This window comes from Parambassis ranga, chromosome 6, assembly GCF_900634625.1.
Source record: "Parambassis ranga chromosome 6, fParRan2.1, whole genome shotgun sequence".
Classification (NCBI taxonomy): domain Eukaryota; kingdom Metazoa; phylum Chordata; class Actinopteri; family Ambassidae; genus Parambassis; species Parambassis ranga.
Genome location: NC_041027.1, coordinates 9,366,012 through 9,421,289, shown reverse-complemented (window position 1 = coordinate 9,421,289; position 55,278 = coordinate 9,366,012). Strand labels below are relative to the sequence as shown.

Below are 55,278 nucleotides of genomic sequence, written 5' to 3'. Positions count from 1 at the left end.
TGAAGTGACAGTGCAGAGCAGTGCATTAATTACAGTTTAACAGTCCAACAGCAGAGGGGAAGAAGCTGTTCTTGTGGCATGAGGTTCTGGTCCGAATGGACCGTAACCACCTGCCTGAAGGGAGGTTCAAATTCATTCAAAGTGTACATGATAAAATGTTACATGTTTAGAATGTAGTCAGATTACATAAGAATATACTAGAATATTCGCTGGACTCTTTTATATTGTTGCCCCCACTAATGCTTTGATTTTGATGTTCTTGTTCTGATATATGTAGAAGCATATATACTGAAATGAAAACTCTGTGCCATAAATAATCTAATGTCTCCCTCTTGTGGTAGCAAATCTCAGCCATAGACATGAGTTGGCGCTATGTATGGTGGCCCGTGTAGGACATGTGTTTGCCCCGCCCCCTGTCCTCGGTAACTTCCGTGTTTTGAGTGACAGCCTCCTTTACTTTAAAGTTAACTGAGCGGAGCTCCTCCTGTAGAACTGGAGTTCCGTGGCTCGGTATCCGGGATCTTCTTGTGACAATCAGCTGATCGGCAGAGAGGATATGTGGAAACTTTGACAACCAGAGGAGCATCCGTAATCAATACAAGCAAGCACAAATGGCTGCGAACCCGCCAAAGCTAAAGACTCCCATAACTGGCAATGAAAGGTGAGAATTAGCGACGTGTGGTGATCAATGACCGCGGTGAACAGTACTTTCAGGGTGGATGTTCGACACACAGGTGGTTTGAACACATTCATACTGACTTGCTGATATGACAGAAAATTATTGTTTCTAAAAACCTAAAATAAGAATCATTAAAATAGGAATCAGTACCTATCATCCTTAAAGATAAACCTGTTTGTATTTTAATGGGCAAACAAATGATTCATCCATGTCATGTGATCGACTCCAAACCTCAGCTGAATTGAAGTACCGTACACACTTTTCTATAAAAAAGTATTTAGCCTACATAAAGTAGAAGAAGCCCTCCAGTGCAATAAAAAGAGGTCTGCTCCATAAATAAGAACCACAGTGGATGACTGTTGAATATACATTTTAAAACTAACTTTAACACAGTTAATTATTGCCAAATCAAAAACTTATTTGTGTCATCTCCAGGCTGAAAAACCTGAAGCAGACTTTTAAGACAAAGTATGGTGAATCTCCTGTCTTCTATGCATGTGCACCTGGAAGGGTAAATCTAATAGGTGAGTTCATTTTATATTCTATCCATTAGCTGTGTGTAAATTGGGAGTATTACTACTTGTATTATATTTGGTACTTCAGACTGTAGGTGTGAAGGCAGAACTATCTACGGCCATCATCAGTTTAAAATATCTTTATCAATAATAAGAAATCATTTTGTGCTGATATTATCGGGAATATTATCCATAGTGTCCTTCTCACATATCTCTCTCATATTTCGGACATGTGACAGGAGAGCACATTGATTATTGCGGTTATTCTGTGCTTCCGATGGCCATCGAACAGAATATCCTGGCAGCCGTGTCGGTGAATAACTCAGGGAAGATCCAGCTGGCCAACACAAACCCTCAGTACAAGTGAGAAAAACTCACAACCACTACTGATCTTCACTTTCTGTGTTGAAGCTTATAAGCAGGTTGTCATTATGTGTTTTGTCATTTTGCAGTGATTTCACAGTTTCCTGTTCAGAGGACATCGCCATAGACAGAGACAATCCCAAGTGGTATTATTATTTTCTCTGTGGCGTTAAAGGCATTCAGGTAAACTGTCTGTGCACATTTATTAAATACATACTCCTCACACAGTAAGACTATGTTTCTGTGTTTATTTACAGGAGACATTCGGGATCACTTGTTTAGCAGGGATGTCTTGTGTTGTTGATGGAACCATTCCTCCGAGCTCTGGACTGTCCAGTTCCAGCGCCTTAGTCTGTTGTTCAGGTCTCATAACTATGGAGGCAAATCAAAAGTCTCTGTCCAAGGTAAAGTTCTTTATACCTGAACCCCTTTTAATGAAGCATGTTTCTACTGAGGGGAAAAAAATCACATGAATGTGTAATTTTTCTAATATTTAAAGTGGGTTTTGTGTTTAGCTTTTCAGGTTTTGATGCTTTTTATTTATTGTATTCTTCCAGGTGGCTCTTGCTGAGATATGTGCCAAATGTGAGCGCTACATTGGTACAGAGGGAGGAGGCATGGATCAGTCCATATCCTTCCTGGCAGAAAGTGGAACTGTATGTGGCTCCACCACAACCATTTGATGGAAGAAGAGAAGAATGCAAGAACAAACGTGCTTGTGTTTTCTCTGTTTTAAACCAGGCTAAGCTGATAGAGTTCCAGCCGTTACGGGCCACTGATGTCAAGCTGCCAGATGGGGCCGTGTTTGTGATTTCCAACTGCTGCGTAGAGATGAACAAAGCTGCTTCGTCTCACTTTAACATCCGTGTGGTGGAGTGCAGGATTGCAACAAAGGTGTGACAGTCCTGAGCAGCAATTTTAGAATTTGGCATTTGTTGAAGCAATCTGTATTTAGAAACAGAGGAGGGTGTTGTTTCCTTAGTTTTGCCTTCACCTGAGAATTCAAAACACATAATTTAACCAAATAGCATGCTATTGCATCGTTACAGTGGATAAGGAGTTAAAACTTTCTATCAGAGTTAAGAGATCTTTTTGGATGTGACCTCAGATGCTGGCTCAGGCGAGAGGTTTGGACTCAGGCAAGTTGTTGAAGCTGGCTCAGGTGCAGACAGGGCTGAAGGCCTCCCTGGAGGAGATGGTGGCTCTGGTGGATGAGGTGCTGCATCCAGAACCGTACAGCCGAGAGGAGATATGTAAACTGCTGAGCATCACCGAGGAGCAGTTTTCAGCAGACCTGCTGAGCGCTAATACTCAGCACGGTGAGTGGTGTGTGTGTTTGATGCTGGAACATTTAGTCAAGAGTGTGCTCTATTAAGAGAGTTCTGGGCTAAGAATGTCATACAGCTGTGTAACTAAACACATAAGGTCATAGCTAAATAATTGGTTAAATGTCATGTCAAATAACATGTCTCACAGAAGTTCCAGTCAGGCCTGTTCCTTTGCTGACAGCATCATAAAATTGCGACTAACAGAACGTCCTTCTTTTCTCCCAGTGGAACACTTCAAGCTTCACCAGCGAGCCAAGCATGTGTACGGTGAGGCAGCTCGGGTGCTGCAGTTTAAGACTGTGTGTGACTCTGAACGTGCCAACTCCATTCAGCTGCTGGGAGAGCTGATGAACCTGAGCCATGCAAGCTGCAGAGACTTGTACGAGTGCAGCTGCCCGGAACTGGACCAGCTGGTGGATATCTGCCTGTAAGTAAACCACGCTTAGAGAGGCCGCTTGGAATATTATGTTTAACATCTCTTCGTCAAAGATGAGCTTTACTTTATGTTGTCTGCTCCATCACATCTCCACTTACTTAGTGGATTTTTGTTGTTCCCTCCTGTCAGAAAGTCGGGGGCTGTGGGTTCCCGGCTGACTGGAGCAGGTTGGGGAGGCTGTGCCGTCTCCATGGTTCCCAGTGAGAAGGTGGAGTCTTTCTTACAAGCTGTTAGAGACGCCTTCTACCTCCCTGATCCACGCAGAGCAGCAATGGAACCACAAAGCCTGTTTGTGTCCAAACCAGGTGGCGGAGCTGCAATTTTCCTTGAGGGGTGAAATCTACTTCTGTTTATGTCACAGTCGATTTAAAATACACTCACGCAAAGAAAAAAATGACTTCATTCTTAATGTTTTTTTTTTACATTACAACCAGAAGGCACTTGCAATTGATTTAATTTTTGATGTTTCATTTTCTGGAATTTAAACAAATTAAATCATATTTGTTTTTTTAACCATGATGAGCTGCCATGAATTTTTCTAATCATGTAACACTGTTTGTTTAACAAAAAAAATGATAACAATCAGTTTATGCTGTAAAAAATTAATTCATCCATCCTTTATTGACACTTTAGAAACATTTAAAAGGCAACAAAAATAACCATGAAAACTTAAAGATGCTGAATATTTTAGGCATTGTTGGAGCAGCAGCATTTAGTCTCCTAACTGGAACAGTGGTTTGTGTTGTGTAAAGAAAGAAAGTCCTGAATACAGGATCACACACTGGGCTTTACTTTCTATAGGAAAATCAATGTTCCCCTTCATTAGGGAGCAGCAGTGGTGGAGGCTCCGTGGTCAAAGGCACATCCTGCTCTATTGAAAATGCAAGAGTCAGCAGTGAAGTCTGTTCAAAGGCTGTTGTTTTTCAGCCAGGATTTCTGCTCAAATATTTAACATTTGATGGGTCAATGCGATGGATGTTTGATTGATAACTAATCAAGTTTCATACTCTGTAACCGAATGAACATTTTTAAAATGGACAATTTCAAATTACAACATTCTAGTTCTGTGTATGTTGTTTTTAACTACATTCAGGTCCATTAAATGTCAAGGTGATGTTAACTGAAAGCATACAAGGCACAGCAGGGAAAACAGATCACAGAGTTCCATTTTTCCAGTTCAGTGAATGATGTGTTTACAGGCAATATGTCTTTAAAATGTACTAAAATTCAGAAATTAGTAATTGTGCTTACCGTCATATTCAGAATACCGTACTTGTGTTTTAGCATTTTGGATGTAGGTTGTGTGTGCATAGTCTTTATAGGTGGATCTTTTATACTAGGGGGTCATGGCTGCCTTTTCCTTCTTCCTGTCTGACACAGAAGTTTTGGGACAGCTGAAGGGACCAAATGTCTTCATTAAACAGAAAAAAAGGACATGCCATTAAAAAAACAATGAAGGTCAAATTTGGATTATGTGCTGCACGCTGATAAATATTTCTTTAAACTTTGGCAACTCATGCATAATATTGACTAAAAATACACGTACTGCTGTCATAGAGAGAGTTTTGTTTTAACATTCAGAGCTCTCATGAGTCGCACTAGTAAAAAATGAGGTACGCCTGTGTTTTTGAAGGACACTCAGAGCTTGTGCTTGGTCTGTGGGATCCATGCGTGTGGTATCCTGTATACAGTGCATTCATCTGTCCGTCTGCGTGCCGTTTGCTTTAAGATTCTGCATTGCTCTGGTGTCCTTTTAAGGAGACACAAGAAACTTCGTTCTTCCTCTTCAACATATTTTCTATCCATTTGGAGCTTTGTGGTGTTCTTTCAGGAGAGCAAGCAGACGAGACGACGCTCATCCTCATGTTTTTGCCTGAGGTAATCAGCTCTCCGTAGCCCTGCTGGTGGGAGAAGGCATAAGCAGAGCGGCGGGAGCTGGTCCTGCGTACTCGCCTCAGGTTCTGTTCCTGAGGTCCTTGCTTCTTTCTGGACTGCTGGAGATGACGAACCTGAGAAAACACAACACACGTGGACAAGACAAACTTCAACTGATATTTTTTTCAGTGTATTACGATAAGAACAAAAAATATATAAATAAACATTCAATTATCAAAATGTATTAACAAGTCAAATTTAGTTTAGTTCTTGCTTTGTTAGTTTTAAAATTGCAATTGGACGTGGAACAGCTGTTCACTGTTTGTCTCTTTAATATCATATTCATATTGTACCTTATCTGTTAGAGTTGGGAAGAGAACCACTCTCAGGAAGCTGATGACCAGGCCGGGCACAACACACACCACGGTGGTGAGCAAAATGACCAACCACACACTCTTCTCAGATAGACAGTTCTGGGCTGTGCCTAAGAAATAAAAAACACACCGATTTGTGATATGTATTGTTTGTATAAATTGTGCATGTAAATTGTGCATGTATCACATTGACCCAAACTCACCAATGTATGGGAAACTATTGGGGAAAAGGCCAAATATGCCATAGCTTTGCATTGCAAATAATATGGCGAAGTACATCATCAGACTCCCCCATACGAAGAGGTGATTGACTGCTGTCCAGTAATGTGTGTCCAGTCCAACCTGGGAGCAGACGCATCACAAACATGATTATTATTCTAGTGTCAGCCTTTTTTTTTTTTTTTTTTTATTGAGGAGGACTATTTCAAATCTAGTTTGTTCTGTTTTCCATCTCACCTGAACACTCACGACAATGACCAAAGATGTTGCTATGGTGACAGCAAAAGCTTGTTGATCTGAAAAGTGGGAGCCGTCTTCTTTCACCATGAGAGAGAAGGCTCCGTAGGGAATGAAGAAGAGCAGGAATGATGTGGCCATCCCCTGCAGCGTGCACAGGAAAAACTGACGCTTGTTGAAGAGGAGGTTTTGCTGGCCGGGTTTGTACAGGCTTGGGTAGCGAAGGCTGTACTGGTCATTAACATCCTATAGGATACACAGACTGTATTAAGTACAGTTAAACATGATGTAGCAGTGGGTAAGGTAAATTGGTAAATTCATAGCATTGGATTAGTGATCCTAGTTCTACATGAAGGGTTAGGATTTAAGGGACATTCAGGTAACAGAAGCCTACAGTGATGAAATATTCACCTGCATGACTTGACAGTATCTTAAAAAGAAAAACAAAAATTAAAGTGGATAGAGTAGAGTGGATGTTGGAGGCTACTGAACTGAACTGTGAGCCAAATTTAAAAATGAGGAGTTGCTTGATATAAAATTTTAAAAGGCTGCGCTTTATTATTGTCAAGTACCTGATCAAATAGTCCCATTGCCAGTACTGGCAAAGATGTGTAGACTATATTGAAGAGAGTAATGAACCACTGGTCATACACTGTCTGTGGAGAGAGGACAGTGGTGAACATTATTTAATGAGCATAAAAAGAAACAAATTTTGTATTGTGTATACTGTGTTTTTTTTGGTACCTGTGCTGAGAAACCACAGAAGAACCCATACCAGAAGTGCACCAGGGTGAAGGCAAAGTTCTTGTAGAAGAAGTAGCCCAGGAAGTTACACATGCGGAAGTAGGACCAGCGTCCATGAACAAGTAAGAGCCTCTGCAGGTACTGAAACTGAGCGAAGGAGTAATCTGCCGCCAGAACAGCCTGCATCCCCTCCTGCCCACTGATCCCAACGCCAATGTGAGCAGCTGAGGAAGAAATGCACAATAAAGACATTCACTGTATGAACAAGAGGCACATTTTAATCCTGCTCTCCCCTGAGGCTTACTCTTGATCATGCTAACGTCATTGGCTCCATCACCTATGGCCAGGGTGACGGCCCTCTTGTGCCGCTTCACCAGCTCCACTACCTGAGCTTTCTGCATCGGAGTGACCCGGCAGCAAATGACCGTTTTACACAAACAGGCCAAATCCAGCAAGATGAGCTCCAGCTGTGGCTCCAGAGCATGAGCCTGCAGGGAGAACACAGACAACACACCTGTTAAACCTATCATTACAATCCTGTAAAGTCAACCCCCCCGCAGAGGCGACACAGAAAAACCACGCCACAGACACCATGTAGCGTTTTTCGCTGTGCTGTGTGCAACATGCACACTTGCCCAAAGCGCAACAAGGGAGCCGCTCCTCTGTGAAGAAATGGATGTTAATGAAAACATGTAATAGAGCTGAGGGGCCTTCGGCGGCTCTCTGCTCATTATAGACTTTGTTCAGTCAGCAGCAGGCGGAGAGATGCCAGACTCAGCAAACAACAACGCAACCGCCCTTTAACAAACAACAACATGTAGGCATCGATACCAGAAAACAAGCACAACATAGGAAAGAATGATCTTTTCTTCAATATCATACTGTGTGTTTATAAGTTTATCATCTTACCAGGCTGTGTCCATTAATGACTAAGGCATACTCTGCAATAATGGCTTCTTCAAACACAGAGTCACCTGCAGACTTCTCAACATCTCCTGCACTGCTGACTCGACTCAGGCCGAGGATGTGCTCCTTAGCAGTCCTGAGGACAGAAGGAAATAATTAGGCAGATAATGCATTTCTTCAAAGGTAAACTACATGTCTAAATAATATTTCACCTGAGCTGCTGCTGCACCTCCGGCATTGTGTGGCCGGAGATTACAAACACCTCATTCATGTCATCTCGCAGCATGTTGCAGGAGTAGCCGATGTTCATTGCTGTCTCTGAAACACAATTCAATTACAGCAACAGTGTTCTTGTTGAATTCAGATTACTTTGCTTATATTAGGTTACCTAGTTTGTCTCCTGTGAGGACCCAGATCTTGATGTCAGCTAAATTCAGACAGGCAATAGTCTCTGGGACTCCTTCCTGCAGTTTGTCCTCGATTGCTGTGGCTCCTAGAAGCTTCAACCGAGTCAGCAGTTAGGCACGAGTCGGTCGCTAAATAAGATGGATCATTTCAAGAGTGTGAACAGGACATCAATTTTACCTTCATGCCCTGCTCGATCTCCTCGTAAAGAGCAGCCAGCTGATCTTCACGGTTTTCAATTACAGTGCTTGCAAAGAGAAGCTTCTTCATCCAGACTTCAAAATAATCTTCATCCAGGTCTTTGTAGGCCAGAGCTAATGTTCGCAGTCCTTCTCCTGCAAATTCCTGCAAGGAAAACAATAACAATGTTTCATCAATCATTCAGTGAATTCACTGAAACATTTGTGTTTTTAAGAAAAAAAATTAAGAAACCTTTATTAGTCCCACAATGGGGAAATTGCTTAAGGCAGCCCAGCAAAGAGTACCATACACCAGCGAGTACACTGGAGGCTATGCAGGTAAAGTGTCCTGCCCAAGGACACACAACAGTGACTAGGGAGGAGGTGGGATCAAACCACCAACCTTCCAGTTATTGGACAACCCTGCTCTACCACTGAGCCACTGCTGCCCACAGAAAGACAGAAGATTTTTTTTTCAGTTTCATCCAGTCACATTATCCAATCAGATAACACCTACACTGAGGTGTTCTGAGGTAGTGTACATGAGGTCTTCACTGGATGGATCCAAACGGTCAAAGATAATCGTGTCAGCGCCTTTAGAGTAGAGTTTAATCTGACCCTCTGGAGTCCTAACTGTAGAAAAAATAATAATAAAAAAAACTTTTAAGGGCAAATCCTATCAGCATACACACAACTACACACAGCAACATGTTACGCTGCAGACAGCAGCATGCACAGTGTTTATCATATGCATTAATATGTTGTGTTATTGTGCAAATGGTGTCATGTTAACTAACTGCAAACTAGCATTGCTGTTATAAGTGAGGACCTAACCAATGACACTCATTCTCTTGCGCACGTTGTTGAAGTCCAGTATGGCCAGCAGCTGGTAGGTGACGGCTCGTCCCATCTCACACAGTGTGACGGTTTCTGGGGTTCGGGCCCGGAAGACAAAACCGAAGTTTCGCGCAGCGGTTACCAGAGCGCCCTCATCTGGTGACTGAGCCTGGTACACCAAATCTCCTTCAATATAACAGACAAAATAAAAATCATCAAAAAGAGCTTACAATTCATTTGTTTGATCTTACTGGATCATGTGCAGTACCTTCACTCTTCTCCTCTGGCATGACAGTGTGGCACAAAGCCAGCAGTCTGAAGAACTCCTGCACTGCAGGGTCCTCCAGTTTAATGGCCTCAACCAGGCTGCTGTCGTGAAACTTAAACTTTCTGTCGCAGAGAGGATTGAAGGAAAAGTCCACACAGGCTGTTTTCTACAGGGCACACATAACACCAACCCAGGAGCTGTGTTACACTAGGCTGACTACAGAAAGAGAAGAAAGAATTATCTGCAACTAACTTACATCTGTGATTTCCACCTTCTGGTCAAATTCATCATAGACGTCCCCTAAAAGAAGAAAAAGTGACTTATTGAGTAAATGTTCTTTTTGTCTGTTACATCAATATTTTTACAGCTCCAGGAGTTGTTATCTTGGCAGTCTCTAAGTTAATCTGATAATGGACAAAGAGGTACTTTACTTAGGTCAAACAACTTGTACCAGGCTGTAAACATCTTGAAATCAAAGCTGTAGGCCCCCTAATATATTGCAGTTTCTCTGAGCCTCCTTGCTTGCCAAATGGTATGAAACAGGATGCAAGGTGTTTGTTTTGTTGCAGTTTGCAACCTGACCACTAGATGCCAATAAATCCCAGGCTCCCTACCATACGTCTGTCCATTAATGGAGCACTTGCTGAAGACCATGATGTTCTGGGTGAGGGTGCCTGTCTTGTCAGAGAAGATGAATTCCACCTGGCCGAGCTCTTCATTCAAGGTGGTGGTACGAGCTTCAGCTGCAGTGTCCATCTGACTGTAGTACATCTTCTGGTCCCAGTTAATGAAGAAACTGTGGCCAAGCCGCAGCACCTCCACACTGCAGGAGGGTTCGGCATTAGAATTCAACAATATATGACATACATTTTTTTTTAAAGTGAAACAAAGAATGTTGTTCCTACCTGACATACAGTGAGATGGGCACTACTGTGTTGAGAATAATGATGTAGGACCAGAAGGTGAGGAAGCCTGAGAACACAGCACTGCTGTGAAACTCATCCCACAGCAAAAACACTTGAAAGCTTCTGCCAATCCAAGTCTCCCAAACAGTGTTTCCAATCGCCAAAATAACTCCCATACATATGAGGAGGGCAAAGATCTGAAATATACAACAACAGAGATGTCATGATGTAACGAGGCTGCCCACTTGTCGCACACTTGACACACACTTTGTGCCTGATTAGGCCTCTTTTCAGGGCAGTGTTGGTGTGTGCAGACTATGCTCAGTTTGTCTTTTTTGATGCACGCAATACATAAGCAGAGGCCTAATTATCCACAATAAGTGGCCTTTAACTGTGAGACCCAACATGGAAACGAAACATGGAGACATGGAATTAGAGAGAACTGAAACATATTGTTCTACAATATAATACATTTAAAGCCATAAATCATTACAGTGACAACGTTTTTTTGGTTGATCAGCGGACATGTACATGAACAAAAAAAAAGAAAGCAAATACAGCCTACCCACAAAACCAGAGTGTTCATGAGCTTATCAATGCTTGTCCTTTTGAATTTAGTTCGTCCACAGTTCTGCATCAGCTTGGTTTGCAGCCCTGTCAAAAAGCAAAACAGCCATTCACTCATTACTCCAACAGTGATTCATGTAAAGTATGAAAATATAAAATAAAACAAACAAAAAAATACCAGCAAAGATGACCATGCCGAAGCACCACTCAGTGTTTCTGAGTACACAACCGCGCAGAAGCATTTTTTCATTGTCCAGAGGGTACTTGTTCTCTCTCCAGAATAACGTCCCTACAAATTTATCCAGCTTGTTGTTTGGCGGCTCACAAATGACCTCTCCTGGGAAAAGATTCAGTCATCGATTTTCACAGAAAAGAAAATCCCATACACCCAATCATCAGTCTGAAAGTTAATTTAACAAATCACTTGAAGCAGAGATGTGAAAATACTTGGCGTCGTCTCACCATCAAAGTCCATCAGTTTTGATATGTCTCTGAGATCTGAGGTGACGGTCGAAGCCTGCCGAACTTTCAAATTAGTCTCTCTGTTTGAGAAAAAAATGGAAAAGACACAAAGCCAGCCATAAAAAAACTGTGTTCACACCAATGTTTTGTTTGAGTACAGTTTGGTTGCTTTACATAACTCGTGCAGCACTTACCCATCCAGCTCTGCAGTCTCAATATAGCACAGTCCATAAGGCTCGCTGCTACAGAGAAGGAGGATGTCTGCCTGTGTGTAAACCAAGTATGAATCACTCAGTGGTGGAAAAGAAAAGAGACCATAAATCCATTTCTGCCACAGTGTGAGTCTCCCTAAAGTGGCCTCTAGCAGTTTTTGTTTTATACAGGAATGAACATCCTCTAATAAATACTATAACAGTGACACAGTTAACTCACAGTGACAAACTGATTGTTCTCTAGTTTGATGATATCCCCCACACGGACGTTCATCCATTTCTCACTCTGCAAACTTGGAAACAGTAAACACACAAGCTCATAATTAGACCAAAAAGTGTGCCTGATTTTTTCTGCAGCTGGTGAGAAATACAGGGTTAAAGTGGTGAACTACCTTCCCCTGATGAGGACCTGAGACTGGCGGTTGTTGACCTGCTGGTCACTCTTATGTCGGAACTGGAAAAAAAGGAATTTCGGTAAGAAATAAAATAATAATAAATATAAGAAAGGACATAAAAAGAGGAACAATCAGAAGAGTTGTAAATACTAACATAGTCATCTGAGGCATCCTTGACAGCTGTGATTACCAGCACCAGAACTAAAGGCACGATGGTTGTGAACCAGGACAGGGAGGATATTTCTGGAATTAACTATTGAAAGAAAAACCCCAGTTTGTTTCACTTAAACATCCGGAGAATGACAGAGTAGATTACAGCAGCAGTAGCAGCAGTTCCTTCTACCTGTAATAACAACAGCACTAAGAAATAAGCATTCGCCACCCTCTGGAACTGCTCGAACAGGTTGACGGGCAGGAAGGTGAAGATGTTGTACTTGGAGGTTTTAATGCGATTGTCCTGAAATATCACACATGTAGAAAAAGTGATGATTAAATACTGTACAGACAGCAGTAGTTAGCATGCAAAGACACCATCAGGTATACTTACGGCATAAGAGAATTTTTCATTGTAGTCCCGAGCGTTGGCTTTCACACGGCGTTCCTTTTCTGCAGACACATCAAGAAATTATCATTCACAAGACTGTAATTTACACACGCACCTTTTCTAAGATAATATGTTCCCACACACTTGCACATCTAGTGTTAAACCCCTGGTTTTCTTCAGTCTGTTTGCCTTGTTTCCTGTTTCTTTATTGAAAGATAACTGGACTACCTATTCTCTATGGGTAAAGCTCCAAAAAAAATCTACCATTACCTGACACTTTAAATGTGCAAAATAAAGGTTTGTAGTCAGAGTAGGTTGGTGTTAGCCTTTCATTCAGAGTAACTTGAAATGTAAAGGCTTTGTTTTCTAGGCTTAGAAACATCATGATATAAAGTAACTGAAATGTAGTTGTCAGTGGAATAAAGACGATGTTCCAGTGACAGTTTTGTGCCTTTGTCACTGCTTGCTTTTTCTTGCATGCATTGTGCAAAGCCTTGTGATTAAGCGAAAAGAGACAGAAAAACCACAAAAGTGAAACTTTCAGCATAATCACCCAGATGACCTGCACCAACAAAGCAGCCTGACAGCTGTGTACAGACAGGATCATACACACTGGAACAACAATAAGTTTTAAGGCATTCGGCCTCTGTACACCACCACATTTAATCTGAAATGAAACACTTATATGTGAGTTTAGTAATTCATATATAATGGAAAGACATAAACAATTACAAACATAAGGATTGCCTTTAATACTTGGATGAAAAAATCCTGCCTGTCTGGATCCCTTTCTGGTTCATGTTTAATTCCACACTTTGCACACCGACTGCATTTCTTTCTACCATGTGGGCCACACCTTGTACTTTTACCAACAATCAACTAAGGTATGCTTTAAATGGTCATAGAAATGTTATTATGAATCCTTCAACATCATGGAAAAGTAAGCTGGTTTGCATGTTACTGCTTGTTTGTTTAATCTCTATAAAAACCAATGTGTAAACCCTGTTTCCATAAACTGTGTGTGATCCTATCTAAAAGCTGAAGTAGCCTTTGTTTGCCGTTGTACCTGCTGCCATGCTACTATGGTTGTTTTACACATGCCTCGCTTATGATGAATGAGCCTTCTGTCTGTGATATGTGGACGTAACTTAACCATCTAATGTGAAGTAAAGTTTCAAACAGCAGCTCTCTGGCTGAGCCTCACCTGCGACAGGTTCACTCTGCCTCAGCACGCCCTTCTTACTCAACAACCAAAATCTGCAGTTACAAGTTTGTCAGACATCACATGGCTCACACATCAAGGTGATGCGAGGGTCACGATGGAGCTTTCGTCATGCGGTCTTATCTGTTTAATACATTCACAACCAAAACAGCCACCCACACAATGATGAAGCCGTTTAACAAAGGGGTTCCAAGTTTTCACACACAGCAGAGCCTGACGGGTAGCTGCCAAAGGAGGTTAAACCACTGCTGAATTATTCATTCAACACACCTGCACAGCACTGCAACAGGATAGACACGACCAACAACTGAGGTCATCCTGCTATCAGTTACTACGACTATATTAATTATTAATATTGTTCATTGGCATCAGCCTGCTTAAGCATTTAATTAGGAGCAGTTTTGCATGAATTTCAAGGCTACAGAGTTTCTCAGAATTTCTGTCTTTGTTTTGTTTTCATAGAAACTGTTGAATACGCCTGCAAGTCTGAGCAGGTCACAGTGAAATGATTCAAAGATGCTCCAGGGCATGTTTTACACCATATACCTCCTGAGTCTTACTCTGATGCAGGAAGCATTTAGGTGATCTGTTTCAACAGCTGTAAGACATCTTTGTCACATAAAGGATGTCGGCACATCAAGGCCGTAGCACATGGCAAGGTCCCTGCAAGGCACAAGGTCACATATGAAACTGATAACAGGATGCAACGAACATGTGAAAAACACAGGACACACAGGTCAGAGACAGAGATGAGGAGGAGAGAGAGATAGGGGCTACTGTATAAAGTTTCATTTCATCTCTCTGCAAGCACCAAGGGAAGACACAGGATCTGCATCCTGCTTCAAACTGCATCCAGGTTTATATGATTAATCCTTGACTGTAGTCTTCTTCTTACCAATATGAGGATTTCTCCTCCAAAATGCCATCTTCTCCTGGGACCTCCCCACAGTTTCCCTGTGAAGATTCACATTTAAAAGTGAAATGTTAATCTCCAACATGAAGCTCACATCACAGCGTCCTTACTGTTCACACAAGCAACTTTTAAACTATTGTGTTGTTAGCAGCATCAAAAGGAAAATCCCCAGTGAACTGTCTCCTTAGCAAAATATCCCAGGTGAGCAGCAAGGACCCCGGGAGAGTATGGAAGTCCATTTCTTTTTAAAAGAAACAGTTTGTCATCATGTTGGTGTCATAAATCCTGGTCTCATCAGCTAATAACAAAATGGATGCAGACACATCCTTATTACCTTTCACAACTTTGTCACAGACGCAATCTTGTGTTGTCTCCATGTATCCTGTCGTTCAGTAGGGGGCTGGTTATTTATTCCAAGCACCGCATTCCGCAGATCTTCGCAGTGAACGCTGCGAGTAAAAGAAAGAAAAATCATCAGAGCAGAAGCTGTTCTTCATTCTTCAGCTGCGGTGAGTAATGCTGAGGGAAGGACTGCAGGCGGTGTGGGCAGTGGAAATTGATCAGCCAGAAAACAACCATCCTCATCCTCATCATCATCATCATCAACGGAAATCTGAGGAGAAGCAGTGAAATCATGTATAGACTGGGGATCACTCACCGACAGCGACGACATGCAGCTGAGGATGGAGTCTTCATCGACAAGAGGTGGAGGTGTGCGCGCCCCCGCCCGTGTGTGCAGAAAGAGGGGGGGGGGTTACTTTAACGAAGACAAAACCTCACTAATTAGGACTCTAAAGCACAGTTTATTGGTTTAAAATGTCGCTGTTTACTCTCATGATTTCATAATCCAGAAAATAATCCCATCCCTCTTCAGTATTAAATCACTAACTGATAACAAGTGTTCCTATGCCTATACATAAACCGCCAACAGGTTTCTGATTTTTTTTTTTCTTAATGTTTTAGACTGTTTTGCCTCCTATAAGTCTATTTCAAAAGTCATCAATATTATTACTCATTTTTCTTTCAGTTTTCACAATTTGAGTACATACAGGTCTGGTTTCTTTTATTATAGCGCCCCCTCCTGGTGTCTCTGTAGAAGCCAGAGTAGCCTATACTGCAGTGGCCCCCATGCATTCAGTCCAATTAGCATTGACAGCATCTGTAATACAGATGAATATCAACATAAAAAGGTCTAAAATGTAAAGATGTTCCTGTTTTGGATTCATCAAACTTTAAGTAAGTCAATGATCATTAGTTATATTAGTTTATAGTGATATTAGATATTTTTTTTTCTGAAATCATATCATACTTTATACTGAGCACAGTGCACATGCATACTCCTGGGAGCCAATTTATTTCATACACCCTATGAAGTAAGAATATACTTCTACCAATCACTAGAAAAGCTCAAATCAATGCAAATCAATGTCAGGTCTTAAATGGAAACTGTCTCTGTGTGCTGCTGTATATATAAACTTAGTAAGTTGATCCCTGGCAACCACTAAGTAAATCCTATAGGTTAGCATTAGGAAAGAAAAGGTCAGTTCATGGGATGTTTGGAGTCCAACTCAGATGAATGGAGGGAAATAAGTATCCATTTTTAATCAAAACATTCATTCATTTGCTTTATTAGTGACCACAAGTGTTTCTTATTTGTTTTTAGGACAGATGATTTCTCTTTTTCTGTTGCTGGGTGGATTGTTGGCACTAAAGAGAGCCCTGACACCCAGCCAGTCAGTTTTGGTTTAGCAGACAGGGTTGGGCAGTTCAAGAGTCCTGCATCACACTATAATTACCAGTATCAAAGGACAACCATCTTCAATAAAATAGGCACAACAAACCAGACTCCACTTATGTCTACACCAGCTGATGCTTCCAGAAGCTATAAACTGAATTACTATGGGCTATGGGCCCTTTTACAGCTATACCCGGCAGGGGCGTAGATTTGCTTTTGACTTTATTGGGGACCCAAGATTCCAACAGAATTTAACCCTTTTGCGCCGGGATCAAATTATTGGTGGGGACACGTCACCTCCGTCCATGCTAAAACTACGCCCATGATACTCGGTCATCTCTGCTATATCACAGTGATTGTGTCAGTGCTGCCATTAAACTGAGCCAAAGCTTTCAAAAGAACAAAAAAACTGTGGGAAAAAAAAAACAAATTTTATTAACTCCAAAATGAGGAATCACGTCAGTCTGACAGTGTATTTGCTGTGGAAAAGGAAGCCCTTGTGCTGCAGATTGACATATAGTTGTAATATAATCATCACTGGTGTTTTTTCTTAGATAAACAGGTGTGCAGAGGGAAAGGCTGGCCCTGCAGAGAATATAAAACCACCTGCTGCTATCATTACATGGTGATTAAACTGTTTCTTTATGACATGGCAGCTCATTCTCCAATTACACTGCAAATAGTGAGGGAAATGTAACAGAAGCTGAAAGCTATAGCTTTGTTTGTAGACCCATTTCAATGAAATCGTCTGTTTGCATGCAGCTGAATTAGAGTTGGATGAGTGCATCAAGCTGAGTCATCGTGATGAAAGCATTTTGGCTGCAAATAGCCTTTTTTATCTTACAGACACAAACATGTAATCTGTAGGAGTAGTAAATATAAGTACATTTATAAGGGACACGATCTGTGAGCTGTATACAGTGATGTTAATGGAAATTATTTTCTGCATTGTTTACAATAAGTACATTGTATTTAAAAACAAGATAGGGCAGGTACAGTGACAGGTTTACTGAAAACATGCTGGTGGACTACGTGCCGAGGTGTACGCACGTACCTAGTCCTAAACACGCCCACCTTGATGAGTGGCTCCATTTAAAGTTATCTAATCTATCTAGGAACACAGGGAGAAACGAAACGAAAAAGTCCATTCGATCTCGACACCAGTTCCGTCCGTCCCCTGCTGGGAGGGGCGGCAAATAGGGGTGGGCGAATCGATCTAAATATCGATAGTATCGATACCAAAGTTGGGATCAGTAATTACTCGATACTAGCGTGATGAGATCGATATTTCTGTGGAAGTTTCTCTTCTATACCTTCAGCAACTTTACTCGTATTTACTCGCGGTGCAGACAGCGCTCCTCTCTCACTCTGCTCAGTGCGCAGGCACACCCCGCCCCTCCCCCTCCTTCTCCACTCTGCTGGAGCAGACGGAGCTCCTGATTGGCTGTAAAGTACGGCTAGAATCATGGAGACAGCAGAGAGGAAGAGGAGCGCTGTTTGGAGTTATTTCACAGCGACAGACGAGAAGAACAAACTGCTACTTGTGAGGTGTGCAGGAAAGCGACCTGCCACTGTGGAAACACAACTCATTTACACAAACATAAAGCAGCAGAGCCCAAAGCGGAGCTGCAGAGTAAACAGAGGGAGGAGGAAGAGGCAGATCCCCAAACATGAACCAGAGACAGTGGTCACTGACAAAGGCTTTACTGCACAACACTCATGAAGATCCAGGTAGATGATTTAAAGAAGTGAAGGTTTAGATTGAGTAATCTGCAGCATGAATTAATGGTGTCTTTCTGAGTGCAGTGATAAGACATGCAATTTTAGCAGAATGACTTAACAGTCATCATATCACCAGCTGAAATAAATCTTGTTTTTCTCAAATTCCAAAATACATCTAATAATGTAATTATATAAGTTTATATAATGATATGTATTTCAGTATGATTAATATAATTATGCTTTGGTGATAACTGTTGAAGGATCTTTATTCTTCATATTTAGGCTCCATGCAGGTAGGTGTTAAACTTTTATAAAAGTATCTTAGTCATGCTGTTTCACCTACATGATTCACAAAGAGCCATGGCTGTCACAAGGAGCATTGCTGACATGATTGTGAAGTTAAAATTTCAAACTTATACAGTTCTGCACTTTTGTTTGCAGCTTGATTTACTTAACAAATGTTTCTTGTGTATTATTATTCTGCTAATCACGATAATCTATTTAAAGGCAAAAAAAGAAGGCAAAAAAATAAGTAAAAGTATCGGTATCGGTATTGGTATCGGCGATACTGGTCCTGGATTTACTTGGTATCGGATCGATACTGAAATCTTCAGTATCGCCCACCCCTAGCGGCAAACTGAGCTGAAGTTCACTTCGAGTTGCACGTAGAGTGTCAGACACTCCTTCATCTTCTCCGAGAGCAGGAACCAGGCTGGAAGAGAACGTCCTCAGTCTGTGTATACGATTCCCGTGGTCAAGGTAAGAATCATGGAGGTCAGAACTGTGACAACCTCTCGCTGCTGACACGTTTGTGTTTCTACAGGAATGACAGTAATGGAGACAGCGTGCCGCAGCAGCTGCAGCAGGGCTCGGCTCAGGCTGTGCAGATTTTACCTGATAAAGGCATGTTAGCTGATGTACTGTATCAACAAACCAACTTGTTAAGAACCTAAAATGTCTTGTTTGATTTGTCAGGTTTGGCAGCTGGGTCATTCTACAAAACGGGTGCCATTTGAGTCCTCAACATTTGATGCAATGTAAAAGTTATAGTTGAAGTTAAAAGTTGAAAAAGTCTGCATGTTCTACAGTTTATATTTGTTAATTAAAGTCTTCTTAATCACACAATATATGAATTAATGCTATTTCAAAACAATAAGATGTAATTTATAGTGGCATTTTTGCCATGTCTGCAATGGCCAACAGAATTTGCATCAAACATTTCAACAAAAACAACAAAAATTTAAATCAAACATTTGTCATTTTAAGAATTAAATACATGTCCCTGATACTATAAATGATATAAATTCTTAATAAAAGCATTAATTTTATAAAAAAAATGTTAGGATTTTTGTGCGTCCCTCAGTTTGTCTTACCACCCTGTCACTCATTCCCTGTCTGTCTATAAAAAATGTACTGTTCCTTTAAATGACATTAAAAAAAAGAGGTGACATCACTTAAGCCTTTGGACCAGCGAAATTCAAAAGCAGGCAAGTTCCCACCTCATTTTTTGTTGATTATTTGTTGCTTTTGTATTTTAGACGGGGTCCGTCAAGCTTAACCTCACCACCCCGTCATGTGGAATTGATAGGGAAAACAGTGTTTTATCACTTTTTTCCAGTATTAATGAAAAGAAGATCATATTTCAAGTTGAAAAGTATATATGCTAAGTTAGCTAGCTGACCACATGGTGAACTGCAGCCATTTTAGGTTGAAATTTACCACCCTGTCACATTTTTTACTGTGACAGGGTGGTATTACATGCAATCTAAACTAGAAAACTGGTTAATTGGAGCCCATCACCTGTAGGTTAATATAGAAAAATGCCTGCCATGAATAGGAAAGATCAATGGCATATATTATTAGTGTTTTTAATGTAAGATAATCACTTTTCTTAACTCTGTTTTGTTCTTCTCTCACTCATCCATTTTTAGCTTTTCACAAACTCACTCAATCAACAACACCAATTCATCAATTCATTTTATTGTCTCACTCATTCACTCACTGAGTCTTTCACTCACACATTTAGTCAGTCAGTCACTCTCTCACACAATACCTGAATCTCTCAATAACTCACTACAGAATAATGATAATAATAAAATATTTGCAGATAGAGATGTCTCCATCATGGCATCACATTTTTATTCTTGCTATTTTATCAATTACCATAATCTTTTTTTTATCAGAGTTTCAGACACTATTAATAGGTTTTGCAATACATTTTTCAATTTTAAATGGCCTACATTTCTCTGTTTTTAATTCTTTAATTGAATTGTAATGGTTATTCGAGTAGACTATTTTAATCAAAATAACATAGATACATGAATTTGAATGTTTTTATGATTATTTCCACATTGATACCCATAAGAAATCCACCCCATCACATGAGTTGCCCCCCCGCGTCACGTGTGTTACCGCTCCATCACAGTGTAATTTTCTTTAAAAAATTGTGAAAGGAGAGTGAAATGCTCTATAAATGAATGTGTCATACTGCTCTCACTTCTTGGACTGTTCAAATAAATGCAATGTTCATTTGATAATATATAGCAAAATAGTGTTTTTAGTTTATAAACTGAAGCTCTGGTCATGTCAAAATCATATTTCAAGACTAAAACTCTTAAAATGAATAAATAATAATTAAATAACAAGACTAAACTTATTAGTATCCTAAAAAAGGACAGTTTACTCATAGGAAAGCATTTGATTTAAAACAACTATTTCATGTATTACAAGTCAAATTGTACACAAATTGTCTGTGACAGGGTGGTGCAAGAATGACCCCAGGTCTGAATTAAAAGGATAATATTAATAAGGATTATATGTCTGAGGTGGGAAAACACATTTTTCTGAAGGTTTAACATGTCTTTTATAAAGAGGATTTCTAAAAAAAAACTCTTAGCCTTGATTTGTAGAATGACTCGGCTCTACTTTACAGTAACTGGGATTTTTTAAGCCACAGTCAGATTCATGACCTCATTGTTTACTTGTATTTAGTTGTGCAGTAGTGCAGCAAGTACAGGAAGTGCAGGTTGTTGGCAGTGTGTAAGTGTGTGTGTTTCTGTGTGTGTTGCTGCTATAGACCACATATAAAAGTGGTTGCTGCAGTGCTTGTTAAACTAAAAAATGCTTTGTCCTTATGCTTTCAGACACAGAATGGCTGCACTGCGTGGCCTGAGGCAGTGCCGCTCCACAGGTATTGCTATGTCTCATTTTCACACAAGCAGCTGTGTCTCAGCCAAACAGCATTACAAAATGCTTGTGCTTGGAGGAGGAAGTGGAGGCATTACAATGGGTGCTCGGATGAAAAGGATGATGGGAGCTGAGAACGTGGCTATTGTGGAGCCCAGTGAGGCAAGGATCTGAAAGTTTACAGTCATACTATACAATTATAATCCTGCTTCATTTATGGTGTGATCGTTTTTAATACTGTTTTTTACTTTTAGATGCACTACTATCAGCCAATATGGACCCTGGTTGGTGCTGGTGCAAAAACTGCAGCCTCATCGGGGCGCCCCACTGCTACTGTCATGCCATCTGGAGTGAAGTGGGTGAAATCTAAAGTTCAGGAAATAAACCCAGACACAAACACTGTCCGCACAGACGACGGAACTGAAGTACGTGTGCTTTAGGTGTTTATGTTTGTATATGTGTATAGACTGATGCTATAGCGTTGCTCTATAATGTGTCATTTCTTGGTTTGTCATTGAATTTGTAATGATGTAAACTTTCCTTTTGACTCTACAGATCTCATATGAATACCTGATAGTGGCTCTTGGCATACAACTCCATTATGAGAAGGTGAGGGTGTCTTTTTCATTCATCCTCTACCTTGTAAAAATGCTACTGCTGTGCTGTAATGTAAGAAATGTACACTCATGGTATACGTAGATCAAAGGACTGCCAGAGGCGTTTGAGCATCCAAAGGTTGGGTCCAACTACTCGATCCAAACAGTGGAAAAAACATGGAAAGCTCTGCAGAACTTCAAAGAGGGCAACGCTGTTTTCAGTTTCCCAAACACTCCTGTCAAATGTGCAGGAGCTCCACAAAAGATCATGTACCTGTCAGACGCTTATCTCAGAAAGGTATGTAAACGTTGGGATGGAGTGTCGGGTGTCATTTTCCCAGATCTGATAATGATAATGTTATGCTTCTATTTAGACAGGAAAAAGGGCAAAGGCAAACATTATGTACAATACATCGCTTCCTGTTCTCTTTGTAGTCAAGAAATATGCTGACTCACTGTGGGACATTGTGAAACACCGAGACCTAAAAGTGAACCTCAGGCATAACCTGATCGAAGTGCGGGCAGACAAGTGTGAAGCAGTTTTTGAAGATCTTGACAAGCCTGGTGAGACCAAAGTGTTTGAGGTAAGTGTTCAAGACATCTTAAGAAAACCATGCTATGGGTCCATTTGCTTTGATTTAACACTCTTGGATATACTATAGTATGACCCAGATGAATGAGAGTTTTCGCTGACTTAAAGTAGCATTTACTACTTTTAGTAAATAACCACCAAGCTGTTTTCTTTTATCAGTATGAAATGCTTCATGTTACGCCACCAATGGGACCTAACCCAGTGATTAAAGGAAGTCCTCTGGCTGATGAGATTGGCTGGCTGGATGTCAACAAAGACAATCTCCAACATAAAACCTATCCAAATGTTTTTGGGATTGGAGACTGTACCAACCTGCCCACCATCAGAACTGCTGCTGCAGTTGGTAAGCGACTGTTTGTCTCATCCTCTTAACGCAACACTGGAAAGCAAGAATCAAGAATCTCTATTGTCACAATGCAAGGCACAATTAAATTTTGTTGAGCAGCTCTTGGCTTAGGCACACAGTTGGACACATAAAATGAAAGAGATACATGCTTAAAATATACCTGGACAAATAGAATAGACAATAAAAAGAGTAAATCGAACAGTGTAAATTGAATTTTTAAAGTGACCAGTATGATATATTGTACAAAATGCAGTGTATTAATGGTTGTGTATTAAGTGCAGAGTGTCTGTGTGCAGAGATATATTGCTCAGTCTTTGGGGGGGTGGGATGTGTATAGGAAAGTGGGGTGATGGATTTCACAGCTCTGGGGAAGAAGCTGTGTCTCAGTCTGTTGGTGTGCGTTCTGATGCTCCTGTACCTCTGTCCAGAGGGAAGAGGTACAAACAGTTTGTGTCGTGGGTGGGTGGGGTCTGCAGCTATACGACCAGCCCTCTTTTGAATCCGGCTGTCGTATATGGAGTTCAGCTGTGGAAGAGGACTCCCCACAATCCCCTGTGCTGTCTTCACCACCCGGGCCAAGTCCTTCCTGTCCTGTGCAGTACAGCTCCCGTACCACACTGTTGCACTCAGACAGAGGATGCCTTCTATTGTGGCCCTGTAAAAGTTTGTGAGAAGCAGAGGGGAGAGTCCAGTCATCTTGAGCTTCCTGAGGAAGAAGAGCCTTTGTTGGGCCTTCTTCACCAGGTGGGACGTGTACAGGGACTAAGACAGGTCAGATGTGATGTGGATGCCCAGGAACTTGATGTTGTCCACCCACTCCACCTCCTCCCCATGAATGAGGAGAGGGATGTGTTCCATCCTCCTGGATCTCCTAAAGTCCACAATGACCTCCTTGGTCTTGCTAGTGTTCAGGACAAGGTTTTTGTCTGAACACCATCCTGTCAGGTGCTGGATCTCCTCTCTGTAGTGAGTGTCATCGTTGTCTGATGTGAGACCCTCTACGGTGGTGTCATCTGCAAACTTCACAACCATGTTTGTGGAATGAATGGCAGAACAGTCATGTGTAAACAGGCTGTGTGCCTGTGCTCAGGATCAGTGTGGATGAGGTGGAGTCCCCAATTCTCACCACTTGAGGCCTGTTGGTGAGAAAGTCCTTGATCCAGAAGCACAGAGAGCCAGGCAGTCCCAGGTTGTGGAGTTTCATTGTCAGCTTGTCCGCAGTGTGTTGCAGGAATACTAAAAAGGTTTGAGTAAGCAGGGTATCCTGCCAGACAGTACAGCTGATGCTGATACTTCTGTTTGCTGCTTTTTAGCTGCACAGTCTGCCATCTTGAACAGAACAATCAGCAGAATACTGAAAAACGAGAAGCCAGATAAGAAGGTAAGTGAAACACAGAAACAAAAACATACCTGTGCTGTAAGACAAACAGATGAATGACCTATAGCTTTCCTATTTTTAGTATGATGGGTATACATCATGTCCTTTGGTCACAAGCTACAACACAGTGATTCTAGCAGAGTTTGACTACAATGGACAACCGCTAGAAACGTTCCCCATCAACCAAGCTAAAGAAAGAAGAATAATGTATCACATGAAAGCTGACCTGTTGCCTCACCTCTATTGGCATGGACTTCTGCGGTATGTATCCTTCAATAGTTAATTACCAATGCAGTAACAGGTAATAGTGGTTAGTTGCCTCATAACATCTAACATGTTCTCCCACATCAGGGGCCTGTGGGGTGGACCAGGACCTTACAGAAAACTGCTTCATCTTGGGATGAAATGAAACCTCGCCGCCTGATTATGTCTTAAAAATCACATTTAAGAGAAATAGCACATGAATGCACCTTAATCCCTGAACAGGTGGACACACACGTATGGCTAGATTGGTCACATTGATTAGATGACAGGGTTAATACCTTATTTAAACCTGCATACAGTTTGTAATGTTGACTTTTAGGGCTTGCTGTTTGTTGTTTTTTATCAAACAAATCTATCAAAGTAGTTGATATTTCAGGGAGCAGAACAGTGGCGGTTTTGGGCACGGGCGAACCGAGCAGTCGCCCGGGGTGGCATCACACAGGGGGCGGCACGAGCAGTTGGAAAAAAAAGTTATCTGCTAAGCGGTTTTCTATATTTTATTATGGATCACTGTGTGGAGAATTGGCAAATTAGCCCCCCTGCAGGCGCCCCTGATGCTGAGAAGCTGGCGTACACAGTTCACCTCTGGGTCTCCAAACGGAGCGGACAGGGAGTGAAGGAGGGAGGTCCCACTCTGTCCTGATAGCTTGCATCACTGTGTGTTTGTGTATAGCAGCGTGAATGATCAAAGGAGTGAGAGGTCTTACCGTTAAATTCATTAAACAACACCGACGTTTTTGGACCATGTCGACAAACAAACTGGACAGCAGAGCTTACAACTTAGCTACTGTCTGCTAACATAAGTCTGTCCTTCCAATGAATTAGGCAATGAGTTAAACCAAAGTAAGAATACTGCTCACTGTCAGCTGGATTCATGAGTTAAATACAGGGTAAAAAGTGGGGAATTATTATTTTTTTATCCATATTTATCATCCATTCAGCCTCTCTCTTCACTGACCCACAGTCTGCACCATCACACACACAGGTATCAAAATGACTAGTTACCCATAGCTGGTTATGTGTACACATTACAACCTTTTATGCTGCTTATTCAAATCTAAAAGCTCTGTTATTGCTAACAAAGATTTATATTTATGTATAAAATGCAGTCCTATTTTAGTACAGTGAAATATTTTTGCTTTGTCTGAATAAGCAAGGACATATGTTTGATTCAGTACAATTGTAGTGCTCTAGTTTACATGCCTTATATTAGCTTAATTTTTAAAAAATCATCCATTTTTTAACCTGTCATGTTTGTTCTCTGTAATGTTTGATGTTTGCTGCATGTTTGTTCCTCTCTCTCCTTCATCCTCTCTGTCCTGTCACTCTCTTCTTCTCCTCCTCTACCCGGCCGACTGTCAGCAGGAAGGTCCTTCCTTATGAGCCGTGTCCTGTTCAAGGTTTCTTCCTGTTAAAGGGAGTTTTTCCTGTCACTGTTGCTCTTAACGGGGTTAAGGCTCTGGGTCGCTTTGAAGTGCTTTGAGACCATTTCTGATTGTAAAATGCGCTATATAAATAAAACTGAATTTGCCCGGGGAATAATTCAATGTAGAATGGCCACTGGAGCAGAATGTTGAATATTATTATTCCAAGCTGATTTGGAGTCCTCTGTATTCCAGCTTTGAGTAGCCAGTATGTTTCACCAAAGCCAGAGCTGCTGAAAACTGAAGGCAGACTTTTGCAAAACTCTACTTTACACTTGACACAATTATTTCAAAATACTGTTGAAATATAATAATTATTTCCATTCTGATCAATTTAGCATAGTTTAATAGATGAATTTGGGCTAAAAGTACAAGCCTACAATTCCCTGCCCATTTTGAATGACTCACTGGGAGGACACCTAGTGGCTGATAAGACCACGTCAGGAGGCCAGTGTCATTTTAGCAAAAGGTTTGACACATTTTTTTTTAACCTAACAGCTGGAACCATTGCTCATATTTGAGAGGGAAAGGCTGGCGCTGCAGAGAATATAAAACCACCTGCTGTTATCATTACAAGGTGAATAAACTGTTTCAAAGGACAGGAGTGGTTATTCTTTATGACATGGCAGCTGCAAAAAGTGAGGGACATTTAATAGAAGCTGACAGCTATAGCTTTGTTTGTAGACCCATTTCGATGAAATTATCGGTTTGCATGAAATTAGAGTTGGATGAGTGCATCAAGCTGAGTCATCGTGATAAAAGCATTTTGGCTGGGTAACATACTTTTTATCTTACACAAAAATGTAATCTGAAGTATTAAATAAAAGCACATTTATAAGGGACATAGGATCTGTAAGCTGTTTATGGAAATTAATTTCTGCATTGATTACAATAAGTAGATTGTATTTAAAAACAAAATAGGGCAGGTACAGTGCGGGTTTACTGAAAACATGCTGGCGGACTACGTGCCGAGGGGGCGTACCTAGTCCAAAACACGCCCACCTTGATGAGTGACTTCATTTAAAGTTATCTAAGAGGAACACAGAGAGACAAACTAGATAAAACTTGTCAGGCGCGTACAGCTTTAAAGTCCTAGCAAAGCTTCTCATGTGTTGTAATGTTTAGCTTGTTATGCTAAAGCTAGAATGTTTTGAAAGCGTCTTCAACGCTGATTGGTCGTGAACGTTCTAAAAGTCCATTCGATTTCGACACCAGTTCCGTCCGTCCCCTGCTGGGAGGGGCGGCAAACTGAGCTGAAGTTTACATCGGGTGGCACGTAGAGTGTCAGACACTCCTTCATCTTTTCCGAGAGCAGGAACCAGGCTGGAAGAGAACGTCCTCAGTCTGTGTCACGTTCTGTCTGTAAACTGACTGTATACGATTCCCGTGGTCAAGGTAAGAATCATGGAGGTCAGTCGGTGGAACTGTGACAACCTCTCGCTGCTGTCACGTTTGTGTTTCTACAGGAATGACAGTAATGGAGACAGTTCACTACGCAGCGTGCCGCAGCAGCTGCAGCAGGGCTCGGCTCGGCTCAGGCTGTGCAGATTTTACCTGATAAAGGCATGTTAGCTGATGTACTGTATCAACAAAACAACTTGTTAAGAACCTAAAATGTTTGATTTGTTGTGTTTGTCAGATGTCAGGTTTGGCAGCTCTACTTTACAGTTCTAGGATTTTTTAAGCCACAGTCAGATTCATGACCTCATTGTTTACTTGTATTTAGTTGTGCAGTAGTGCAGCAGGTACAGGAAGTGCAGGTTGTTGGCAGTGTGTAAGTGTGTGTGTTTCTGTGTGTGTTGCTGCTATAGACCACATATAAAAGTGGTTGCTGCAGTGCTTGTTAAGCTAAAAAATGCTTTGTCCTTATGCTTTCAGACACAGAATGGCTGCACTGCGTGGCCTGAGGCAGTGCCGCTCCACAGGTATTGCTATGTCTCATTTTCACACAAGCAGCTGTGTCTCAGCCAAACAGCATTACAAAATGCTTGTGCTTGGAGGAGGAAGTGGAGGCATTGCAATGGGTGCTCGGATGAAAAGGATGATGGGAGCTGAGAACGTGGCTATTGTGGAGCCCAGTGAGGCAAGGATCCGAAAGTTTACAGTCATAGTCATAGTCTGTACAATTATGATCCTGCTTCATTTATGGTGTGATTGTTTTTAATACTGTTTTTTACTTTTAGATGCACTACTATCAGCCAATATGGACCCTGGTTGGTGCTGGTGCAAAAACTGCAGCCTCATCGGGGCGCCCCACTGCTACTGTCATGCCATCTGGAGTGAAGTGGGTGAAATCTAAAGTTCAGGAAATAAACCCAGACACAAACACTGTCCGCACAGACGACGGAACTGAAGTACGTGTGCTTTAGGTGTTTATGTTTGTATGTGTGTATAGACTGATGCTATAGCATTGCTCTATAATGTGTCATTTCTTGGTTTGTCATTGAATTTGTAATGATGTAAACTTTCCTTTTGACTCTACAGATCTCATATGAATACCTGATAGTGGCTCTTGGCATACAACTCCATTATGAGAAGGTGAGGGTGTCTTTTTCATTCATCCTCTACCTTGTAAAAATGCTACTGCTGTGCTGTAATGTAAGAAATGTACACTCATGGTATACGTAGATCAAAGGACTGCCAGAGGCGTTTGAGCATCCAAAGGTTGGGTCCAACTACTCGATCCAAACAGTGGAAAAAACATGGAAAGCTCTGCAGAACTTCAAAGAGGGCAATGCTATTTTCAGTTTCCCAAACACTCCTGTGAAATGTGCAGGAGCTCCACAAAAGATCATGTACCTGTCAGACGCTTATCTCAGAAAGGTATGTAAACTTTGGGATGGAGTGTCAGGTGTCATTTTCCCAGATCTGATGATGATAATGTTATGCTTCTATTTAGACAGGAAAAAGGGCAAAGGCAAACATTATGTACAACACATCGCTTCCTGTTCTCTTTGGGATCAAGAAATATGCTGACTCACTTTGGGACATTGTGAAACGCCGAGACCTACAAGTGAACCTCAGGCATAACCTGATCGAAGTGCGGGCAGACAAGTGTGAAGCAGTTTTTGAAGATCTTGACAAGCCTGGTGAGACCAAAGTGTTTGAGGTAAGTGTCTTACTCTAACTTTAAGTGTAGTGTTCAAGACATCTTAAGAAAACCATGCTATGGGTCCATTCGCTTTGATTTTACACTCTTGGATATACTATAGTATGACCCAGATGAATGAGAGTTTTCACTGACTTAAAGTAGCATTTACTACTTTTAGTAAATAACCACCAAGCTGTTTTCTTTTATCAGTATGAAATGCTTCATGTTACGCCACCAATGGGACCTAACCCAGTGATTAAAGGAAGTCGTCTGGCTGATGGGATTGGCTGGCTGGATGTCAACAAAGACAATCTCCAACATAAAACGTATCCAAATGTTTTTGGGATTGGAGACTGTACCAACCTGCCCACAGCCAAAACTGCTGCTGCTGTTGGTAAGCGACTGTTGTCTCATCCTCTTAACGCAACACTGGAAAGCACTGTGTTGCTGCATATTGCACGGCTTTCCATCCTAACTGCTTGTTCTGTTTGTGATTCTTGAATAACGGTGTTGCACAATAACCAGTTTACACATCACTATAAAAACATACACCACGCCCTATAAATCAGTTATTACACAGGTCATCGTTTATGTTTGGTTGCAACATGCATTTCATGAAGTAATGTTTGCAGTGTTGCCTGGCAGTTTTTAAATTTCCTGTTAGTGTCATCTCCTGTCTGTTAATTGTTAAGTAATCGATGTTATCTATGCGCACTAAAGACTTATCAACTCATATTTACCTTCAGTGTGGGTGTGTAGTTACTTTTAATTTCACGTCATAAAGACCTGTGGGCCTTTCAGACTGTTTGATAAAGTTGAAGCTGCATTGATAGTCACCCTTCTGGCAGAGGGCTTCTAAAGCTCTGGGAACATGCCCAACTTCAGGAAGTGTCAAATTTCTTCCCTTTCAGTTATTGCAGCCACTGTGCTCCTGTGAACACACATATAAGTTTTAGAAAGGGCTCTACACTTGTATACCTGAGGCCTCACTACAGTTGACAGTTCATGGCTCTGTTTGTCTTGACCATGGCATGAGTGGATTTTAGGGACCTTTTATAGTGTTTGCCTTTAAAACCTTATCCAGTCTATTCAGTTTGCAACAAGTGGCCTCAATCAAGGTCTAGTTTCAACTTGTTAAAGCAGGTTAGAAAATGTATGGATGGATTTCCCCTTTTTTAAATTCTAACCCTGGAAGGAATACTAAAAGTGATGGGTACAGCAATGGTCCGACATGTTCAATGCATTACTGACAGCTGTAGCATCAGTCGGTTTATCCTTTGATCAGATTTGATCTGATAAAACACACACTCACACCTACGGGTGATTTAGAGTCACCAGTTGACCTAACAAACACGTCTTTAGAATGTGGGAGGAAGCCGGAGCACCTGCAGAAAGGCCCCAGTCAGGATCGAACCACCTTCCTGCTGTGAGGCTACAGTGCTAACCACTGCACCACTAGATTTAATCCAATAGAAATAAATAAATGTATATATTCTGACTTTAGAGTAAGCAGGGTATCATGCCAGACAGTACAGCTGATGCTGATACTTCTGTTTTCTGCTCTTTTAGCTGCACAGTCCGCCATCTTGAACAGAACAATCAGCAGAATACTGAAAAACGAGAAGCCAGATAAGAAGGTAAGTGAAACACAGAAACAAAAACATACCTGTGCTGTAAGACAAACAGATGAATGACCTATAGCTTTCCTATTTTTAGTATGATGGGTATACATCATGTCCTTTGGTCACAAGCTACAACACAGTGATTCTAGCAGAGTTTGACTACAATGGACAACCGCTAGAAACGTTCCCCATCAACCAAGCTAAAGAAAGAAGAATAATGTATCACATGAAAGCTGACCTGATGCCTCACCTCTATTGGCATGGACTTCTGCGGTATGTATCCTTCAATAGTTACTGTAATTACCAATGCAGTAACAGGTAATAGTGGTTAGTTGCCTCATAACATCTAACATCTTCTCCCACATTAGGGGCCTGTGGGGTGGACCAGGACCTTACAGAAAACTGCTTCATCTTGGGATGAAATGAAACCTCGCCGCCTGATTATGTGTTAAAATCACATTTAGGAGAAATAGCACATGAATGCACCTTAATCCCTGAACAGGTGGACACACATTGATTAGATGACAGGGTTAATACCTCATTTAAACCTGCATACAGTTTGTAATGTTGACCTTTAGGGCTTGCTGTTTTTTTATCAAACAAATCTATCAAAGTAGTTGATATTTCAGGGAGCAGAATGTTGAATACTATTATTCCAAGCTGATTGGAGTCCTCTGTATTCCAGCTTTGAGTAGCACACTGTAGTCACACTCTAGATTGAAGAGTGCCAACATTTCCTTGACCATTTTTGAATGAATCACTGGGAGGACACCTAGTGGCTGATAAGACCACATCAGGAGGCCAGTGTCATTTTAGCAAAAGGCTTCCTTTCTGCCTGTCGGCAGTCAGCAGTGTTCACAATAGTTCCATTTATCCATCCAAAAAATACTTTTGAATGTTAACAGAGCAAAGGTTTGAAACATATTTTTGTAACCTAACAGCTGGAACCATTGCTCATCTTTGAGAGTACTGTATTGACAGTAGTAGACAGTATATTAAGCTCTTACAAAGTGTAATACTCAAATGTGTAAATAAATAGAAGTCAGCCGAGTCAAATTTATTATATTGTTGATATTCTTCAGCTGTGTCCATCTTGTTGGGAGTGCCTGACCAACATGTGAACCACCACAAGTGCTTTTTCTTAAATTTGTGTCAAAAATGACGTTTTCTCCATAGTGATCATTTTACCACCAGTGCTTGCCTGTGTTATAAATGCTTTCCAGTCAGTGCTTTATTGTTTTTAAAACTACCCATTATCCTCTGATCATTAAAATGACTGTAATTTCATTGTTCTGGTGCAATTTTGTTTTATAGTTTTACAATATTTAGATTTTTTTTCATTCTACTTCATTTCACTGTGATGCTATAATATAAAAGTGTGCTTTCAAGTATTTTGTCTGCAAACAAAGTTTTAAGCCCAAGGCTTGGCAAGAAAATGCAAAGCTTCAGGCTTTAGGGTGAAACAAAAAAGAATTTATAATTGCAAAGAAATATTTGCTATGATCAATGTGTGCAGGGTTCTGCTATGTTATAGTCACACTGTTGTGCCAGCAGGGATCAAATGTGTTAAGAGAGCCTCGGCGTAGCTGCACACACAGAGACACACTATAGCCATTTTCCTGTTTGACTCCGCTCTCCGCCACGTTGGTTCTCTTACGTACGTGTGTCGCATTCTCCTGCGCACCACCAACGTTATGTTTGTGATGAGGCGGGAAATGGCGTCCGCAGACATGGTTGATCTGTGACTAGCTACCGAGCGACGGACACAGCTGGCAGCAACAACCACGGCTCGACCTCTTATCTGAGGCCGCCACGGTCGCGGCCGAGAGCTGGCAACGCTGCGGCAGGTTTTGAAGAGCTTTCCGGACCATCGGTATGTAACGAATAACGTCAACGTGTAAACAAAAAGGTTTGTCCCCGCGATAGCCCGACTACAGCTAGCTAGCGGCTAATGTTAGCCAGCAAAGGGGGCGTAGTCTAATGGCTGAAGATAGTCATGGAAGCGAATAAAATGAGACGTTAGCCACGGTGGCTAGTTGTTATTTGCTTTATCTGACCGGGAAATTAATTGATGGGGCGCATGTTAAATACATAATTGATGTTTGGGGCATATGGAATGTACACCGGGGAGTGAAATGAATATTGTCAAAGCATTGCTTTTGCTGCCATCGGTGTCTTCGCTAGCCTGGAAGCTAACTGTAGCCTGTAATGTTAACGTTGTTAACGCCATACATCCATCTGACAGCATCTGGTTCGTGTTAAAATTCACCGTGAAGCAGTTGATTTTACTGACAACAGTAGGTGTGATTTATGACCACACAAACTCCCTCTTCTGCTACAAAATACGAGACATCATCGTCAACTCGGGTCTGTCTGTACACTGGGCTGGGGATGCTAAAACCCAGCAACTGGCTAACGTAGCGGTAGCTGACGGCGTTAGCGGTACTGCACGTTACATAACAACAGTCAGCGGTGCTGTTAGCTGTCAGATCTTATTTATCAACAATTGTCAGCGCAAACATACAGATAGTGATTTTCCTGAAATACTCGGTGGACGCGAAATAATAATCTAAAAGCTTCATATTTCCCATTACCTCTCATGGTTATCACATACGCCCCCACTCCGCTGACCAGGCTGATGACACATTTTGGTTTAATAACAACTTTTGAGTCTTAACTTTTTGATCCCGCTGGATGGCATCTGATTGAAGAGATCTCCTGTTTAAACCATCTGCAGTACTTTTAGCTAGTTTGTCTGCACAAATCTTACTGAGCTGACGGAGAAGTCTGCTGTCACATGTTCTGACTTTTTTTTAAATCTTCTTCGCGGATGTTACGCTATATTAGACCGACTAATACTTTCTGGGGGCTATAATGAAACACATCTAACAAAATATTGTTGTTTTTATTTTATTATAAATGGAATTTGAAAGAGATGCTGGCGTTTTAAAACTGCTTTATTTAAGAGATTTCTGTCTTTGTGTTTAGCCTGTGTATAGCTGATAACATACATATGCTGTATATTTGAGAAAGCATTGCAATGAAAATCTAATGATATTTAATTTTTGCAGTCAGGGCTGTTACTGCGTAGGAATGTATGTTAAATAACATCGAGAACCCAAGTGAAATAAATGTAAAAATATATCCAGAAAGTAGCATGTTTACATATTTGAGCTATCAAAAAGCTATACTTTTTTGGTACTTTAAAAAAACTGCATCTAATATTTTGTGTGCAATTTCTTCTCCTCTTTTCTTTCCTTGACAGGTTTTTCTATGTGACGTTGGAGCATGATGAGGCTGAGAGTGCGTAAAGCTCCTCAGCAGCCAAATTTAGGCCAGGCCAAACGGAAACACTGTGAAGTGGAGCCATCACCGGTGAGAGGTCGAGGCAAAATGCAGAAAAATGAAACAGGCCTGTTCTCCACTATAAAGAAATTCATCCGTGGAAATGCTGTCAAGGTAGGCACAGATCAGGATTCACAGCGTCACTCTTTAGTGTTTAGTTATACTTGTCTGTGCTGTAATGTTATTGTACACTGCAGGAGTACTCACAGCCTCTTACTGCTCACCAGACTCTTAAGAGATTGTTTGTTTCTCATAGGTGGAGCAGGATATCCCGGCCAAGAGGAGTCGCATTGATTGTAATTCTGACAGTGATCTAATCACTTCAACACCTCAGACTAGAGGTGTTACCAACAAATCAGTCTCTAGGGTTTGCCGAAAAAATCCAAATAAAGGTGAAGCATGCTGTACAGTAACAGTATACAGAGAATGCTGCAGATGTTTTGTGTGTAGGTTGTAAGTGAGATTTCATCTATATTTTAGATACAATGACCTGCAACAGTAAACCCATTAAACCAAATGGTAAACTAGAAGCCCCAGCCGAGTCAGCCAGCAGCCCGCCACGCACCACCCTGCTTGGAACCATCTTCTCTCCAGTTTTCAACTTTTTCTCACCAGCAACTAAAACCGGTAAGAACACCAACCACCACAGTCTTTCCATCTTTGTCATATTTATGACTTTTACTTAAAATTTTAAATTAAATAAGAGCATCATAAAGAACCTTTATGATATGTGACCCAGGCTTTAGAGCTCATGCTGTTTTAACATTTCCTGTCATTCATCTTTCCAGCCACTCCTGGCTCAGACTCTCCTGGCCAAGCAGTGGAGGCCGAGGAAATCATGAAACAGCTGGACATTGAGCAGGCAGAGGAAATGCCGAGCAGCACTCTAACATCCACAGAGGACATCACTCCATGTCACATAGCTCCTGTGCTACCACAGAGGCTTCAGATCACCTCTGATACAACCATAGAAGAGGGAGAGATCGTCACGGAAACCGACATGCCCCCATTAACAGGTGTGACCGTGCTCACATAAAGTCTTTGCCTTTTTTGTATGGTGTGATTTTCTTTCTTTAGAATCATTGTATTTTAATTCCTCTCCCATCTTTGTGTGTCTGTCAGCTCCGGGGTGTATGCCAGATGGCAGCTACCCGCACCCAATACCCTCAGCTCCGGCAGAAACCTCATATGAAGAGGACTGGGAAGTTTTTGACCCGTAAGTTGATCAAAGATTTTAATGTCTAATATTATTAACTATTCAACTCTGCTTTTAGACAAAACACTCAAGGTGACATTGCAGTGGTGTGTAATGTTTAACTTTTGACCACCAGATGGCAGCAGAAACAGATTTTGAGACTGCATTTAATGACTGTGATGATGTGACTCCATGTTTACATCTCTGCTGCACTTGAATGTTTTTTCACTCCTCTGTTGATTCAGTTATGATTTTAAACTGCAACAGCCCTTGTGAGTATAAAAAAAAATAATAATGTAATTTTCTGTGACCTTTCTTTAAGATACTTCTTCATCAAGCATGTGCCTCCGTTGACAGAAGAGCAGTTAACACGCAAACCAGCGTTACCTTTAAAAACACGCAGTACGCCAGAGTTTTCTCTCGTCCTGGATCTGGTGAGCGGTGAAACGCCTTTTGTGCAGTCATCTCATTTTTAATGTGTAAAGTCTTGCTGTTGATTTGTTGATTTTATTTTTCCCTTTTTCCCTTTTTTGCTACCAGGATGAAACACTTGTTCACTGTAGTTTGAATGAGCTGGAAGATGCGGCCCTGACATTCCCTGTGCTCTTTCAAGATGTAATATACCAGGTACTAAGTGCTGAAACCCTTTCTCAGATTGAAGGGTCTTTTTATTGCTGCTCATGTAAACGTTCTGTTCTTTGATCTGAAGGTGTATGTTCGGTTGAGGCCCTTCTTCCGAGAGTTTCTTGAACGCATGTCTCAGTTGTATGAGGTGAGAGATATCGTCCTTACCAGACAGTAGTCTGACCTGCTCCCAGATTAAATATTACTCATTTATGGCTGTCCATTAAAATTTCAGATAATTCTCTTCACGGCTTCAAAGAAAGTCTACGCCGACAAGTTGCTCAACATCCTGGATCCAAAAAAACAGTTAGTAAGGTCAGTGAAAATGTGAGACTTTAAAGTTGAGGGATGATTTAACCTGTGCCTGCCTAGGAACAGTTAGAGGAAATGATCATTTATGATTCTATAAGAAGCTTGTCAGTAGGAAAAATAAGATTATTGCTTTAAATCAGCCTATTGAGTGTCACCATTCTGTATCTGTTGATGTTTCCAGCCATGATTTCTGTCTTTGTATTACTGTGTGCAATAGTCTTGCTTGTTATATTATTGCATGATTTTAATTTTATCATTCTGTTTTTTAGACATAGACTTTTTCGTGAGCACTGCGTGTGTGTTCAAGGGAATTACATTAAAGACCTGAATATTCTCGGACGGGATCTTGCTAAGACGATAATAATCGACAACTCACCCCAAGCCTTTGCTTACCAGGTAAAACTTGAAACACTAGAAAGTCAGAAATCATCTTTCTGTGTTTGTGTTACAGTGATGCTAATGATCAGAAATGTTTTTCAGCTTTCCAATGGGATCCCTATTGAGAGCTGGTTTGTGGATAGAAATGACAACGAGCTTCTAAAGCTTGTACCTTTCCTAGAGAAACTTGTGGAGCTGGTATGTACTGTATGACTACTTCATCTTCATTTCATATTCTATGCAGGCCCGAGCCTGTTGCATTTTGTTTTTATGACTCCACCTGCACTGTCTGTCTCTGTATCGCAGAATGACGACGTCAGACCGCACATCAGAGAGCGGTATCGTCTGCATGACCTCCTTCCTCCAGACTGAGGAGCTCCTCTAAGTCGCTCAACTTAACATTGTACCATCATTGGAATAGAAACTGACTCGAAGAAGGATAATCAGTGGATTTCTGTCTGCATAGACAACATCTCCATTATGTTTTAAAAGATTTGAAATCAAAATCAGACAAACATGCCAGCTGAAGCAGGCTTTCACTCTTTGCTCCCTTCATGAAGACAGCCTCCTAAGGCATTTTGTCATTAGCAACCATTCTGGATTGACTAAACGGAACATGAATGTCATGCAGTGTTGGATTATATGGACCTCGGTGGTTTCAGCCTGACCTTGGAACGGCCAGTCAACCTGTATAATAGTCACTCTGTGTACCTGTAAATATATGTACATAATTGTTTTTTCTTCAAGTTTTTAAGTCCTTTTATTTTCATTTAAGATTTTAGTATGTATACTTTGATTTGGTTGCTTTTATAAACCAACAAAATGTCACCACGTTTTGTTTGAAGTTGTTGATAAACGGCTGCTTTTCTGTTGTATGCCTGCATAATTCCTGTGATGCTTTACTCCATTACATGCAGTTGTCTGTAATAAGGTGCAGTTTTAAACATGTATCTTTGGGAGGAAAATTACTTCTGAAATAATATTTTAAAGTTATGAAATGTAAGCTAGAGTAGGGTCTCAAATGAATACAAAGCCATAATGGCCGATTAATAACTTCAGAGATTTGTATTTGAGAGTCCATTTCTGATTTGGACACTTTGGTCATCCTGTTTGGCGGGGTAGGGTGGAAAGGGTTCTGACATCTTGCACTTTGACATTCAGCCCTTTGTAAGTTGATGTAAAATCTTGCCACTTTTCTACACAGGTGTGCATCACCTAAATTTGTTATGTGGGTGGGAGGGGGAGAGAAAAAAAAAATGATATTGTAGCACCAGCAAATTGCCAACATGTTTGCTTTGAAATCTTGTTTTCCAAGACGTCTTGTATGTGGGATCTTTGATGATGTAGGAGTCACAAGTTTTATTGACTATTGAATGATCACTCCTGGTGTATTCAGTGTTACTCAATGGTTTCCTTGAAAATAAATACATTTTATATGACTCGGCTTCCCACTGATTATTGAAAAACAGCAAACTTCTTATGTTGAACGTACTTGTTTAACAGTTGTACAGTAGTAGTGGTTACAGCAATAGAAAAATGATCAGAGAATGGTCATTATAGTCAGATTTTGTCTTTTGACCGCCTTTTAAAAGTACCAGGAATTTGAAGGAAAGTGGGCAGATATTACTGTTTTGTGTTGGAGTAACAGTAACAGATGTAAGATGACTCAAAGTCTGTCAGATAAACTGTGTTTCCCTCCTCCGTGGCTTAAAGCTGCTCATTTACCAGTAATGCAATATAACATATAATAAGGACGGTTACCTTGGTGATTAGGAACTCAGTTTACAGTGATGTAACAAGATCTTTTTATTGAAGTAAAAGTACTGCTATAAAAATATTCCCTTACAAGCAGGAAAATCCTGCATAAGTAAAAGTGCATATGTGTGTAAGAGCTCATTGTAGTTCTGGTTCTGATGCAAAAATTAAACATTAGAGAAAAATCACTGTGCCCAGCCACACACTGCTGTTCATAAGATGTCAGAAATAAATAAATATACTAGTTTAACTATAAAAAGCTTGCTGTGTTAAACCTCCATCCTAAAACTGTCAAAAAGCAGGATAGTAGAAGGAAAAAAAATACCTGAAAGATAACTAAAGACAGTGGCCATCTTTTATTGTTCTGTACACAACCTGCAGGTTTTTATTCAGTGAAACTTAAGAGATGTCCTGATCAGATAACCTGCTGATGTCTTAATCCTTTTGTTCTTTTGAGAAATAGGTCATTACCTGATTGTAGGTGTGCACTATATTGCCCCTTTCTAGAGGTCATGTGACACCAAATACAAAGGGGGCCAGTCTTCATCACGCTTATCTAACAGGAGGAATCATTTCAAAACAAAATCATGCTGTTGATAGTGTAAAGATAAGCTGTGGGGATAATTAACTGTGTATTTACACTAAAAGTGTAACCCCCCCACCACCCTCATCTATTGGCTGCTGTTGGGGGGTGGAGAGGTAGTGGATCATAAAGTTATGTGTTTGTGTGTATGTGTGTGTGAAGTCCTTGGGGCCCGTGTGTGTATAAAAGCTGCTGAAAGGTGCTCTCACCGATCAACAATGTGGATGCTATTCTTTCTGAGTGCCCTCTTGCTGGGGGCCTTGGGGTCTGAGGAAAAAGCGATTGATGCCCCGCAGCTTCAGGCTCTTCATTGTCCGCCCTGTGAGCGGATACACTGCTCCACCCGGCGGGCGCTGAAGCTCCAGTGCAGAGGGGGCATCACCACAGGTGTCTGTGGCTGCTGCCCCATGTGCGCCAGGACAGAGGGGGAGACGTGTGGGGGGATGTGGGACTATCTGGGGAAGTGCGATGACGGTCTGGTGTGTGTTTACCAGGACTCAGCCGCTGACAAACCAGATGCAGAGCGCAAAGGGATCTGTAGAGCAGGTGAGCCTGTGATCTATACCCTCCTTTAATAACATGATATGTGATGACATCTCTTCACTGGTAAACACAAATACATCACAATGAGGACAAAAGATGCAGCCATGTCTGAACTTAGGCACATAAACTGCAATAATTCCCTCTGAAATATGGTGAACTACAGGTACAGAGCTGCATAAGATGTAAATACTAATAAATGGTCTTATGTGTCGTCACTGTGAGTCCTTGTAGTGGGAATGGTGCCAATGTGGTAAATCTTTTATGAGCTGTGAAGACTGATAGTGTGGTCAAGGCTTCCTTTGATTCAAAGGTTTCTCCTCATAATTACGCCTTCTTATCTGTCCATGATGAAAAGAGCTGTCACCGTTATTGATAAGTTATCAGACGACTAACAAGAGCAGAGATTCTCATCTTTTGTTGCTGCTCAGAAGAAGATGTAGAGATTACTCCCAGTGTCACTGAGTGTGTGTTTGTTTTGTGCAGTGATTGAACCACTGAATCCAGAGAGCTGTCATCCAGAGTGCACCAGAGAATACTGTCAGGCCCACCCCTCTGAAGTCTGCTCTGCCAGGTGACTGGACCTGAATTGACTTCATATTACCTATTACCTGTGAATGTTCCACCTTTATCAGAAATGTGATTTTTCTGATGTGTAGGTTTGTGTCTCTGGAGAAGAAAGCTTGCCAGGGCTCCTGCCAGCACACCTCCTGTTCAAGCTGCCTCCTGCTGAGGCGCCCGTCCTGTCCTCAAAGCTGCAGTCCGTCCGACTCTTTCTGCCTGCACCACTTTGGGAGGTGTGTGCACCATCACCTGAGAGCAGCTTCCGATCCAGTATGTCACAACAACCTACAGGTAGGAGGGAGAAGCAGTAAGATACAGAGACACTCTTCTGTACTTTCAATCTAACCCCCCCTTTTTTTTTTGCAGAGCAACAACGAGAGTCATTTTGTATGTTTGGTCCCAGCCTGTCCAAACTCCACCAAGTGAAGAAACCAAGAGGAAACCTTCATTATACTGTAGCCTGTGTAGCAGCGTGGGAAAAGGCAGCTAACTTTGTACATACCTTTATTCTTAATAAATACTTCCAACAATCACATCTTATATATGCATGTTTTTAAGCAAGTAGCAGCAATGTAAACATAAAACAAATCCTGTCTCAGTAGAAGAACATAGGTTTGAAGCATGAGTGTTACAGCAGCTGGAGGTGGACACCACCATTGTGAAGGGACGTTAGATAATTAATGGGGGACAAAAGAAGACAAAACAAAGTGATGACACATCTGTCTTCAGTGTGACATTGTGTTGTCTTTTGGTGGAGGTGTTAACATCCGAAATGTGAATATGAACAAAAAGGTTTCATCTTTAATGTGTTTTTGTGTTAAAAGCTTGTTTGTGTAACTAAATCTAGAAAAAAAACATTCTTTCTGTAATGGAAAAAGTCAATTAACATGCCCATTTCCACCATTGACTGTAAATTGAAATGCTTTGTATTTAAATTAGGAGAAATAAACGTCCATGTCTTACTGTCTGCTCTGTGCTGTCAGTGAACAGATTTTTTTTGTTTTCTTATTGTACAGATTATATACACTGGCTGACATAAGTCTTGTCCCAAATTTGCATTCTCTTGTGGTTCGGTGTGTGAAAACCATGATTTTCCCTCCACCAAACTTCTGCAATATTTGCAGTGATTTGATTTGATTGGGATGCAGTTCAATTGATGATTCATCAGAAAATTCAATCTTCCGCCACTTTTCCACTGTCCATCCTCTATGCAAGCTGTGGGCAGTTACAAATACAACACGCCTTTTTTGTTGTCTTATCTGCCCGTTTCCTAGCACTAATTCTCCTATGGAGACCACTGTGTGAAAGAATTCGACTAACTGTTGAGATTTCTGCCACCTCAGTAGCAAACTTGGGCTTCAGGCTCTTGATGATCAGCAATTTGTTCTGTGGTTGAATCTTTGGCATGTTGTCAGAGCTCAGTTTGCACTTCATATGAAGGTCTAGTATTCTAGTGGTCCTTTTAAACACACCTGAGAATGTGTTGATTACACCATTTGTCACAGGTGAAGCTCTAACATGTGATTGGTTGAGTCATATGAAAATGAGACAAGACTTTTGTCCATGCAAAAACAGAGGTCATGGGCTTTACTAAGCTTCTAACATCATGGCACTTTTTAATGATTTCATTTGTGAAGTCTCTTGGCATTAAAATCAACCATTAATTATAACAAATAAGTGATTAGAAATACAAATAATTAACAGATGAAGTTACTATGTGCGTAAGGGACAAGACTTATGTCAGCCAGTGTATATAATAACTCTAAGACAATGTAGATAAAACCTTACTGTAGCTGAAAAACTGAAAGCCTACATTTTTCCCGCCTCAGTCACACCATCATGACTCACACACATATTTACAAATTAAATTTAATGTTGTATTTTAAGAGTACTGTAGTTCTGCACATGAAAAAATTAAATGACTTTGGAAACCTGCTTTAAAAAACAGCTTTTAAAAGAGAAAACAAAGCTTGTGGCAGCAGAATGAATTAAAATAATACAAACAAAAGTCAGATCAGAACCTCCACAGTCTCCTCTGACTGAATTGTTTCCCTTCTTCTGCCCAGAAGTGCGTCCCCCTTTATCATACCGTGCCCCCCGGCAGCGGATGGTTATTGAGTAACAGACTGTTTATGAGGCAGCAATAATGAAGCTTGTGTAGAAGAGGAATAAAGTGTGGACCAACAACAATGGGCAGTTTGTTCTGTGGCCTTCAAATGTCAGACGTTTCTGATGAGGAAAAAGATTTTATCTGATGCATTTCGCAAGATCACCCTAAAACAAAAGCAGTAAAATTCCATCTTATTTCAGTTAGTTTCATCCGTGATGTACTGCAACATCTAATTAATATGTTTAATCAGCCAAAACAGCCAGAGGATGAACGTTACACTGCTGAAAGTCTTACTCCAGTTATTACCGGGAAATTACGGTAATACAAGTGTTTCTTACAAATTCTATTATTCCTTCAGTTAATGTTTTATATTACTACCATTAAAAATCTAGATTCCCTTATTTTGTCTACATTTTGTGAGCCTCTCACTGTGAACACCAAAGCGCTGTAACCAAACTGTAACCAAAGCGCGCCGCCTCTGTTATCAATCCTATATATCCACTGATAAAAGCAGGGATAACAGAGGACTGTCTGTGTGCCAACTGCAATAAATGTGCCCCTGTCAGAGGTAACTCATGTTAATGTCTGAATGCAACTAAAACCCCTAGAACAATAGAAGAAATCAGTGACCTCATCCAAACCCTGAATACGACTAAAATTTAAATACATTTTTATTCATGACAAAATTATGAGACTTTTTTTTAGAGATCTTACTCCTCACCCAAAAAGTACAGTCAGTTAATGTACTATATCCTCGGTATTTAAAATACACATTTTTACCTCAATGCTGTGCGGCTATAAGCAAAGTGACTGGTCCTCTTTGGTTAGTAAAACTGCATCCTCAGAGGATTACAACCACACAACAATACAGGTTAGCTACAAAACCTTTAAATTACAGATGAAACATTACATAACATCCTTAAATGCACAAAGGTCTTATTACACAACAGGACCCCCGTATCTGCTATGTGAAAAGACATGTTATCAAGTGTAACTTTAACCATTCGTACAACTAAAGAAAATGCATAAAACTTGGTCTCCGCTCAGGCCTCCAGTCAATCTGTGATCAGGAAGGCACTGCGGCTAGCGAACATCAAGGCCGTCTGTCCTGCTGCTGCCGTCACCTGAACAGTCTCTTCCAGAAGGATATGAAGGAGGTTGAGTTGAAGGCACCAATGAATATGAGCAGGAGAATGTAGAGACTCATCATGATGACAAAGTGGTGTCTGAGGAGCCAAGAGCTGCTGCGGGAATATCTGACCAAGAAAAAAAAAGGCATGTTTACCAGCAGAGTACAACGATCAAACAAACCTCACTGCAACCGCACTTCCACTTATTCCATATTTTAGCACTGGTATATCTGTAGTAAAGCAGCAACAAAAACTGAACTCATACATTGGATTTGTGCCAAAAGGTATTGATAAGGATTGATAAGAGTACAGTTATGTAATTACAGACAATAGCTACATTGCAAAATTATAATATAATATACATCCTGTTATACAGCTCACAGCGTTATGCAGCTGTCTGACAAGGGAGACAAACCTTTCTACATTGTGTGAATGGGTTTGTGGTACTGGAGAAAAGCATCAAGTTGTCTCTCTAACTTTAATTTTGTTGTACTGTATGCATTACAATACCAATTCTAATTCAAATGCAAGCCAAAGTGAGGCCACAACATCTCTCTGCTAGGTCACCCTGCCTCCCCCATGTCGGTGGATGGGGCACAGAAATGCATCGTTACATTCGTATGTATTTAGTCAACAGCTAATGAAGTGGCTTCACCTCTTAAACTGTCCTGCACAGACTCTGGATCAAAGATGGTGTCTTTTTTAAACATGGCAGTACTTTTAAGCAAGATATTTTGGCCACATTTTGTACAATTGTGTCCAATTGTGCATTGAGTCTAAGGAGTACAATAACATAGTGGCTACCTAAGTATGCAAATATTGCACTTGAAGAATAAATGTCCTAGGTTTGCTAAATTGCCCCCTTCTACCTTAAGCCCAAAACTTCTTACTCACATCTTGTTCTTTTTGAGTATTTACATCTTTATACAGTGGTAAACAGCAGAAATACATTCTGTGTTTCTTACCTGGACAGGTGCCTCCTCTGAGAGTAAACGAGCAAGTACTTGACTCGTAACAGCTGATTGTTGGTGACAACAAAGTATTTTTGTGGTACATCCCCTCCTTCGCTGTTCTTTGCTCGTGAGCGCTGGCGGTCTAAAATCTCCGAATCTGAAGTGCAAAATGAGCGCAAGGCTTTACTATACAGTGATTTACACATCTCTGTTACTCTGAGTGTCTAGAGTGTAACTGGCTTAAACGCACCTTTTTTTTTCACCTGGCACTTAACATCTGGATGATCAATGACTTCACACAAGGCAACACAGCTCAGCATTGGACCAAGGAGACTTTCTCTCCAGCTACTGCTGTGGGGACTGTAGAGGACAGCCATGCTGAGGTCACTGGTGAGGTAGGTTCCCTCTCCAAACACTGAATTCTGCAAAAAATTAGAATTGGTTATCTCTGGGTTAGTCTAGATTTTCAGCATACAGGAGGAGTCATAAAGGAAAAACCATTCTGATTTTTTTTCAGCCTGCTGCTCACTGCACTGACCTTGTTTAAGTGACAGTGCAGTCCGTTGTGAATGATTGAGTGAAAGTTCTCCAGCCGGCTTCCATGGAATGCATAGAAGACATCCCGTCCTTCTCTCGTCCTCTCAAACCTGGCATTCATCGGATCAGAGTACTCCAGCTCAAAAAGGAAGTCTGGCACAGGTGCGGAAATCCCTTCACTATTCGTCAGTTTACAGAGTTTGGAATACTGGTGAATATAATAGAAACATTATGACCAAAAGAGCAGGCAGCAAAAGGCGATGAAGTCTATGTATTTGTACTTGTAGCAATGTACCTCATCTTTCTGTAGTGTCTTTATAGCAAAGCTCTTTGAAGACAAAATCCAGTGAGTGAGAGCCAGATAATGATCTCCCTCTCCAGGCCGCAGTCTCACCAACTCTCTCACACCAGGTAACGAGTTCACATCTGCCAACTAGAAGGTGTAGAAAACTTGTTTATGTTTTTACAGCAGCACATTACTGCCACCAAGTGTATATGGGTCACACTTACAGTGTGCATGTGTATTCCTAAAAGTAAAACCCACATTTTCTCACATCATTTACTGCTTTTGTTGCTAAAAATCTAGGTCTGTCACACTTACCAACTCTTCAAAGTCCTTATTGTCACTGCTTATGTATCGTGGAGGAAATGGTCTGAGCAAAGAGTCCCTCTTGTAGTTTTGTGCAGCAGCAACAAACAGACTGCAGCGGAGGTCTGCTGCTACTGGGTCTCTGTGCAGACAGGAGCACACCAGCTCCTTCACTGCTTCAGGTGGCAGCGCTGGCTGCATTCCCAGCACTGTAATGACAAAAGATTAGATCACACACAGGTGAGCGCAGCCTAAAAAGGAAGTGGTGTGTTACTCATTCAATAGCACCTAACAGAAGCGTGAGGTATAAAAACAATACAATACAAATTTTTCCTTGTTTTAGTACTTAATCATCTAAGACATTTAGTTTTTCATGATGTATAAGAACAGCAAATGAACATGCTTCAACTAATTATCCATCACTGTGTTTCCCTTTAGGTTTTTTTCTTTATAGCTTAATCTGTAGAGAAGATTGAAGCAAGGCGTCTGGACTTGTAGAGTTTTCTTGAAGACGTTTCGCAGCTCATCCAAGCAGAACTGATGAAGCTGCTTGGAAGTGACCTGGATGACTGAGAATCTTCATCAACATAGCTTAATCTGCTAATCCTGGAAATGTATAGATCAACTTCCTGGGCTTTACAGAATATAAAATAGATATAAACTAGGTTAAATGTATAGTATAACTTAATATAATAATTAAAAACAGTATTTTTCTTGCCCCTGTACTTTATTAAAATATGGCTTAACGCCTCACTTCTACAGCACCTCTAAACCAGGGCACCTGCTTAGCTTAGCTGATTTACTGGCAAAGTTGAGATACTGTGCCGGTTTAATCAATAGTTTGCTTTAACTGACTGACTTTTATACCATCAAAACATGACAAGAAAACAACACTGATTTGTTATGTTACTGTTTAGTGATGTTATGCTTCCTATCTTATGAGGAAGCTACGTTAACGTAACTAGCATTAGCTGAGCTTCTGCAAGTGAATGTCGCCGTTTTTAATGACAAATACACCATTGTGGGTTCATGTGGGTATTACAAATACAACAGTGTGACACAAAGATATATTTCACGTAACAGATACTTGTTTTTTCATTATTAATGGCACTTACCTTCAGTCTTCCTCAACTCATAGCACTGCAGGAAGAGCTAGCGTTAGCTTCAGGTACTGCTGCGTTCAATCGCGGCAAACATGTAGTATTTTTAGAGTCTCATAGCATGAACTAGATGTGTCAACACAGACTACGCAATGTAAAAATGTGGGACCGTATCTACGGTTTAACACAAACGCAGAGCACACAGCTGGAATGTATTTTTGGTCGCCTGTTTTAAAGTCATCTTGTTCGCAGGAGTTCTGAAAATCGACTGTTGTATTTACGAGGTCACGAGAAGGCACCACACAGAGAACCGTATATCGTCTTAAAAGAGAAACTAAACATCAGGCAGAGCTGTCATTGGCCTGTTACAGGTAATGTACGGTACTTCCACGTACATTCCTGTATTTTTAGTATTTATGTATTTTATGATTTTATGTTACCTCTGTCCGTAAATAATATACAAAAACTCAAAAATTAAACCTTACAAATCCTTAATAATATTAGTAAAATATGTTTTACTAATATATGTTCTCACTTGCTTTGTTATCATATTCATAACATATAGTTATTAATTAATTAAGTAATTGTTTACTTGCTTACTGTGTTTTTATTTTAGTTTTTACTTTCTTTATACATTTTATACTGAGTGTTCTTGTTTAATTAATTACATATTTTTAAATTGATATTTGTTATTCATTTAAATATATTTTAAAATATAAACTGTGGGTCACACTAGCATATATTCTACATAGCAGTCATAGTGCTGTAATCATATTGGAACCGTGAGCCAAACGGCAGCCAATCAGATCAGGTTTTATATTGCCTTCTCTGGAGCTCAGCAGCTGTTCTGACTCCTGATTGGTCGGTTCAGGTCAGCAACAAATCCCGTGTTTTCCTCGGGTTCCTCCTGGTCCAGTCCGGACGGGCGGGTACAACACTCCAGCGGAGGTGGAGGGAATGTGCGTAAAGAAAAGACCTTACGTCACGTGACCGCCTTTTACTCCCAAACCCGTCGTTTGAGGAATAACGGCACATATTTGTCTGCACAGCGCCAAATCTGCCTGTTTCCACCAGCGTGTTTCAACGCAGATTAAATCATAGGATGCAAATTCAACGAACGGTGGGATTCTAGCGACATTCTCGGACTAAACGGGGAGGTAAGGCGTTTTTTTTTAATAATCACTGAATTTTCATTCATCACACCCCTAGCGGAGGAGGGAAATTAATGCGTTAAACTGATTCAAAGCGTCAGTAAAACCTCTAAATGTGCAACCTAGCTGGTTTATTGCGAGGAGATAGCTCGACCGGCTATAGGTGTCGGGATGAAGACGAAGGAGGAGAAGCACCGATGCTATGTGTCGCACAGGCTGAAGGACGCCTCTCCATCGGCTGTGATCACGATGCACTGTCCTTAACTGCAGCATCACTGCCATCAGCCAAAAGAAATGCACATTTTAGAGCGTATGAGAAGCGTATGAACAACCACGAGAAATCAGCTTAGTTTGTGGCAGACATCCTTTTATTTGTGGCAGAGGGGATGTCCTTCATACATCCACCATGATATACCCTGCAAATAATTCTTAGAACCAGTCAAATACAGTGGGAGATGGTTGATTATAGCCTTCTGTGAATGATGAGGAGTTAAGAAATAGCTGCACTGTATTTAGATAGATGTTATTAACTCTGTGGGCCTGCATCACGCCTATACATGTTAGGGATGGCGACAAGGCCACAGTGTTTCCTACTGCGCGCAGCTCACACAGCTGTAACGTGCTGGAGAAAAGACGTGGATTCAGTGGATGATGCTCCACGATGAGTGGCACCTCTCCTCCAGTCAGATCAGAATGGAAAGCCTTGTATTAGACAGAAGTGTGTGCTAATGCTATAGGCGGGCCTGCATGGAGGCCTATTGCTGGCAGCATGTGCACAGGGATGTGTGTCACTTATTGATAAGACAGCTCTCTGCTTGACAGTTTCAGGGCAGCTCAGTTTGAAGCCTGTGTGATTGCAAGTTGAGGAAAATACTGACTGATAATCATGGCAGGTAAGTTTTTTTACCTTTTTTATTGAATTATTATTCACTAACTCAGGTAATAGATCCAAGTTCTAAAGACTGAATTCTGTCTTTGTGTCCCAGAAAACAACTTCCCACCCCTGCCTCGGTTCATCCCCCTGAAGCCATGCTTTTACCAAGACTTCAACGAGATCCCAGACCAGCGCCGCACCATGTGCAAGAGGCTGTACTACCTATGGATCTGTGAGTGTGCACCTAAAATGTTAAAGTACAGCAAAGTTTCAAGCTTCGGCTATAAGCCGTTCTCCTGTCCATGCTGTGTCTCTTTGTTTTACCCAAAATATCATGAGATACAAACAACACAGACGCTCCTGTGTCATACAGCTGGGAGACCAGGAGACCAGACTGACCGGTCTCACCAGGCTCAGAGCCACAGAAGGGTTTTTTTTCCATTAAGCTGTGTTGTGTAGACAGATTTCTGTTTGTACAGTTGTACAATGTACATTAATCTAAAAGAAGAGGGACTAAATTGATCGGCTATTCCAGGTGCTTTTCAAAGTTAATCTTAACAAGTTGTGTAAATATTTATCATAGATGTTAGTAATGTGTTGATACGTTCACATGAGCATCATGGTGTCTTTTTTATTATTATTATTATAGGTTCTGCCATTTGAAAACAAGAATGTAAGTCTGGTATAGAAGTAGTTAGTTTAAACTTGTAGAGTAGGTGTTAGCATGCTGTGTGAGTTCAAAAAAATGTAGCTTCTTTCTTCATTGTAGGTTATTAATGTAGCTTTAATATAGAACTGAAAATATGGCATTGGGTGCTGTAGTTGCTGAGATTCATAGAGATTTATTCCTGCTGTAGTCACCCCATCACCAGAGTAGTTTTGTAGGAGTTCTGTTACATTTGTAATGTGTCTAGTCAGACCTACAACAAAACATGTGAGGTAGCCATCTTGACTTAGTGGTAGTCCTCTGCACAGTCAGTTTCAGGTTGTGCTCCTTCTCTCTGACATCGACAGTGAACACTGCCACACTAGCTGTTAATCTGATCGGCTGTCTGGCATGGATGTGTGGAGGTGGTGGAGCGACCAACTTTGGCATGGCCATCCTGTGGCTCATCCTCTTCACCCCTTGTTCCTATGTGTGCTGGTTTAGACCCATCTACAAGGCCTTCAAGTAAGCTCTTTCCCCTCAGAGCGTACACATTTCTTCCTGCTGGGTCATCTCTGATGTCAGCGTTCCTTTCCTTGCAGGACTGACAGCTCGTTCAACTTCATGGCTTTCTTCTTCGTCTTCATGGCCCAGGTGGTGATCAGTATTATCCAGACTGTGGGCATCCCTGGCTGGGGAGTGTGGTAAGAAGAGCTTTCAGTGGAACAAATGGTAGAGCACTCTGTAAAGATGTGTATGATCCTAAGTGTGCTGTTGCTCTCTGGTTGTCCCTCTCAGCGGCTGGCTGGCTACCATCACCTTCTTCAGCACCAACATTGGCTCAGCTGTGGTGATGCTGATTCCCACCATCATGTTCACAGCTGTGGCTGTTCTCTCCTTCATCGCTCTCACAAAGGTGATCTGAGTACATGTTTCTATCCTATGCATTCGGTTTAATGTTGAAATTGCATATTTAAAGTGCATTCCAGTGTGTGAGTCAGAAGGGGTGACTTAATCTAATGATGACATAATGACATGAATAAATGTGTCATATCCAAGCTGTAATTGTTGCCGCTTGGCTGTGATCACAGTGTGGAAGCTAACAATCAGGGACATTAGTACTGACATCATAAATTACACAATTATTTATTCGATTTTTCAAGTTAAAAAAGTAGCAGTTGATCGTGAAACTGACTGACTGTGACTGAAACTATGCAAGAATACACAAAAAGTCACAAAGTCAGCGTCTCTGATGGTTCGGCATGCTCAGGACTCATTCAGTCAGTGGATTTGCACTAATCTAATTGTTTCATTTAATGTTACTAAAACATTTATATTTATATTTTTTATTGACAAATGTTATATTCGTAATTAAGAGCCCAATTAGAATAGAATAGAATAGAATATACTTTATTAATCCCTTTGGGAAGGTCCCTTCCCAAATTTGGGTACCAGCAGCAATACAACACCGACAGTCAGAGCAAGAGTTAAATAGAATAAAATAGAATACAGTACAAATAAAGATAAGAGGAATTATGTACAAACATTGCACACCAGCATAGATGGTAATGTAATATAGTGCAATAAAAGTAAAGGAATTATGTACAAACATTGCACAGCAGCATAAATGGTACAGATGGATTATTGCACATATAAATTATTGCACGTGTGTTGTATCAAGCGGGCTGTACTCCTCCCTGCTTCTCCCCCGCCTGCCAAAAGCAGAGTTGTAAAGTTTGATGGATCGGGGGACAAAGGAGTCTCTGAGTCTGTTGGGTCCTGCTCTTGGGGAGGAGCAGCCTGTGACTGTTCAGGCTCCTCTGAGCACTGATGACAGTGTGCAGAGGATGACTGGCATTGTCCACAATAGCCAGAAGTTTTCTTAGTGTTCTCCTCTCTGCCACTGTCACCAATTCAAACAGGAACAAAGCCATCTGTTTCTTGCCTAACATAAAGAGTCATTAGGTTACATAATAGATGTGCTGTGTTGGCTAATATAATCAGTAGGGATGTCCCGATCAGGTTTTTTTGCCCTAGAGTCTGAGTCCGAGTCATTTGATTTTGAGTATCTGCCGATACTGAGTCCCGATCCAATCCTAGCAACTCAGTCTTTCAGCAAAACCTGTGTGTGTCCAGAGCACACGCTAGGAGATTTCACACATGCAGCGGCTCATCGAGGTCTCAAACCAGGACCTCTCACACCAAAAGCGACTGTCATACCCCTACACTACAGGACACAGAGCCACCTTGCACAGAAGGCGTTAACTTTGAGAGTCCTAATAAATATATATTCGAGTCCTGATCGGGAGGTAATGTCCGATTTCGATCGAGTCTGAAATCACGTAATCGGGCCCGATTTCCAATCACGTGATCGGATCGGGACATCCCTAATAATCAGAGTGGAAAGCAATTAGCAAACTTCCTGTTTATACCTACAATACCAGATTTTACTGCCAAAGAATTATTTAGCACTTTATGTCAGCTAATATTAATAATTGATTGTCACATTTGCAACAGGATTTTATGTATGTTGAAGCTGTTCATGCCCACATCGATACCCAACTAATTTAATTACAGTCACGATCTGCTGACTTGAATACTGTTTTGCCTTTTGAACACTAGCTCTCACACACTGTCATCCACAGGTTCATAACTTCTACCGTGGCAGTGGTGGCAGCCTGGGTAAAGCCCAGGAGGAGTGGGCCACAGGGGCCTGGAAGAACCCGCATGTGCAGCAGGCGGCTCAGCAGGCGGCCATGGGGGCCGCACAGGGAGCCGTGCAGCAGAACCAGTACTCAGCAGCTCCCACCTACAACTACGATGAGCCAATGTAGGACACACGCGGGGGGCTAGGCTGCCGAGTGGGAGAGCTAAAAAGGGATCAATTAAGAACACAATTCAGAAAATTAGGTGCCCTTCATCATAACACTGTACAAGCTGAATTCAAACAGAACAATGTTTTTGGTTGAAATGTGCTTTTATTGAATACACACACACGTGGGATTTAATAATTTTAGTCAGTTCAAGTATGAATTAATAGACAGTCATCTGAAAAACTGTTGGTTTTTTCGCTGCTCAATTTTTAGCTGGTCAGTATGTTGCTTTCCAACGGAGACACATAATATAGCTGAAACCAATCCCCTGAGCTAGTTGAGTTTATTCAGGGAGGTTCACCTGCGGTGCACAGAGCCACTTCTCTGCCTGTCACATTTCCTTTTTAATGACCTTTAATGTGTTCCTCTTGCTATGTTGTTGAGAGTGTTTACTTTTTTTCAGCCTCGAAGGCCACCAAATGCTAAGCAGTCAGTTAATGTACTGTATTAGTTGTCTAGCACACAAGACGTACGAAATATCGTACGAATGTTTTCTTATTGGAAAAATGGGTTTGATATTTTGGGAGATTTGCGACCTTGCTGAGAGTTAGATGAGAATACAATAACAGCCTCGTGGAGTGTGCTGCAGGGCTGGAGGCAGGGTGAGAGATAGAAGAGAACAGCCACTAATTAGCAGCTCTGTTTTTTTTAAACCTCATGTTTCCAGTCTTCTTTCACTTAGCCTAAGCTAAGCTAATGAATCGCTATAGCACAGACAGGACACCTGGGTTATTGTTCTCATTTCTGTCATTAAGGAAGCAAATAATGTCAAACTATCTCTCTTATGGTTTAGAGTACATGTTAGCCTTCTAGCATTTTGTAGTCTTTGAATTTGTTTGTTACTCTTTTGTTTGTCGTACTGGAAAAAAAAAATTGAGCCTACTTTAGTTTTGTTGTTAGATTCTTTTACATTCTCAGGAAAGGTGTGATAGCTGTTTTTAAATTGTGAAGCCCGCAGAGTGTAACCATGTCGGGCCTCTGTCTCCGTTCATCATCTCTAATTAACATTCAGGATGTTTGCTTTTGTCATTGCAGGCTGGTTAGATGCTGAGCAGGCTGATTTTTTTTTTTTTTTTTTGAATTATGTGTACGTACATATGTTATGTTAAAGTGAAGCACACACAGTATTTAAGGGTAAACATTCCAAATTATTGTTGTACAGGAAAACAAAAGTGAAGAAAAACCAAAACAGGTGCAGGTAGGTAGATTACAGTGATAATAACTGCTTTAGGACTGTATGGAGTGATGGATGTTATTTCCCTTTTGGCAAATTCTCCCACTTAACCCATACATGTAAATGATTCAATGACTACTTCTGGATTTCAGGCCTCAGTGTGTCATGTGTTGGTGTTATTCCATGAGTTGATGTAATATGATATTTGTACAAAAGAAAATAGAATATTAAATTCAAGCCAGTCTTTATGGAGTGAATTATAATGAGAGGATATGTGTGTGTCGCCCCGGTGAGACCTTCTGTGTTCAGTCAGAGACATTTCATTTTTTTTTTACCTTGTGTCACCTTGAATCTTCAACTTTCAGTAGATGGTCATTACAGTAATACAGTATTAGACTTGAAACAGACGTGAAGTATCTGAGTGCTTGTTATTTCCAATCCTGTGAATCGTGTCTTGTCTGATTGTGATGATGTGATGTTCAGTAAGTTTTACTTCTTAGTTGTTTCTGTTTTTTCTTATGCGTATTTTGGAGGAATGTGTGAATGAGTATGAAGCACACGTGTGTTGTGTCCTTGTTTTTTTTGTTTTTTTATTTTAGGTACTGTTTGCACTGCGTTACCTGTTGACGTCCGTGCAAGCTAAATTGTGACTTTTCAGTGCAGCAATACTAACATCAATATATTAGAATGAAGAGTTATTCAATTATGAGAGGTCCTTAAAACATTTAACAGCCCCATCTTAAATTGTAATGAAATGAACAGTGGGGGCTGTTTTCAAGTTGTGGACACCATTAGTATGATTTTATAACTGTATATCATTCTCACCAGCAGATGCACATACAGTAGTTATGAAGCGTAACCCTGTCAACAGACCCGTACATCTGCTCGTCCCATTCATTGATGCACAGCTGATCATTTCTATCATCACTTTTGCACAACAGAGCAGCTTCTTCTCTCTCTGCCTGTGTGTGTAGTAAGTTCTAATGGTGAATTCTGACATATGTACATACAGCACAGTTTATGTGACTATAGAGATTACAGCTGTGTAGTTATTGTGTAGCAGGAACTGCATCAGACGGCTAACACTTTGCATTTCATGTTGCTGTATCAAAGCTTCGGAAAGCCATTTATCTTGTTCCCACATGTACTGTATGTTGTTTGAACTGTATTATTATGTACTATATCAGTAGATATGAATATATATATAATAAAACTTGAGGTGAGGTGAATATCTGTAAGAGATAAACACACTCAATGGGAACATACTCTAATTAGATGAATGAAAGGTTGGAGGGGGGCAGTGTCTCTGTGAGTGATGTGAACGGGAACACATTTTTTTGTGTATTACTTTTTGTATTATTTGGTCTTACCCTAAATAGATATTAAATAGTTATTGTTGCATCCTGTTCAATTATTTGATGAGTTTGCATACACATCAGCATTAATGAAGAACTATGAATACCACATGATGACATAGCTGACATGAGCAGTTAATATTTACATAATCCCATGTGTCCAAGCTTCAGTAGGATTCAGTTGTTAACAATTTTGTGCCCTTGGTTAATACTACGTAACTGCTCTAAGTCTGGTGGAGGATGACCACTGTTATGATGATAGATTTATGATCAGTGTTTTGAAATTCTTAAGTTCTGAAGCCATTTTTTAATAAAATGGTGGCATATCAGAGCAAGTTCACACGCTTCAGCCCAGCTGTTTTTTAGGCAAATCAACTTTGGTTGCTATCAACAGAGAAAAAACAGACATTCTTATGTTATAGTACATCATATGTGAATATTATTTCAGGGTTAACATATTAATTCATACAGCTACTCCATATTGTTACACAAGGAAACCCATACAAATGCAATAATCTTAAAATTCTTTATTCATAAACTTGATGCAAGTTTACAAATTACTGTACATGGTCAAAATTTCTTCAAATGGAAAATGAAAATAAAAGAAAACCCAAGCAAGCCAACAGTCAGACTCCATCATCTGCATTGTTGGTGCAAAAAAAAAAAAAAAAAAAAAAAAAAAAAAAGACCTGACAGTTGAGATAAATGAGTCATTTCAACACACGGTCCAGTTAGAGAAGCGTGCAAAGTCTAATCACCACAGCACAACTGTCAAACTTGAATCATCTCCTATGACCAGAGTTTTGGCATTTTGGAGGGAGGCATTCACATGGGTGTGTGAGGGCTCTGCAGTTTCACCCTTTAACAAGGTTCATGTCGTAACTTCTCTGTACCACCAGATAACACACACCTCAGGTCAGGACACATGTTGATTATGGTTGATAAATGC

The 55,278-nt window shown here is 40.9% G+C and overlaps 7 protein-coding genes across 10 annotated transcripts; 5 read left to right on the top strand and 2 right to left on the bottom strand.

Annotated features, from left to right (window-relative positions):
* Positions 1-437: 437 nt before the first annotated feature.
* Positions 438-4,390, top strand: galk2 (galactokinase 2). 2 transcript variants are annotated; one of them, XM_028407760.1, is made up of 10 exons: positions 439-661; positions 1,115-1,203; positions 1,434-1,557; positions 1,647-1,740; positions 1,815-1,961; positions 2,115-2,213; positions 2,299-2,451; positions 2,666-2,876; positions 3,111-3,312; positions 3,451-4,390. In XM_028407760.1, the coding sequence occupies exons 1-10, from the start codon at positions 612-614 to the stop codon at positions 3,656-3,658; spliced, it is 1,377 nt and encodes a 458-aa protein (XP_028263561.1). In that variant the 5' UTR covers positions 439-611; the 3' UTR covers positions 3,659-4,390. The 2 variants fall into 2 exon arrangements, with proteins under 2 accessions (XP_028263562.1, XP_028263561.1); XM_028407761.1 differs by lacking the exon at positions 1,115-1,203 and having other exon boundaries at positions 438-661.
* A 78-nt stretch (positions 4,391-4,468) lies between these two features.
* Positions 4,469-15,279, bottom strand: atp8b4 (ATPase phospholipid transporting 8B4). Of its 2 annotated transcripts, XM_028407758.1 has the most exons (29): positions 15,244-15,279; positions 14,920-15,034; positions 14,568-14,626; positions 12,454-12,512; positions 12,250-12,363; positions 12,061-12,159; positions 11,904-11,965; positions 11,732-11,804; positions 11,494-11,564; positions 11,300-11,379; positions 11,016-11,174; positions 10,836-10,924; positions 10,271-10,467; positions 9,980-10,188; positions 9,622-9,665; positions 9,366-9,531; positions 9,095-9,283; positions 8,778-8,893; positions 8,262-8,426; positions 8,065-8,176; positions 7,889-7,994; positions 7,680-7,812; positions 7,075-7,258; positions 6,771-6,994; positions 6,599-6,682; positions 6,027-6,272; positions 5,774-5,912; positions 5,550-5,680; positions 4,469-5,330 (listed from the first exon to the last, which is right to left on the bottom strand). In XM_028407758.1, exons 3-29 carry the CDS (start codon positions 14,596-14,598, stop codon positions 5,046-5,048), a joined length of 3,567 nt encoding a protein of 1,188 aa, XP_028263559.1. In that variant the 5' UTR covers positions 14,599-14,626; positions 14,920-15,034; positions 15,244-15,279; the 3' UTR covers positions 4,469-5,045. The 2 variants fall into 2 exon arrangements, with proteins under 2 accessions (XP_028263559.1, XP_028263560.1); XM_028407759.1 differs by lacking the exons at positions 12,250-12,363; positions 12,454-12,512; positions 14,568-14,626; positions 14,920-15,034; positions 15,244-15,279 and having other exon boundaries at positions 11,494-11,560; positions 12,061-12,140.
* Positions 15,280-18,689: 3,410 nt separating this feature from the next.
* LOC114437269 (sulfide:quinone oxidoreductase, mitochondrial-like) lies at positions 18,690-26,286 on the top strand. 2 transcript variants are annotated; one of them, XM_028407863.1, is made up of 11 exons: positions 18,690-18,801; positions 18,866-18,945; positions 21,186-21,390; positions 21,483-21,653; positions 21,784-21,837; positions 21,928-22,122; positions 22,199-22,408; positions 22,576-22,759; positions 24,076-24,143; positions 24,223-24,401; positions 24,492-26,286. In XM_028407863.1, the coding sequence occupies exons 3-11, from the start codon at positions 21,193-21,195 to the stop codon at positions 24,547-24,549; spliced, it is 1,317 nt and encodes a 438-aa protein (XP_028263664.1). In that variant the 5' UTR covers positions 18,690-18,801; positions 18,866-18,945; positions 21,186-21,192; the 3' UTR covers positions 24,550-26,286. The 2 variants fall into 2 exon arrangements, with proteins under 2 accessions (XP_028263664.1, XP_028263663.1); XM_028407862.1 differs by lacking the exon at positions 18,866-18,945 and having other exon boundaries at positions 18,693-18,801; positions 24,492-26,285.
* A 593-nt stretch (positions 26,287-26,879) lies between these two features.
* sqor (sulfide quinone oxidoreductase) lies at positions 26,880-31,828 on the top strand. The gene is made up of 10 exons (XM_028407861.1): positions 26,880-27,223; positions 27,707-27,911; positions 28,012-28,182; positions 28,313-28,366; positions 28,457-28,651; positions 28,728-28,937; positions 29,130-29,313; positions 30,489-30,556; positions 30,636-30,814; positions 30,910-31,828. The coding sequence occupies exons 2-10, from the start codon at positions 27,714-27,716 to the stop codon at positions 30,965-30,967; spliced, it is 1,317 nt and encodes a 438-aa protein (XP_028263662.1). The 5' UTR covers positions 26,880-27,223; positions 27,707-27,713; the 3' UTR covers positions 30,968-31,828.
* Positions 31,829-32,159: 331 nt separating this feature from the next.
* ctdspl2a (CTD (carboxy-terminal domain, RNA polymerase II, polypeptide A) small phosphatase like 2a) lies at positions 32,160-37,834 on the top strand. Its single transcript, XM_028408689.1, has 13 exons — positions 32,160-32,414; positions 33,807-34,000; positions 34,143-34,278; positions 34,367-34,513; positions 34,675-34,902; positions 35,009-35,102; positions 35,404-35,515; positions 35,622-35,708; positions 35,791-35,853; positions 35,941-36,020; positions 36,287-36,413; positions 36,498-36,593; positions 36,702-37,834. The coding sequence occupies exons 2-13, from the start codon at positions 33,830-33,832 to the stop codon at positions 36,765-36,767; spliced, it is 1,407 nt and encodes a 468-aa protein (XP_028264490.1). The 5' UTR covers positions 32,160-32,414; positions 33,807-33,829; the 3' UTR covers positions 36,768-37,834.
* Positions 37,835-42,594: 4,760 nt separating this feature from the next.
* parp16 (poly (ADP-ribose) polymerase family, member 16) lies at positions 42,595-46,344 on the bottom strand. Its single transcript, XM_028408052.1, has 7 exons — positions 46,272-46,344; positions 45,169-45,365; positions 44,863-45,000; positions 44,569-44,775; positions 44,281-44,452; positions 44,043-44,187; positions 42,595-43,203 (listed from the first exon to the last, which is right to left on the bottom strand). The coding sequence occupies exons 2-7, from the start codon at positions 45,355-45,357 to the stop codon at positions 43,068-43,070; spliced, it is 987 nt and encodes a 328-aa protein (XP_028263853.1). The 5' UTR covers positions 45,358-45,365; positions 46,272-46,344; the 3' UTR covers positions 42,595-43,067.
* Positions 46,345-47,158: 814 nt separating this feature from the next.
* scamp5a (secretory carrier membrane protein 5a) lies at positions 47,159-54,294 on the top strand. The gene is made up of 7 exons (XM_028407888.1): positions 47,159-47,413; positions 48,230-48,300; positions 48,394-48,513; positions 49,296-49,452; positions 49,530-49,631; positions 49,726-49,843; positions 51,573-54,294. The coding sequence occupies exons 2-7, from the start codon at positions 48,294-48,296 to the stop codon at positions 51,759-51,761; spliced, it is 693 nt and encodes a 230-aa protein (XP_028263689.1). The 5' UTR covers positions 47,159-47,413; positions 48,230-48,293; the 3' UTR covers positions 51,762-54,294.
* Positions 54,295-55,278: the final 984 nt, after the last annotated feature.

What these genes read in the sequence shown, in the direction of transcription:
- LOC114437269 (XM_028407863.1), top strand. Translation starts at nt 21,193, where the DNA reads ATGGCTGCACTGCGTGGCCTGAGGCAGTGCCGCTCCACAGGTATTGCT. An exon ending in TACAACTCCATTATGAGAAG is followed by an intron (nt 21,838 to 21,927) that starts GTGAGGGTGTCT and finishes TGGTATACGTAG; the next exon opens with ATCAAAGGACTGCCAGAGGC. An exon ending in ACGAGAAGCCAGATAAGAAG is followed by an intron (nt 24,144 to 24,222) that starts GTAAGTGAAACA and finishes TCCTATTTTTAG; the next exon opens with TATGATGGGTATACATCATG.
- parp16 (XM_028408052.1), bottom strand. Translation starts at nt 45,357, where the DNA reads ATGCAGCCAGCGCTGCCACCTGAAGCAGTGAAGGAGCTGGTGTGCTCC. An exon ending in AGACACTACAGAAAGATGAG is followed by an intron (nt 44,776 to 44,862) that starts GTACATTGCTAC and finishes TATATTCACCAG; the next exon opens with TATTCCAAACTCTGTAAACT. An exon ending in GTGCCAGGTGAAAAAAAAAG is followed by an intron (nt 44,188 to 44,280) that starts GTGCGTTTAAGC and finishes TTTGCACTTCAG; the next exon opens with ATTCGGAGATTTTAGACCGC.
- atp8b4 (XM_028407758.1), bottom strand. Translation starts at nt 14,598, where the DNA reads ATGGCATTTTGGAGGAGAAATCCTCATATTG. An exon ending in AAAACTGATGGACTTTGATG is followed by an intron (nt 11,175 to 11,299) that starts GTGAGACGACGC and finishes ATCTTTTCCCAG; the next exon opens with GAGAGGTCATTTGTGAGCCG. An exon ending in TCCCAACTCTAACAGATAAG is followed by an intron (nt 5,331 to 5,549) that starts GTACAATATGAA and finishes GTGTTTTCTCAG; the next exon opens with GTTCGTCATCTCCAGCAGTC.
- scamp5a (XM_028407888.1), top strand. An exon ending in GCTGTACTACCTATGGATCT is followed by an intron (nt 48,514 to 49,295) that starts GTGAGTGTGCAC and finishes TGACATCGACAG; the next exon opens with TGAACACTGCCACACTAGCT. An exon ending in ATCCCTGGCTGGGGAGTGTG is followed by an intron (nt 49,632 to 49,725) that starts GTAAGAAGAGCT and finishes TGTCCCTCTCAG; the next exon opens with CGGCTGGCTGGCTACCATCA.
- ctdspl2a (XM_028408689.1), top strand. Translation starts at nt 33,830, where the DNA reads ATGATGAGGCTGAGAGTGCGTAAAGCTCCTCAGCAGCCAAATTTAGGC. An exon ending in GACTGGGAAGTTTTTGACCC is followed by an intron (nt 35,103 to 35,403) that starts GTAAGTTGATCA and finishes CCTTTCTTTAAG; the next exon opens with ATACTTCTTCATCAAGCATG. An exon ending in TAGAGAAACTTGTGGAGCTG is followed by an intron (nt 36,594 to 36,701) that starts GTATGTACTGTA and finishes TCTGTATCGCAG; the next exon opens with AATGACGACGTCAGACCGCA.
- galk2 (XM_028407760.1), top strand. Translation starts at nt 612, where the DNA reads ATGGCTGCGAACCCGCCAAAGCTAAAGACTCCCATAACTGGCAATGAA. An exon ending in TCCTGGCAGAAAGTGGAACT is followed by an intron (nt 2,214 to 2,298) that starts GTATGTGGCTCC and finishes GTTTTAAACCAG; the next exon opens with GCTAAGCTGATAGAGTTCCA. An exon ending in AGTGCAGGATTGCAACAAAG is followed by an intron (nt 2,452 to 2,665) that starts GTGTGACAGTCC and finishes ATGTGACCTCAG; the next exon opens with ATGCTGGCTCAGGCGAGAGG.
- sqor (XM_028407861.1), top strand. Translation starts at nt 27,714, where the DNA reads ATGGCTGCACTGCGTGGCCTGAGGCAGTGCCGCTCCACAGGTATTGCT. An exon ending in TACAACTCCATTATGAGAAG is followed by an intron (nt 28,367 to 28,456) that starts GTGAGGGTGTCT and finishes TGGTATACGTAG; the next exon opens with ATCAAAGGACTGCCAGAGGC. An exon ending in CAAAACTGCTGCTGCTGTTG is followed by an intron (nt 29,314 to 30,488) that starts GTAAGCGACTGT and finishes CTGCTCTTTTAG; the next exon opens with CTGCACAGTCCGCCATCTTG.